The 72089-nt window shown below is 35.5% G+C and overlaps 3 protein-coding genes and 1 non-coding gene across 4 annotated transcripts; 1 reads left to right on the top strand and 3 right to left on the bottom strand.

The window, feature by feature from the left end:
- Positions 1–5400: 5400 nt before the first annotated feature.
- On the bottom strand, positions 5401–6342 carry LOC126017883 (olfactory receptor 5AN1-like). Its single transcript, XM_049779948.1, has one exon. It carries the CDS (start codon positions 6337–6339, stop codon positions 5401–5403), a length of 939 nt encoding a protein of 312 aa, XP_049635905.1. The 5' UTR covers positions 6340–6342.
- Positions 6343–18476: 12134 nt separating this feature from the next.
- On the top strand, positions 18477–18583 carry LOC126019678 (U6 spliceosomal RNA). The gene has a single exon (XR_007499308.1). It is a non-coding gene; the product is annotated as a U6 spliceosomal RNA (small nuclear RNA).
- Positions 18584–23620: 5037 nt separating this feature from the next.
- Positions 23621–24559, bottom strand: LOC126017746 (olfactory receptor 5AN1-like). Its single transcript, XM_049779798.1, has one exon. The coding sequence runs from the start codon at positions 24557–24559 to the stop codon at positions 23621–23623; it is 939 nt and encodes a 312-aa protein (XP_049635755.1).
- A 26916-nt stretch (positions 24560–51475) lies between these two features.
- LOC126018745 (olfactory receptor 5AN1-like) lies at positions 51476–52414 on the bottom strand. Its single transcript, XM_049780841.1, has one exon. It carries the CDS (start codon positions 52412–52414, stop codon positions 51476–51478), a length of 939 nt encoding a protein of 312 aa, XP_049636798.1.
- Positions 52415–72089: the final 19675 nt, after the last annotated feature.

Here is a 72089-nt window from a genome sequence, read left to right as displayed (position 1 = left end):
TCTTTCTTTCTTTCTTTCTTCTTTCTTTCTTTCTTCTTTCTTTCTTTCTTTCTTTTTCTTTCTTTCTTTCTTTCTTTCTTTTTTCTTTTCTTTCTTTCTTTCTTCTTTCTTTCTTTCTTTCTTTCTTTCTTTTCTTTCTTTCTCTTCTTTCTTTCTTTTCTTTTCTTTCTTTTTCTTCTTCTCTTTCTTTCTTTCTTTCTTTCTTCTCTTCTTTCTTCTCTTTTCTCTCTTCTTCTTTTTCTTTCTTTTTTTTCTTTTTCTTTCTTTCTCTCTTTCTTTCTCTTTCTTTCTTCTTTCTTTCTTCTTTCTTTCTTTCTTCGTTCTCTTTCTTTCTTTCTTCTTCCTTCTTTCTTCTTTCTTTCTTTCTTTCTTTTCTTTCTTCTTTCTTTCTTTCTTCGTTCTCTTTCTTTCTTTCTTCTTCCTTCTTTCTTTCTTTCTTTCTTTCTTTTCTTTCTTTCTTTCTTTCTTTCTTTCTTTCTTTCTTTCTTTCTTTCTTCTTTCTTTTCTTTCTTTCTTTCTTTCTTTCTTTCTTTCTTTCTTTCTTTCTTTCTTTCTTTCTTTCTTTCTTTCTTTCTTTCTTTCTTTCTTTCTTTCTTTCTTTCTTTCTTTCTTTCTTTCTTCTTTCCTTTCAACTGCATTATATTATTATTAATTATTATTATTATTTATTTTTCGATTTTGAGTCACACCTAGTGGTGATCATGGGTTATTCTTGACAGACTTGGAGGACCATATGAGATGCTGGGGATTGAACCCAAGTTAGCTGCATGTAAGGCAATGTCCTCTCCACTGTACTATTGCTCTTGACCTTTACCAGTCATTTTTATTGTCTGTGGGTATTATTTTTATATTATGGTTTTATTTTTCTTTTATTATATATTTTTAATATTCCACAGATGGGATAAATTATTTTATCACCTTTGGCCTCTTTTGTTTAGCTTGATATTCTCCATGTCTATCTATGTGTAGGTAAATATCATGACTTTATTTTTCTCTAGCAGTTTCATAGAATTCCATGGTGTAGATGTGCCACAGTTTCTTTAGCAACTTATCTATTCTCAGACACTTGTGTTGTTTCCAGATTCTGTCTATTGTGAAGAGTGCTGTGATAAATATATGATTTCAGAGGTCTTTTCTGCATTGTGTATTTGGGCCCCTGGGGTATATTTCCAGGACCGGTACGGGAAACCTTGTCTTATGCTTGACTAGAGGATAAGCTTTTAGTTTTTTTCTACTTGAGTTTAATGTTTGCTGTGAGCTTTTGATATATATCTTTGACTATATTGAGAAAAGTTTCTTCAATCTTGTTGAGATGTTTTTAACAATGAATTAGTGCTGGATCTTATCAAATGAATTTTAATAAGATTTTGTTTCTCTTGAAGAGCCTGAAAAGTATTGGCAGCATGTTTTCTTTAATGATTTGGAATAATTCACTAATGAGCCCATCTGGGCCTGAACATTTGTTTTTAGAAAGGTGTTTGATTAGCCTTTAAATTTACTCAATAGTGATAGGTCTATTCTTGTGTTCCAAATTATCAGTTCAGTCTTGGGAGATTATAGAAGTCCAAGAATTTATTTTTCCTGGTTTCTCTCATTTCATGACAAAGTTCTCAAAATTATTTCTGATGATCTTTTGAATTTCTGTAGTGTCTGTTGTGATGTTCACTTTTTCTTTTCTGATTCACTTTATTTGTGCTCTCTCTCTCTTTGTGAATCTTGCTAGTGATTTATTGATATTGTTTATTTTTAAAAGAACCACTTCTTGATTTTATTGATCTTTTGAATTATTTTGGGGATTCCAGTTCATTAATTTATACTCAAGTATAGTTATATTCTTTCACCTTTCTGCTTTGTGGTCCTCCTATTTGTGATATTTTTCTATTTCTTTTGTTGTGCAGTCAAGTTATTTATGTGGATTCTTTCTTCCTTTCTGATGATTGCTTGCTTAGCTCTATGTATAAATGTATCCATATATGTATGTATAATCTACTATATTGGATACATACTAAATATAAATCTACTATGCCCCTTTCTTACATTTATTCTTTCAGAACAAATATTTTCTTACTGAGCTTAAGTCTAATTGATCTATTGAGAGGTTACAGAGTGATATTAAAGTCTCCTACTTTTATTGTGAAGCTATCAATGTCTTCCTTCAATCTATTAGCAGTTGTTTTAAATATTTAACTGTTTTCTCATTAGGTGCATATATTTTATGTTTAGGAATGTGAGATCTTCATGGTTTACATGCCAATTGGTCATTAAGAAAGGACCATTTCTGTCTCTTTTAACCTTTTGAACCTGAAATCCATGTTGTCTCATTCTAGTATGGCAGCTTTGGTCTTTTTTATGGGGTTGTTTGTTTGCAGAATTGTCTTCCAACCTTTGACTTTGAACTTGTGTTAGCACTGACTGTTCAAATGTGATTCTTGCAGGCAGCAGAATATTGAGTTCAATTTTATAATTTATTCTGCTACTCTGTGTCTCTTAATTGTTGTTATTCCATTGTAATTGAGAGAAATTATTATCATGGATTTTTGTGCCAGTTTTCTATAGAAGTTTGGTGTGCTTGTATGATTCATTGTGTCTTTTGGTAGTCCCTTTAGTTCTCTTAAAGGTGGTTTGGAGTCTATAAAGTTTTTGAGATGTTGTTTATACATTGAAATTGGACTCTTTCCTTCAAATCTGAATGAGGGTCTAAGTAGAGTAATATTGGTAAGGTGTTTATATCATAGAGTTTAAAATTATATCACAACTATCTTCAGGCTCAAAAATTTTCTTTGGTATATTTGTTATAGATCTTAAGGATGCTCCTTTTTAAATGTAATATCCTTTTTGATCTTGCTGTTTTCAATGTTCTATATCTATCTATAACTCTCTTTATTCTGACTCAGATGTGCCTTGGGATGTTTTTCTTTGGGTCTCTTTTAGCTGGTACTTTTTGGGCATCCAGAAAGTGGGTTCATCTATTTTCTACCTCTGAAAACTTCTTACCAATAATTTCTTTGACTGTTGCATCTTTATGGGGGTTTTCTTCCTGGGCCTCTGGATCCCAAATAATTTTGATTTTTTTCCTCCTCAATTAATTCCAAAGTTTCCTTCCCACCTGTTGATTTATTTTGAGGCTCCCCCATTTTCTGTTGTTTTCTGGAAGCTTTTTAGCACTTCATCTTCAAGCTCATGTATTCATTCCTCAGCAGCTATTACTCTGATAGCAGGGCCTTTCAATGAATTTTTCATTTAGCTTATCAAGGTTTTTAGTCTTGACATTTTATTTTTCTCACATGTTTGTTCTCATTTTCTCTTGTGTATTGTTTTCAGTCTGTTTCATTGTTTCTTTAGAATCACTGAACATCCTAAGCATTTCCTCTCTGAATACTGTTTTAGAAAGATTATATGGGAATTACTACCTATTTAGTCTACTGGATTAGTTTCCAGCTAAAAGCTAAGACAGTTTTTGCACTGATTTACTGTGATTTCTATTTGTAGATTCAAATTACATCTTTCTTATGTCACTATCTGTGTCTTTTCCAGTGTGGTCTCAGGTGAGCTTTATGTGGGTAATAGATTATTTTGTAGCCAGGGACTCTTCCCTCATGCTTCCTATTCTGAAAGCCACGTAAAATAGAGTCTCTTTGTTTGGGCAGATCACCTAGTTCTGCCTCTAGTCTGTGAGCAGTACCTAACCTTGGTGTGTATATAATACAATTTTATTTATTTATTTAATAAAATCTTTAAGCACCATAACTACAAGCATGATTGTAGTTGGGTTTCAGTCATAAACATTCTTGATTATAATGTAAGTTTACACATACTCTCAAAGAAGTTAAATATTACTTTCTTCTCAATACTTCACACATTTAAGTTCATGGAAGATCTAGAAAAGAAGTCAAATACCCTGTTACTTATAATTCCCCAATTAAAAAGAATAATTTACATGACTCACAAAATTGCTCTGAAATATAAAAAATTTAATAAGACAATGCTAATCTGTACATTTAATTCTATTGCTTCATACTAGTTTGATCAAAGTTGGATGCTCTAAAATTAAATAGTCATTGTTACACATTTTGTGTACTGTTAAACCAAACTTCAAGGACCATGACTTTATGTTCCTTTTGAACATCAAAATCTGGCTAAAAAACAGTTTTATAACTCTATTTTCACTCTTGGAAAATCTTGAGCACCCCATTGACATGAAAGTAGCTATTGGTTTTATTCTATCAATTATTATCACCCTTATATTACCACAAATGTATAGGATATAAGATGTTGAACAGACAATTTGCATACTAGCCTTTTGTAGTTTGTACAATATTGAATGCTCTATAATTCAATTATTACAGTGAATTATTTAAAATATACTTATACTAACATAATCCAATGCTTAATGAGTAACTATTAATGTGATCCTATTCAGTATGCCAAACAAAACAATATTCCCAGATTTAATGGAGTTCTGAATCCCAAGTTATCAGTTTTTCCTGTGAAATAGATTGTGAATATAGATTTAATCATAAATTACCACAAGACACTAAATACAAAAATTGCAGAACGAGGTTCAAATAATGGTTAAAGATGAAACCCCATAATTCTTTATTTTTTCTCCTTTCTTAATCCAATTGATGGAGACTAGGATGTGACCAAAAATGTATTAGCACCAAAGAAGCATTAGATAAACATTAGGTATCTGAGACTAATTTTCATAGGATGCATATGTTTTTTTAAAAATCTGTTTAAAATACACGCATACATATATATATGTATATATATGCATATATATCTCCTCTAACAGTTCACTATCACCCTAGTACAGAATACAGTACATTGAATACCACTATGAGTTATGTGTATGTGAAATTTTAGAGACAATTCTTTATTCTGTGTATTTTTGTCAGGAATCTTACCTGAAAGCAGGACAGAGGTATTGATATCTGATATTGAACAGGGATAAATCTTTCAATTAAAAGAAAACAATTTAAGTACTGGAGCGGACAGCATTTGCCTTGTATACGGCCACCTAATTTGATTCCTAGGATCTTCTTGAGTACCTTTAGTCCATCAGGAGTCATTCTTGGGTGCACAGCAGGAATAAGCCCTGAGTACTCCTGGGTGTAACTCAAAAATTACCCACCCTAAAAGAAGTGATTCATTTCTAGAGAACATTATTTCACCAAGGATGCATAGAGTTTAATAAGTGACAAGGCTACTTACAAACCAGCTGTAAAGGATTCTAGGGATGAGAGATTTTGTGTTTGTGTAGCATTGATTCTGCGTTTTGGCCTATTCAGTATATTATTTATTAGTGTTTGCTTTGTCCAGACATGAGGATTTATTTGTGACCTATTTATGTATATATTGATATGGGCTAAGGAAATTTTAAAGAAAGAATTTGTGAATTCAGCAATACCCTCTCTTCTTTGAAAGCTTCTTGAAGGCATCTTTGATCTGCCTGTTCCTCAGACTATAAATCAAAGGATTTAACATGGGGATCAACACAGTATAGAACACTGATGCAAACCTGTCAAGAGTTGAAGAGCTTCCAGTGCTGGAACTCAAATAAACAAAGATGCCCGAGGTATAGAAGAGGGTAACAGCTGTCAAGTGAGAAGCACAGGTGTTGAAAGCCTTGACTCTGCCTTTAGCTGAAGAGATCTTTAAGATGGAGAGGACAATATTTATATAGGATATCACTATAAGTGACACATTTGTTACCCCAAAGATCATTGTTAATATGGCCAATATGAGTTGTATAAAGAAAGTGTCAGTGCAGGACAAGAGTAACAATTGGGGAATGTCACAGAAGAAGTGATTGATGATATTGGGACCACAGAAGTGGAGTTGAAACATGGCGCACAATTGGGATACAGAACCTGAGATTCCAGCCATATAGGATCCCAGCACCATCCAACCACACAGGGTGGGAGACATGATCGATGAATAGAGAAGTGGGTTACAAATGGCAGCATAGCGGTCATAAGCCATGGCTGTCATGACACAAGACTCACTCAGTCCCATAACTGAAAAGACAAAGTTTTGAACAGCACAGCCCATGACAGTGATAGTTGACTGTTCCTCAAAAAATCCTGAGAGCATCTTGGGAGCTGTGGTGGTCACATAGCACATATCTATGAAGGACAGATTGCTGAGGAAGAAGTACATGGGTGTGTGCAGGTGAGAATCCATCCTTATTATTATGATGAGGCACAGGTTCCATGTCAGAGTGGTAATATATATCAACAGGAACACAATGAAGAGCACTGTTAATAGTCTTGGTAAATCTGAGAACCCCAAGAGGATGAACTGGGTGATGTCTGTAGCATTTCTCCCCCTCACCATTGTCTTGATGCTACCAGATTTATAAAAGGAATAAGAGTTCATTAATCATCCAGGAGAAGCAATAGCATTTAATGTTTATTTTATTACAATATATAAAATATTATTTGTACCCTTTTTCTCTATTGAGTACTAGTGAAGGGAAAATGCTTCTCTGGTCTTGGGAAGCTATCCCAGCTCTTCATTTTTAATTTTCAAGAAGTAATGTTTGTACTCAGGTTTTTAACTATTTCATAAAGCCTTATAAAAATTAAGATCTTCATAAATTCAATACTCATGGCTCACTCTGGAATGTGAAATCAGGAATTTTGTAGGTAAGGTATCAGGCAACCATATGTGGTGCCAGCTATCAAACCTAGGTATGATTTGTATGCAAACAAGTGCCCTATCCACTGCACTATTACACCAGTACTGAACCATTTCTTCTTTATAGAAAAATAGTTATAATAAGAATCTTTCAACAAAATATATATTGTGATAAATAAATACATATTTTTATAAAAATGTTTTTTATAAGTATATTTAAATCATCATACCCAAAATAATCAGAAAATTATAACATTCTCTTAAATATATTTTGTTGGAGTACACAAGTATATCATGCATATTATAATTTGGAGATTTATGTGAATTTCTCTAAAAGGAGCTTTATTTGGGGCTAAAGAGATAATAAAAGGGGTAAGACTTTTACCCTGCACATGGACAACTAGGTTCGATTCCCAGCATTCCAATTGGTTCCCTGAACTTGGCCAAGAGTGATTATGAAAAATTTCAGAAGTAATATTTGAGCATTGCCAGGTGTGCCCTCAAAACAAAGTGAAACAAAAACAAGAACAAAATAGAAGAAACATAAAAGCAAAAGGACCCAAGCTCAAGGTATTCAATGTCCCAATTATTGCCTCAATTTGAGAATATTGACTTTCTTTGGAATCAGCATAGTCCTGTCATTAAGAGCTCATAACCGAGTTTTAGTTCTGAGTAATATATCCAGACAGCATCAGAGATCATTTCTCACAGCATTTTGTTCATCAGGAGAACAAAGAACAATTATGTTACATGATAAATATCACTGTGAAAATCATAGAAGATTGGGATGATGTTGGAACACAGAGACTAGGAAAGACCATATTGGATGGATAGGCCATCAGCTAAACTATTAATCTTTGGTATGATTGTGGTAGAGTGCTAGGCAAAGAGAACTTTTGCAGCCTTCTGGTTGTTTTCAATCACCTTGACAACCTAAATAATAACTAAATTCATATATGTAAACTGGAATCAGAATCAGGAAGGATGTAGTACAATAATGTCATAATACTTGTAATAATAAAAGATATTGAATTAGTAACCAAATGCTCATCAACAACAAAGAGTAGGGAAAACATGGCATGGTGGTATAGTGGTGAGCATAGCTGCCTTCCAAAGAGTAGGGAAAGAGATACCTTTGTGACAAATTCTAGTAAGCACTTAAAGAGTTAGCAACAGTCTTTTTCAAAAGCCTTTATAAGAAGAAGGGGAAGAGACACATTAGAATTTATTTTAAAAGTACACTGTAGTATTTATGTTATGGATGAACTAGTCAATATTGTAAATGTGTTCATACCTTTTAAAGTACTTAGTAGATTTAGAATGTAGTGTGCTTATCTTGCATGTGACTAACCCAAGCTTAATTTCCAGCACCTCATATGGTCCCCTGAGCCAATCAGGAGTGAACTCTGAGCCCAGAGCATGGAGTAAACCCAGAACAATGCCACGTGTGTCCTAATGAAAGAAACAAAACAGAAAATTATTAAAAACTGGGACATCAGGGGCCAGAGCGGTGGCGCAAGTGGTAAGGTGTCTGACTTGCCCGTGCTATTCTAGGACCGACCTCGTGGTTCTATCCCCTGGCATCCCATATGGTCCCCCAAGTCAGGTACAATTTCTGAGCATGTAGCCAAGAGTAACCCCTGAGCATCACCAGGTGTGGCCAAAAATCTAAATTAAAAATTGGGATATCAATTTTATATCACAGCAAAATCCAATTTTTTTCATCACAAGGAAAAATTTTACATTGCAAGGTGATAGTTATTAGACAATTTTTACTGTATAAAACTATTAGGATTGAAAATATTATAATATTGCTCGACTATAATCTCATGCAATTTTTTATATAAATTATATTCTAATAAAATAACAAAAATAATGCTGTTTTTATACCATATCACACTATGAATGATATAAACTAACCATAATGATTTACTAATAAAATGTGGGAACAAGATTCCCTGCAAACAAATGTCTGTAAGGCAAATGGGGGGGGTAATACAAGGAAATTAATTCAAACATTCTATTCACTATTCAAGACAGAGTAATTGCTAATAGTATTGTTATATGATAGATTCTTATAGGTAACCAAGTTCTATAGTTGTGCTCATAAATAGTGCTAGCATTTTATAGGTTAAATTGAGAAGAATTTCCCGAGATATTATGTGCTTTGTAGACAGTCATTACAACTCCTACAGAGATCTAAGTTCATACTTCATGTAGAATCCAGTCCAAACACATGAAAAGGCACATGAAAAGACAATGTAACACAAGTCAAGTGTCTTCTATTTGCTTGCTTTAGATTAAATACACTTGTCTTATTTTACCGGTAGCATCAAGCTATGATGAATCTTGATGCTGTGAAAGAGGCAAAGTAAATAATTCAATTGCAAATATTACAAAGTGTATTTTACATTTCTTGATACAGTCAGCAGGTGAGGGGTCAAGAATAGACTTGTGATTGTTAGCACGTTGAGACTATGCTGTGTGCTGAAACTGTTCTCTCTTAACATGAAAGAAAAATATACTGAAAGACAAGAAAATTAGGGAATGGAAAATTAAACATTCAAATATTAAAGTGATTCAAATGTTGATAATTCATTATTTTCAAAAAATAGACATATAAAAGAATGAACAGAAATTCAAAATTCAATCAGTAAATTTCAAACTGGTAAGAATAAAATGAAAATGAGATTTTAAATTGTGGAAATAAAAAGAATGAACTTCTCCATAAATGGTCTGTGAGTCCTGATTGACTATAAGCATAGAACTAAAGAAAGAAGTAGATGATGCATTTATATAATCTTCTGGTAGGAGAAAGTGTTTGAAATATCCCAACCACTAAACCAGAAACTATAATAAGAAAAATATAATACATCAATTTAAGCATGATTATGGCTAAAACATTCCATATTTTGCTTTGTCACTAATATATTGGATATTTTTGTTGTTAGAACAAATTACATTTCTTTTGATTAAAATAGATTTCATTTTAATTTTCTACTGCAACTGATTTTTATTTATCCAGTAATGGAATATCATGCCATTTCTTTTTTTAAAAATTAATATCTTCATTTAAACATTTTGATTACAAACATGATTGTGGTTGGGTTTCAGTCATGTAAAGAATACCCCCTTTCACCAGTGCAACATTCCCATCACTAATGTCCCAAATCTCCCTACTCACCATCCACCCACTCCTGTACTCTAGAGAGGTTTTCTACTTCCCTCATTCATTCACATTGTTATGATAGTTCTAAATGTAGTTATTTCTCTAACTGTGCTCATCACTCTTTGTGGTGAGCTTCATGTAGTGAGCTGGATCTTCCAGCCCTCTCTTTTGTCTCTGAAAATTATTGCAAGAATGTCTTTTCTTAAAACCCATTGATGAGTGAGACTATTCTGTGTCTATCTCTCTTCCTCTGACTTATTTCACTCATCATAATAGATTTCATGTACATCCATGTATAGGAAAATTTCATGACTTAGTCTTTCCTGATGGCTGTATAATATTCCATTGTGTATATGTACCACAGTTTCTTTAGCCATTCATCTGTTGAAGGGCATCTTGGTTGTTTCCAGAGTCTGGCTATTGTAAATAGTATTGTGCCATTTCTTAAGTATTCTTCCTTAAAATTGTTCATTTTTAGCTCATATTTTACACAAATGCAAATATTTCTGTCTAGATTAAATGCTAAGAAATAAAAATAGCAGCATAATAATAAATTTGTCTGTAGTACAGTTGCTTGTTAGACTGTTTACTTTTTGTGTAAAATGATCTGTTGCCAACAAGACTTTTTTGAGGCCAATTTCTGGTGCTGAACCAATAGTACTGTGGGTATGAAAATTCTTGCATACAGTTGACCTTGAAGTTAATCCCTGGAGTCCTATATGATTTTCTAAGCCTAGTCAGGAGTAATGCCTGAGTGCAGAGCTAAGAGTAATCTCAGAGCATTTCTGTTTATGGCCAAAAATCTAAAAAACAACTCAAACATATCCAAGAAAAAAACTCAGAAAGCCAATATATGTAAACACTCTAAGAATAAAGAGCATTTTAAAATACTGTTGACATACCCATGGCATTGGATTACAGACCAGATTACCAAACAAAACAGATAGACTGCAAATTTATGATGCCAATTTTTGTATCCTGTTATTGAGCTGGTAATATTTAATGTACAAATGAATGATAGGTGATGTTTTACTACCTAATGATAAACATCTGTATCCTAATATCCTAATGTTTATATGAATCAACAAAGTATGCAGATTATGTGAAGATATGGGTTGTTCTTCCATATTCTTTGGAACATAAAACCAAAATACTTTAATATTATTTTATTGGAAATATTGTTGTCAAAATTTTAAACCTTTGCTTATTTTTAGGGAGCTGCCAATATAATTTGTCAGTGTATTTTAGGCAATATGAATTAGTTAATAACATATTTTAAAACTGAATCCATCTCACACAATGTATTAAAAATATAATATTTACCAATATAATTGATCATGTTAGTGTCAAGTAAAAAAGTTGTTCGAACACTTACAATAAAAGTTACACTAGAGGGGCCGGGCGGTGGCGCTGGAGGTAAGGTGCCTGCCTGCCTTGCCTGCTGCGCTAGCCTAGGACGGACCGCGGTTCGATCCCCCGGCGTCCCATATGGTCCCCCAAGAAGCCAGGAGCAACTTCTGAGCGCATAGCCAGGAGTAACCCCTGAGCGTCACAGGGTGTGGCCCAAAAACCAAAAAAAAAAAAAAAAAAAAAGTTACACTAGAATTTATCACTTATTATATGTCAGTAATTTAGGAATGAGACTACAAGTAATGATAGTTATTATTTTCATAAAACCACAAGTGTACAAGTATACAGTTCCTCATAATTCTAAAAATTATAGGAATTGTGTATTACTGTTTAGATCAAATGAATCCTAGAATTTTCATTGTTAAAATTCGATAAGGTAGAGAAAAAATTTAATATACTCACGCTTTCTAATTAAGTTTTGTTCATTTTCTTTGTCTTTGGGGAGGATTTGGAGAAGAAAAGGTGGCTGATAAAATTATTTGGGGGATTTTAACAAAAAGCATCTAGATAATATAAAAACTTTTCCAAATCTGATCTGCTAAAGCTATATTTACTTACTAGTTTGTATGAGCTCAGAGTCAGTTTTAGAAAGCCAGAAATGCTGCTCAATGTACAACTTAATATAATAACTTTAAAAGGAGCAGATTGACCTAAAGTATTATGATTGTTTTCATCTTAAAACATTTCTGCTACCTGTATCACTACAGTAGTATTTTCAGACAATAATAGTCTACAAGATGACAGTAGAGAGCTACTGGAAATATGTTCAAATGCAAATGAAATTGCTTTTTAATCAAAGATGGGCCAGTTTATCTTTATCTTCTCAAAAATTTTGTATGAAGGTTATAAAGACAACTAACTGTTATTAGATAAAAGTAAGGCTCTTAAGGGAAAAACTATAATTAAAGGATCTCTGAGATGGATGAAGTTGGAAAAGAGGTACATACATTTTCATTAGTTAATTCTACTGAAATTAAAAATATGATTATTAAGTATATTTAGTGTTCAATTATTAACTTTTTCAATGGATTAAATTTTATCTATATTGTCTCACTGGTCTTAAATGCTCTTAGTATTCTTATTTTCCAGGTGATTATACTCGAGTGAAACAGAATTCAAGCTCAAAATTCTTAAGAAATTGGAGTGCTTAGAATTTCCCCTCCCCACAAAGTATTAACATTTGGGGCTATGTTTCACTAAAGGTGAGAAGTTGGGTGAAGAAAAAGAATTACAGGTAGATGCCTAGTGCAGGGTAAACAAGTTAAATAAAAGAAAAAGTTGAAGAAAGGGAGAGATACAATTATAAACCTTGTGACGTATGGGTCCTACGAGGAGACTCAAATGACAAGTGACATAACAAAGAATCTACTGTTGTTTCTAGATCTTGCCTTCTTATGTTGTCCCCAAAACCCCAGGCAGACAGAGTTCTTGGCAAAAGTTGAATTGGGAGTCTTCTGAAGGGACTTTTCTAGAAGGGCTTTTTTGCCCTCCAAGATGGATATTTTTGGCCATGAAACTGGCTGTCTGTCACAGCAAGAGAGATACTGACAAATAGGAACTCCTTTTAAAGGAGTAAAAGGGAAAAGGGAAAAAGACAGAAGGGGAAAACTCTCCAGATACTTATCCCCCATTTTCTCCATGTCCCTTATGATTCAATTCCCAACTTCCCCATGCTGCTATCTAAATATTTATTTTAATGAACTTGAAGTCATTAAAGGTAACAGCTTTAAATCATGTGATCTAATGTTTTAAGTTTTCACCTACATTCACCGAAGCCCAGATAGTTACCTAACATGACACAGACCGTAGACAAAAAGGATAACAACAAATTTCCTATGTGGACACTTCGCTCTTCAAAAAGTGAACATATGAACATATATATATTTTCTTATCTCCCATACCTTAAAAATTATTACATCAGCTCTCTTGGTTATGGATGCATTGTATCCTCTGCATAGGTAAAAAAAACACACACACTAGAAAATAACTATGGAGAGTTGGAGTGCTAGGGAGACCAAATGTGGTATTGGAGATTAAACCGAGTTCTGTGGGACACAAAGAAAGAACCTAACCCACTGTAATATCTTTCTGGTCCCCAAACTATTGATATTTATGATTATTTTAAAGATTTAACATGAAATAGAATTTGTCTTAGCCAAGGAGAGAAGTACACATCTTTAGTCACTAAAAATCATTTTGTTATGCAAATGAATTTGTTACACAAAATAAATGCACTATGTGAAATTCATGAGAGATTCCTGGTAAAATGTGGTACATCTCAATATGTTGGGCATATTTTGCATATGTTGCATCCAAATGATGAGAATAGGTTTTCTTCCTCTACAAGTCATCTTTGCATGGTAACAGAAACAAGTCAAATCTATGTATGTAGCTATGAAATTTACAGGTTCACATTTTAGCCAAAGCATTGTGAATGAATTGGCTTTCATGTTATTGTCTGAAAAAAAAAGTTTTAAAAAGTTTTCTTTATATTCTTTTTGTTGGACCTGAGTCTTCATGGTATCTCTAATACTGGTGGTTCTTTAATGATCTGATCATAATTAAGGTCCTGGAATGCTTTCAAGATCCATAGCACTAGAATTATGTTCTGGCTCACATCTTTTTCTGAGAACTTTTATGGTGTCTGGGGATGTACCTTAGGATGTAACTTCAGTTACATGTATTCAGGAACTTGATGACTTTGTCTTCTTTCTCAAATCTGAGAAAATTCATTACCTTGACTTTTAAAAGTTCCTTATTTATTTATTTTTACTTTTTAGCAATATTTTTATGTCTTTATTTAAACACCATGATTACAAACATGATTGTAGTTTGGTTTCAGTCACAAAAGGAATACCCCCCCCCTTCACCAGTGCACCATTACCACCATCAAGGCACCCCATCTTCCTTCACCCATCCAACCCCTTCTCTTACTCATTAACATGGTCATTGTCATTATTAGTGTTCTAACTGCATTCACCCCTCCTTGAGGTGAGCTTCATATCGTGAGCTGGTCTTTCCGGCCCTCATCTCTGGGCATTATTACAATAATGTCTTTTATTTTTCTTAAAATCCATAGATAAGTGAGAATATTCTGTCTCTCTCTCTCTCTCTCCCTCAGCATAATAGTTTCTATGTCCATCCATGTATAGGAAAATTTCATGACTTCATCTCTCCTGACAGCTGCATAATATTCCATTTTGTATATGTACCACTGTTTCTTTAGCCATTCATCTGTTGAAGGGCATCTTGGTTGTTTCCAGAGTCTGGCTATTGTAAATAGTATTGCAATGAATATAGGTTTGAGGAATTTTTGTGTTCCTAGGGTATATACCTAGGATTGATATAGCTGGATCATATGGGAACTCAATTTCCAGTTTTTAGAGGAATCTCCATATTGTTTTTCATAAAGACTGGACTAGACAGCATTACCCACAGCAGTGATTAAGAGTTCCTTTCACTCCACATCCCTGTCAGCATTGATTGTTCTTGTTCTTTGTGATGTGTGCCAGTCTATGTAGTGTGAGATGGTACCTCGTTGCTGTTTTGATTTGCATCTCCCTAATGATTAGTAATGTGGATAATTAGTAATGTGGAACATTTTTGCATGTGACTTTTGGCCATTTGTATTTATTCTTTGAGAAATTGTTAATTTCTCTTCCCCATTTTTTGATGGGGTTAGATCTTTTTATTATAAGGTCTGTCAATAACTTGTATATCTTAGATATAGCCCCTTTTCTTACGAATATTGGGTGAATAGTTTCTCCCATTCTGTGGGTGGCTTTTGTATCCTAGGCACTATTTCCTTTGAGGTGAATAAGCTTTGTAGTTTAATATAGTTCCATCTGTTTATCTCTGTTTCTACTTGTATGAAGAGTGCTGTTTCCACCTTGAAGATGCCTTTAGTCTCAGTGTCATGGAGTGTTTTACCTATGTGTTGTTCAATATACCTTATGGTTTCAGGCCTGATATCCAGGTCTTTAATCCTTTTGAATTTGATCTTTGTGGATGGTGTTTGTTGGAGGTCTGAGTTCGATTTTTTGCAAGGGGCTGACCAGTTGCTCCAACACCACTTGTTGAAGAGGATTTCTTTGCTCCATTTTGCATTTTTTGTTCCTTTGTCGAAGATTAATTGATTGTATATCTGGGGCACATTCTTTGAATACTCAAATATTCAAATTTGTATTCCACTAATATGAGGGTCTGTCTTTATTCCAGTACAATGCTATTTTAATAACTATAGCTTTGTAATACAGTCTAAAATTTGGAAAAGTGATGCCTCCCATACTTCTTTACCCAAGGGTTGCTCTAGCTATTCATGGGTGTCTATTGTTCCAAATGAATTTCAGGAGTGTTTTATCCACTTTTTTGAAGAATGTCATGGGTATCCTTAGAGGGACTGCATTAAATCTGTACAATGCTTTGGGAGCATTGCCATTTTAGTGATGTTAATCCTGCCAATATGAGCAGAGTATGTGTCTCCATTTCCATGTGTCCTCCTTATTTCTTGAAGCAGGATTTTGTAGTTTTTTTGTATAGGTCCTTCACTACTTTAGTTAATTTGACTTCAAGATATTTGAGTTCATGTGACACTCATGTGAATGAGTTTTTTTATTAATGTCCTCTTCTCTATCATTATTAGTGTATAAGAAGGCCACTGATTTTTATGTAGGCCCATTTTTTCCTTTCTGATGTGTGCTTGCAAAGCTATAAATTATCCTCTTAGTATAGCTTTTGCTGTGTCCCATAAATTCTGATAGTTTATGTCTTCATTGTCATTTGTTTCCTGAAATGTTTGATTTCTTCTTTGATTTCATCTCTGACCCACTGGTTGTTCAGCAGTGTGTTATTTAATTTTCGGGTATTAAAGTTTTTCTTCTGTGACCCTTTGTTCACTTCTAATTTTAGTGCCTTGTGATCTGAGAAGGTAGTCTGTACAATTTCTATCCTCTTCATTTTATGGAGATATGTTTTATGGACCAGCATGTGGTCTAACCTGGAAAATGACCTATGTGCATTGGAGAAGAATGTGTATCCAGTTTTCTGGGGATGGAGTGCCCTAGATATATCTTCTAGTCCACTTTCTTTCATTTCTCTTTTCAGATTTAATATATTCCTGTTGGGTTTCAGCCTGATTGACCTATAAAGGGGTGAAAGGGTAGTGTTGAGGTTTCCCACTATTATTTTGTTGCTATTTATGTCTTCTTTCAGGTTTGTCAACATTTGTATTAAATATTTTGCTGGTTCCTCATTGGGTGCTTATGTTTAGGAAGGAGTGTGATTTCTTCTTGTTGTACATATCCTTTGATTAGTACAAAATGACCATCTTTGTCCCTTAAAACTTTTCTGAGTCTAAAGTTTGTGTCATCTGATATTAATATGGCTACTCCAGCTTTATGAACAGAGTTGTTTGCTTGGATAATTTTCTTCCAGCCTTTTATTTTGAGTCTATGTTTGTTCTGACTATTTAGATGTGCTTCTTGTAGGCAACAGAATGTTGGCTTCAGCTTTTTGATGGATTTTGCCACTCTGTCTCTCTGTCTTTCTGTCTCTGTCTGTCTGTGTCTGTCTGTCTCTTCTTTTTTGGTTTCTTGGCCACACACACTCCTGGCTATGCACTCAGAAATCACACCTGGCTTGGGAGACCATATGGGACTCTGGGGTATCGAATCATGGTCTGTCCTAGGCTAGCACATGCAAGGAAGAAGTCTTATTGCTTACGTCATCACTCTGGCCCCCACTCTGTGTCTCTTAACTGGTGCGGTTAGTCCATTGATGTTGAGAGAGACAATTGTCCTGGGATTTAGTACATCTTTGTGTAGAAATTTGGTGTGTCTGTTGGTCTGTCTTGTCTTATAGTAGATCTTTCAGTTTTTCTTTTAAGGCTGGTTTTGAGTCTGTAATGGTTTGGAGCTGCTGTTTATCAGTGAAGCTATGTATGCTTCCTTCAAACCTGAAAATGAGTCTGGCTGGGTGCAGTATTCTAGGTGAAGCATTCATCCATTGAGATTGTCACTATATCCCACCACTGCCTTCTGATCTTGAGGGTTTCTTGTGACAGTTCTGCTGTAAATCTTAAGGATGCTCCTTTGAATGAATTTTCCCTTTTTGATCTTGGTGATTTAAGTATTCTATCCCTATCTTTGGGATTTGTCATTGTGACTAGGATGTGTCTTGGGATGCTTTTCTTCAGGTCTCTTTTAGCTGGCACTCTTTGGCATGCAGAATTTGGTTGCATGCCATCTTTAGCTCTAGGATTTTCTCTGTAATGATATCCTTGACTATTGATTATTCCTGGGGATTTTCTTCCTTGGTCTCTGGGACTCCAATCATTTGTGTTGTTTCTGTTGAACTTGTCATGGACTTCTAATTTCATCTGTTTATATTCTTTGAGTATCTTTTCCATTTTGTGATAGTTTGCTTTAAGGTTCTTTTCCAATCTCTTCTGCTGTATGGAATTGTTCTGCATCTCATCTTCCAGCTCACTAATTTTGTCCTTGGCTTCTGTTCTCTGTTGGAGAAGCTTTCCATTGAGCTTTTAATTTCATCTACTGAGTTTTTCAGTCCTGTCATTTCAGTTTGAAATTTTCTGATTTCTATATTTGTGTTCTCTTTAGCTTCTATTCTATCTCTCTTTGAGTTCTATAAGCATCCTCCATATTACTACTCTAAACTTGTCTGAGAGGTTAACTATGTGGTTGGTACTTTCTGGGTCATCAGAACTGCCATCTTCATTTTCTATGCGTGCTGTTGTCTTGCGTTGTTTCCCCATTGACATGCTTGTAGCATGGCTTTTACTGCGTGTCCTGGTGAAGTTTATTAGTTAGCTCATTAGCTACTCTGCCACATAACAAAGTGGGCAGCCATGGTCCTCCCTGCTTCTACTTTTCCTGGCTTGCGAACCTTGATGGGATTAAGTTCGCTGGGATCTTTGTCAGGAATCTCCTTCATATCAAGAAGCCCTAAAGTTCCTTATTTCTTATTCCTATTCTTTATTTATGTTTTTTTGCTTTCTGAGCCACACCCAGTGGGTCTCAGGAGTTAATCCTGGCTGTGCTCAAAAATTACTTTTGGCAGATTTGGGGGACCATATGGGATGCCAAAGATTGAACCCTAGTCTGGCTGCTACCAGACACATGCCCTACCCATTGTGCTATAGCTCTTGCCTTTCATTTCTTTCTTTTTTTTTTTTTTTTAATTTGTTTCAGAATGAAGCATAAGGAGTAAGAGCACATGGATATTAAGAATAAATCCAGTGCTCGCTTCGGCAGCACATATACTAAAATTGGAACGATACAGAGAAGATTAGCATGGCCCCTGTGCAAGGATGACACGCAAATTCGTGAAGCGTTCCATATTTAAAAAAAAAAAAGAATAAATCCAGGCAATTTTACCCCACACTTCCTGTCTTCTCTTCTGCCTTCTTGTTATCTCTCTTCTTAACCTTGTTATTTTTCTTTGTTTAGTTTTGTTTTTGCGTCACACCAGCAGTGCTCAGATATTAACCCTGGCTCATTTATTACCCCAGGAATCATTCCTTGAAGTGTTCAGGGGACCATATGGGGTTCTGGAGATCTAATTGGGGTGAGCCACATGCAAGACAATCACCTTAACCACTGTACTATCACTCTGACCCCTACCTTTATGTTATTTTCTGCCTTTACCTCCAATGTATCTTACTTCATATTCATCTTTCTCCCTGCAATTACATTTTAGTTTTCCTGGTTCCAAAAATGACTAAAATTAAACTACTTTTCATCTGAGGGGCCAGATCAATAGCATAGCAGCAGGGTGTTTGCCTTGCATGCAGGCGACTGGGGACAGAGCTGAGTTTGACCCTGGCATCTCATATGGTCCCCTGAGCCTGCCAAGAGCGATTTCTCAGTATAGAGCCAGGAGAAATCCCTGAGCACCTCCAGGTTTGACATCCCACCAAAGAAGAAATATTTTTCATCTGAAAGTGCAATACATTTTTGTATATAAATTTTATACTCTGAAACTATGCAATAATTACTATTATAGAGAAAGATTTTTATGCATGCTTTAGGGTTTTCTACACCTAGTACCATGTTATTTGCAAATAGTGGCAGTTTTATTCATATCCATTTGGATTCCTCTTATTTCTTCTTAGTTACTAAATGCTGTGGCTAGGACTTCCAATAATATGTTGAATAATAATTTTAAAGAGTATCTTGTGTCTAATATAAAAAATGTTCAGTTTTTCTAGTGAGGAAAAAGTTAAAAGTGAGTTTATCATTTATGGTCTATGTAATGTTGAGATATGTTTTCTATTCCACTTTCTTGAGAATTGTTATTAAATATGATCATCTTTGATTAATTTTGATTATTGTTCTTTAATTGTGTTGCCTTTTGCCACAGCTGTGTACCTTCTAGTCTCACATATGAGAGATACCAATCTGTATCTATCCTTTTCCTTTGGGATGACTTCACTTCACTAATCATAATATTCTGTAGCTTCATCCAAGTCACAGCAAATTGTATGATTTATTTTTTATAATGTTAAATAATTTAAGTCTTCTTTTGTTGTGTGACCTATTACATCAGTTGACTTACAATACATTGAACATCCTTACAATCTGGCATACATCCAACTTGATTGTGATATATAAGTTTTGATATGTTTTTGGGTTTGCTGTGATGAATTTACTGAGGATCTTACTGTGTTCCGAGAAGCAAGATAGATTTTCTTTTTTTAAAATCACATTACTTATTTGTTCATAGTACATTTCTCTGAAATGAATTCTGAAGGAATACATTTTTATTATAAGAGAAAATCAAGACAACACATTTGTCATTAATGTATACATCAACGAGATATAGTCTCAGAGATTGTGTATTTAGCATTCCAGATTTGTGAAACTAAACACAAAGATCATTTTATGGGAATTAAGCAGAAAACAATTATTTGTTACCAACATCACTGCCATTAATAATACAATCAGAAAAGGAATGGATTTATTTAGCAGCTACAATATATACTAATTATGTATGTAATTAATATAATATTAATATATTATAATATGCATATAATGTACTATAGATACTAATATACTAAGATATTTTACAGCATCTTCTAATGTTCATTAATTAATTAATGTTCATTAATTCAATATGGTAATGTTAAGCCTGATGTATTGCCAACATAAATTATCATGTTATAAATGATAAATGTATGTTATAAATTAATACAATGATTCTTGTTAATTATGTAAATTAATGACATAAAGGTATTCTGAACATACCATGTATATTTCTATTATTTGTATCTGGATCCTCAATTAAATGGAACTTGTTAGTCAAATGTTGCATGAAGCACCCATTGTTTTTTCTCTATTGTGTAGTCTTTAATATTTCCAGATTTTCTTTTGTGAAGAATCAATTCTCTCAATAATAACCCCAAGGCCAGGGCAGTTCCCTGGGTAAAGCAAGTTTAGTTTAAAGCAAGAGGACTTGCAAAATATGCGCTCGGATAGGATTAGAATAAGAGGGTACAGGAGTTAGTGCTGAAAACTGCTAGAAGTGACCCTCAAACAAACAAACAAACAAACAAACAAACAAGCAAGCAAAAAGTTAAACTTTAAGACATTTGTTGAATGACTTGTGAAATATGGAACTTTAAATGTACAGGCAATTTGTGATCAATATGAATAAAACCTTGAAATGGTAAAATATGTCCTGTCATTTTACAAACTAATATTTTTCTGCATGCCTTGTATGTGTAAATAGATGGATATATGTGTGGGTATTTATATCACAGTGGAAACTTCTTTATCATATAATAATATAAATAAATATAAATATATTATAAATAATATAAATCACTTAAGTTATACCAACTAGTAACCAATGCTTGGCAGTGAACAATTTCTCAATTTGGAAGAGGGGTTAGATTACATTTGATTGTGCTCTGAGGCTCTTTCTGGCTGTGCTCAGGAGTGATTCCTGGAGATGCTTGGTGGAGCCTATGTGTTACTGGGATTGGAAGCTGGGTTGTCATCATTGCAGCCACATGAAAGGTATGTGGTTACCTTCTATATTGACTCTCTGGCCTCACAAAATCTTAATTTACTTTAAATTTTCTTTTCAGGTTAGATGATCTAGTTCATTTCAATGCCTCTAATTTGTCATAAATTAATTAATAAAAACCACTAGTTAAGATCTCATAGATCTCCTTTTGGTCTGTCATTGCTAGAAGGTTTTTATTATTTTAACATTTCTTCTTTTTTATCAAGGCACCATTATTTACAAAATTATTCATAGTTGTATGTCTAAGACTATGTCCCAGCGCCAATCTCATTATCAGTGTAACTTCCCTCCACTAATGTGCTTTGGTTTCCTCTACTCCATACTGTTTTCAATAGGAGTTGGATCAGACAATACTCCCATAGCCATTAATTACAGTTTCTTTTCACTCCTTCCCTCCAACACAGATTTTTTTTTTTGTTTTGGCCACACTTGGTGATGCTCAGGAGTTACTCCTGGCTATGCTCTCAGAAATCACTTCTGGTTTGGGGGACCATATGGGACACCAGAGGATCGAACCATGGTCCGTCCTAGGTCAGCCACATGCAAGGCAAATGCCTTAACACTGTGCCACCACTCTGGACCCCCTTCCCAGTGTTTTTAATATGTGCAATATACACTATTCTTGCTGGGGTAATATGGTATTTCATTGTTGTCTTGATTTGGATTTCCCTAATAATAAGAGATGATGAGCATGTTTTCATGAGCCTATTTTTCTCTGTTGGTCTTCCACAGAGAAGTGTCTGTATAGTCCTTTCCCAATTTTTGATGGGAATTTTTAGATTATTGATATTGTTATATTTGTGAGTATATATCTTAGATATCAATAGTTTATCTGATGTGTTGGCTACAAATATTTTTCCCACTCAGCAGTGAATTATCATATATATTATGAATTATCATTATATATATCTCCTCACATTAAATGTAATCCAATGCTTGATATCAGAATCTATTAGTTATTAGGATCACAGTCACTACACCAAAGGTATATTTCCATGATTTAGTGGAATTTTGTGTCTGTGTTATCAAATATTGTTGGCTATGTTATAGATTTTGTATATAATTTCTCATGAGAAATAGCCACAAGATATTAAATTTCAAGGAATTCAATTCCAAAGTTAAAGTAAATTTTACAGATGGGAGACCACAGTTCTTTGTAACTGCCTTCTTTCTTACTCTAACTGATGGAGAATAAAGTGTGATAAAAATGTATTAGCAAAAAGGAAGAATTAAATAAACCTTAAAAATATAATACTGGGTTTCTCAGGATACAGTAGCCTGTCTGTATAGCTTTCCCCACATAAAACACATCTCTTATAAAAGTTCATTTTTCCTCTATTAAGAAGCACAAACAAATATTGGACACTTTTGTGAGTTATGTTGTATCTGCAAATTTGAGAAATTGATCTTCATCCTGGGAATCTTCATCCTGCCAAGTATCTTATTACCAGAGGTATGGTGCTGACCAGAGATAAACCTCTGAATCAAAGAGAAGCAATTCATTTCTAAACTTCAGTGTTTCATAAAGTCTGCAGAAATTTATAGCGATTAGGGTATTTTACTTGATTGTTTTATTTGTTTCTGTTTAAATTTATGAATCCAATTAAAGAGGCATGATTTATAAAGTTATTGATAATTGGGTAGTAGGCATATAATTTTTACTACCAATTCCACCACCTATGTTAACATCCCTCTATTAGTGTTGATCCTCCCTCCTCACTTCCCACTTTAAGGTTTCTTTTTGAGAAAGCGTTATTTCAATTTTATATTTCTCAATATTATACATGCAAAAATTGTTACATGTACTCAATACAATACAACCACATTACAAAAATTTGTATACAACACAATAAGATTGCGCATACAATTATTTAAAATATTTCCATATAACTATGTTTGTACAGTTACAGATAGTGGTTGCAGTTTAGAGTTTATATTTTCAGTGTTGTTGAGATTTTTTATTTGGATACAGAGCTATACAACTCTCCCATATGACCTATACAGCAGAGGCCCCTGACAGCTTTTTCCCTATTAGTTCCATTTCTCTTTATCCTCCCTCGCCTTGAATTCTTCCTTCTCTGTATTTCTACCAGTACTCTGATGTCATGGGTGATATAGGAATCCTTCCTTTTACTAGATTGCTCTTCCTTATCCAGATATTATCATGTAAATATAAGTACAGAAGCCCAAGGAAAGAGATGTTGTGCTTATGTGACATTGGATTCAACTTCTGGTCTATTTTGGCATACTATCTGTGTAAAATAGTGCTTCCTTTGTCTGGAGTGATTTGAATTTTTTTGTAGTACATGTATGACCAGATATTTATGTGCTGAGGAATAAAAGTTTGTGTCCTCAGCAGTAGTATTTCTTCTTTAGAATCTTTTTGAAGGCATTTTTTATATCTCTGTTCCTCAGACTATAAATCAAAGGGTTCAACATGGGGATCAACACAGTATAGAATACTGATACAAGTCGGTCAAAGGTTGGGGAACTCCTAGCACTAGAATTCAGATAAACAAAAACAGCAGAGGTGTAGAAGAGGATGACAGCAGTCAGGTGAGAAGCACAGGTGTTGAAAGCTTTGACTCTGCCTTTAGCTGAAGTGATCTTTAGGATGGAAAGGACAATATAGACATAGGATACGCTGATAATCAGGGGGTTTGTCACTCCAAAGAGCATGGTTACTATAGCCAATATGAGTCGTGAAAGGAAAGTGTCATTACAGGATAAGTTTAACAGTTGGGGCATATCACAGAAGAAGTGATTGATAATATTAGGTCCACAGAAGTACAGCTGAAGTATGATACACAGTTGGGCTATAGCACCCAAGAATGCAGCTATATAGGATCCTAATACCATCCGGATACAAAGGGCTGGTGACATGATTGATGAATAGAGGAGTGGATTACAGATGGCAGCATAGCGGTCATAAGCCATGGCGGTCAAGACACAAGTCTCACTCAGGCCCATCAATGAAAAGACAAAGTACTGAACAGCACAACCCACAAAGGTGATGGTCATCTTTTCCTGGAAAAATCCTGAGAGCATCTTTGGAGCTGTAGAGTTCACATAGCAGACATCTAAGAAGGACAAATTACTGAGAAAGAAGTACATGGGTGTGTGAAGGTGGGAATCCATCTTTATTAATATAATAAGGCACAAATTCCATGTCAGAGTGGTAATGTAGATTAAGAGGAACACAATAAAGAGCATTGTTAACATTGTAGGCAAATCTGAGAACCCCAAGAGGATGAACTGGGTGATTTCTGTAACATTTCTTCCCTCTACCATTGTCTTATTGCTCCTAAATTCATGAAAGAGACAAGAAAAGTCTTTACTTACCCAGGAAGAACAATAGCATTACAATGTTCATTTATGACCTTTTCCCCTTATTAGTACTGGTTAAGAAAAAAATGCTTTATTCACCTGGTGGAGATATCCCAGCCTTTCATTTGGGAGTGTCAAGCAATAATCCTCGGTACTTCCAGTCTTCAGTTATCTGATTAAATGTTACAGAAAATAAGATATTCATAAATTTAATGGACAGTTTAAAAAGCAACAACCCCAAATTTGCTATGAATAAGCTACAACTCATTGATTAAAATAACTGGCTTTAGGAATGAAGTGAGCATCTAAAGATTTGCAAATTTGCCTCACATGTGGCTGACTCCATTTGATTCCTTGTATCTCATATGCTATATGCTGAGCACTGCCAGGTGGGATTTTTGAGTGAAGAGTCTAGAGAGTAAACTTTTAGGATTATTAGGTGTGGTCTAGCCCCACCATCTACAGTAAAATAAAGTAAGTGAACATGATATTCAGTATATAACTATGACTTTGTAACAGTAAATTATAGGTAACTTAGTTCCAGAATAAATTAGACATACCTTTATCTCTCTGGTATGCAACATTTAATTTCCCTCCCTTACTCTTCCACCCTCTTCTCTTCCCTTTCCTCCTCCTCTTCCTCTTCCTTTTCTCCTCCTTCTCATTCTTCTCACTCCTAGTGATGCTCAGGGCTTACTTCTGGCTCCTGGTAGTAATTCAGGGGCTATATGTGGTACCAGGTATCAAACCCAGGTCTGGTGTTTGCAAGTCAAAACCCTACCTCATGTATCCCTCTGGCACCTGAAATTTTCTTATTTACATATAAATCATTATAGAATTATTTTAACCTCAATATTTTCTGAAATTTATTTAAATCACCACCTTTAAAATAGCATGAAAAATGATAACATACTCTTGATAATTTTTTCTTTGGATATACATGTATGCCACATATCAAATAAGAATTTTGAAGACATGTTCATGTGAATTCTCAATAGTAGAATGCACTATTCTCTCTCTTATCATCTCAATTATACGATATTTATTTTCTTAGGAAATAAAATTTTACTGTGACAAGGTACCGAATTGAGTTTTAATGATTATATCACAGCATCACAAATCATTCCTGACATTATTTCCATCATCAGAACAAAGTAATAGCTATTCATAAAGACAAATATCATTGTAAAAATTTTAGAAGATTGTGATGAGGTTGGTGCACAGAAAATCTGAAAAAATACACTGGGAAAACAGATGATCAGCTAAGCTGCAATCATGTGGTATATTTGTGGTAGAGTGCCAGGGAAAGAGGCCTTTCTTGGTCTATACTTGTTTTTAATAATCTTGATAATCTAAAAGAAATAACTAAACCCATACAAAAAAGAATCTGAAATAAAATCAAGAAGTAATACAATATATGAAGAAACTAATAACAAAGAATAATATATTAATAATCAAAACCTTTTCAGCAACAAAAAATATTAAGACAGGTGACTTTTCTATAAATTCTACTAAGTATTTTCATCATAAGTTCCACCCCTTGACCTGTGCAGATACCGAGATCTCTAGATACAGAGATCTGATCTTATCACCCAGGACGGAGCAGAAGTCTTCCAAACACCACGAAAGCACGAAGGGGACAGTAAATGAACCTGAACGGAGTCTATAGTTAATCCCATGACAATATACTCCCAGGGTGGAGAAACCTTGTATCTCTTAGGCTTAGGGAATTCCTTTTTGAATGACCCCAATATTTACTGTGCCTGTGCAGGAGGGAAAAAAAAACACAAAACAATTTTTTTTTTTATCTATCTAGGTTTTGTCGATTTCTTCGTTTTGGTATGGTTATTGAAGTTGTTGTCTCCATTTATATTTATTTATTTTCTTCTTTTCTTTCTTAGGTGCTCTGCCATTTTTTTTTTATCTCAAGATCATGGCTTTTATGCGGTACTTATCTTTATTGTTGGAGTGCTCACGGGATATTTTATTTGATACTTCTTTTTGTACTGTTGGGGTGTTTCACCTTTTTCCCCTTCATCTCTCAAACCGATGATGAGAGCCTCTAGAAGGACTCCGACCATTTTCGGCATATTTGATTTTAACCTCAGTTTATCATTTTTCTCTTCTTCAAACAAAACCACATAACTTGAACTATCTAGTCCCGCCTCCCAGTTAGAGGAGGAAACAAGGGAGATACCAAGACCAAAACAGATGTAGGACCACTAAGTAGTAATCTAGGCTCAGAGGGGACTAGTATTCTAGCAGCCCCGGGGGTGAGGGAGAAGAATATGGGAGGTAGGATGGGAACGGAGGTGTAGGGAGGATAATTCGGTGATGGGAATACCCCTGATATATATTAATATGTACCTAAAATATTATTGTCAACAATATGTAAGCCACTATGATCAAAATAAAAATTATATTTAAAAAATTCTACTATGTATTTAAAGAATAATTAATATCGGTCTTTATCAACAACCTCCAAAAACTGAAGAGGAAGAAGCACATTAAAACTTTTACAAGGTACATCATAACATCTAGAAAAGAAAACTAAAACAAATAACTCTAATGATTACAAAAGTGAAAATTATCAACAGAATGTTAGTAAACTGAATGTATCATCTCATGAAATGAAACCTACACCAAGATTAAGGAGGTTTCTTCCTGGGATGCAAGTTTTACTCAAACTACAAAAATCAATGTGATATATCATATTGATAGAATAATATAAAAGTCATAGAATTTTCTTAATAGTGACACAAAGGCACTTGACAATATTCAACATCTGTTCATGAAAGTCCCAATAAATGAGGTATAAAAAGACTTATGTCAAAATATCAAAAGTTGTATGTAATGTCCATAGTTAGCATAATTAATGATTAAAGATAGGATATTTTTTCTTTAATACTAGGAACAAGATAAAGATGAACACTATCACCTATATTACATAGTTTTTTTTCCAGTGTAAACAACACAGTAAAGATACACACCTGATTTTAAAGAATGATCTCTATTGCAATTCTACATATATAAAGTCCTAGTCAAAAGAAAACTTTTGTATCAATTAAAATGTAGTAAATATTAAAAACACAAAATTTATATTTATAAATCCAAACTCGAGTCTTTTCTGAGTGGAGGAAATCAGCCTCACCACATCCTTTCATACTTCTGAAAACTGGGCAGTCACTGCCATGTCAGCTCTTTGGCTAGCTTCATAGATTCATACTATTCTCAATAGAGAAGAAAACCAAGCTAAAAAATTTCATAGGTACAATGGTCTTGTGCCAGAAAATTCTGGTACATCTCAGAAGAGGTGTAAACTGAGTCCCAGCCCTGCGGAAGACCTGGTAGCTGAATAACTCCCCACTCTTGCAACCATGGAATTGGCCCATTTTAACTACTTCACCACTAATCTTTGCAGAGACACCTAACAGATGCCAGGTATACCAGTTTTGGAGTAAAAACTCTGACTTCTCTGAAGGAGGTGGGCAGCCTCCTCCACCTCTTCATACTTCTGGAAGTCCTAACAGTCACATCCAAATCCCATACCTGTGACATGTAAGCTCATCTTTACAGATCTTGGAATTACTGAAATATACAACCATATGTGCAGCCCCATAATACCTTCAAATCTCTCAATATTGATACCCCAGTTTCCTATAGGAAAAGACCAAATTAGATGTGAAAGTAGTATAGAAGCAACCTAAGCTCAACAAACAAAAGCAAAAATACAGAATGCACAACTAGCAATAGCTTTAGACAATGATTTCATGACACCATGTAAAATACCAGTTTTCACAAATTATGTGTTATTGAAGTTTATTCAATAATTACATTATCATTTAATTATAAAAATCAATATATAGCAAATTACTTTGTTTCTGCCAAGGCCTGGGGTAGTCAGAAACTAGGTATAATGAATCAGCCTGAGCACCTCATATGGTCCCCAGAGCAAAGAGCTTGGAATAACCCCTGAGCACCTCTGGTTGTGATAAACCTGCCTCCACTCAAAAACAACCAAAGAACAATGATTAAAAAATGAGTTCGCAATATTTTAATCACAAGGAAAATTATAAAAATGCAAGGTGATATCTTAGAATCAAAATAAATTATATTATACACTATAAACTTACATGTAAATTATATATATCAAAAATTTTAAATAGAATTTTAGTTTTGATTTCATCTTATATTTTTGTCTGAAACTAAACTCACCGTCTATGATTTAATTAAAATGACTGGAGAAAAGATGCCCTATAAACAAATCTTTAAAAAGCTATTAGAAAGATTATATAAGAAGATTAATGAAAATGTTCCATTCACAGCTGAAGACACAGTAGCCATTCATTAATATTTTTTCTTTTAGAATATTTGGTATTTCACTATGTCTTGCCTTTTCTTTTCTTTTTTATTAATATTTTCATTTAAACGCCTTGATTACAAATATGATTGTAGTTGGGTTTCCGGTGTGTAAAGACCAACCCCATTCACCAGTGCAACATTCCCATCACCAACGTCCCAAATTTCCCTCCTTCCCCCACCCCATTGATTATTATGATGTTATACTACTACAGGTAATCAAGTAATGTAGTTATGCCATGAAGAGGAACACCATAGAGCTAGAAATTTATAGGTTAAGTTGGAGAAATTGCCAAGATATTATTGGGTTTGTAGACAGTCAAAATTGCCTCTAACTAGATCTAAGCTCATAGTTCATGTAGAATCAAGTCAAAATAGGTGTTGAGATCTGCAGAGACAAGTTCATGAGGATACAAATAATATAATAGAAGCCAAATAGCAATCTCTTTTTATTTGTTTGCTTAAGATTAAATACTCTTGTCTTATTTGACAGCGTGTATCAAGCTATGATGGATATTTATTCTGTGAAAGTCAAAGCAAATGCAATGGCCCAATACTACAAAGTGTATTTCACAGTCTCCATTCAGTCAGCATGTTAGGCTCATGAATAAATTCGTGATTAATAGCATCTTTAGACTATGCTGAAGCCATCTTTTAAGTAAAGAATTATGGAAAGACAAGAAAATTAATAATTGAAAAAGTGAGCACTTAGATAATACAGTGATTCTAAGCATTGATAATTTGTTATTTTAATACACATCTCTAAGAGGATAAATAAAGATTTAAATGCAAGAAATAAATTTAAAATTGGTAAGAATTAAGGGGCTGGAGCGGTAGCGCGAGCCACAAGGCATCTGCCTTACACATGCTACCCTAGCACACTAGCCTAGGACATAACCCCGGTTCGATTCCCCGGCGTCCCATATGGTCCCCCAAGTCAGGAGCGATTTCTGAGCACATAGCCAGGAATAACCCCTGAGCATCACCGGATGTGGCCCAAAAACACAACAACAACAACAAATAAAACAAAAGAAAAAAATAAAAAATTGCTAAGAATTAAATTAGTACTTTAAATCTACAAAGGGACAAACTCCATAAATGGTCTGCGAACCATGACTATAAAAAAAAAAAGCACTAGTGAAAAAGTAGTTGTGCATTTATATAATCTGTCTCTCTGTGGATAAAGTTTCTGAAATATCACAACCACTAAAGCAGAAATTTCAAGAAGAAAATCTATGATGAATCAATTTAAACAGGACTATGCCTAAAATGTTCCATATTTTGTTTTACCTCTAATAATGTATAATAATAATAATACATTTGATATCTTTGTTGTTAGAACAAATCATCTTCCATTTTTCTAACTAGAAAAGATTTTATTTTTATTCTCTACTGCCACTGATTTCACTCATCTAGTGATGGAGCTTTCTATTTTTAAGATATGTGTCATTAGAAAAATGCTCACATTGCTAACTATTAACCTTTATTTCATATATAGGTGACATTCTAAGAAAAATATTAGCAGAATAATAAGTTTGTTGAAATATATGTGTCTTGTTAGACTGTTTGCCTTCATTTGTGTTCTGATCTGTTACCAAGAAATCCTTCTTTAAGCCAATTGAATGAGTCTGGAACTATAATATAGCAATTTATGCAATTGAGCCTGGGTTTCAACCTTGGCACCCTCTAGAGTTCCCTGATCTTCACAGGAGCCAGATGCAAACCCTGAGCTCTTCCAGGTGTAGCCTAACCCCACTCCCCCAAAGCCAATATATGATGGAACTGAGATGAAAAAATAAACTAGAAAAAACAAAAAGACATAGGTGGAGTTTCTCTGGCATTTTTGCGGCATTGAAGTGCAGTAATTGTGTACATAAAGTCAAAAGTGTCATAGCTAACATAAACATGTGACCTAAACCATAATAATTAAAACATTTAGAATGACACAAAGGACGGAACACTAGAAAAATTTTAGCAAGTGTTAATTTCTGCTAAAAGAGAGTATGGCAAAAATAAATCTGAAGGACCAAGAAACCCTTTATGATTTTAAGCTAATACTTAAAAATTTGCTTATATATGATTATATTTATTTCTATAATGTATTTTACATTCATTAAAATGGATTGTAAGTTCATGATACTACGCTACCATAAAGCATGGCTAGGCTGGTGATGTCCAATGTGCACATTACTACCTAATGATATAGTATAACTTAATATTTATAAAATTTATTAAATAATTTGGATATTTTCATAAGTGGTTCTTTCATCGTTTGGATTTGAAACTAAGATGTCTTACTGTCATTTTTTGGAAATGTAGTTGTAGGAACTTTGAGTCTATATTTAGAGCTCTGTCAATATAATTTGAGATATTTCTTACAAAATGAGGAGGATTAAATAATATATTTCCAAAATGTAGGCCATCTCATAGTACATCCTAATGACACCAATATAACTGATTAAGTTACTGTAAAGGAATCTAATTATCTCAAGCATTTGCACTAAAATTTATTATTCATTATATTCCAATAATAAAGGCAATGAAAGCATAGTGTGTAAAGTATATTTTACAACTCACAATTCTGAAAAAAAAAGTCGTGTAACATTCTTTAGATCAATATATACTAAAATTTACATTGTAAAAATTTGACAAGGAAAAAAAAGGATTTGAATATACTCACTCTTTTTGATTAAGTTTTTGTTAATATCCCTTGTCTGCAAAGAGTTTGGAGATGATAAGGTGACTGATGAAAATATTGCTTAGAAATTTGAACAATTTGTGTACAGTAATTAAAAGCTTTTCCAAATATGCTAGGCTAAGGGTGTAGTTATTTCCAGATTTGTTTGAACTCAAAGTAAGCTTTAGTAAGCCAGGAATATTGCTAAATTAGCAATTTGATGTAAGAAGGGTAAAAGGATCAGATTGATCTAGCATAAGTATGTTCAGAGTTGAGCATTTTTCTATCTCTATCACCCACGATAATGCCTCCAGATAGGAATTGTCTCCAAGATGACAATGGAGAGCTACCTGAAACATATCAAAATCCCAACAAATTTGACTCATAATCACAGATAGATCAATTTATCTTTAGGTACTTGAAAATTTTGTATCAAAGTTTTAAAAACAGTCTAATTGTTATTATATAAAAATAAGGTCCTCAAGGGAAAAATTACATAGTTAAAGGATCTCCGAGATGAATAATGTTGGGAAACAGATAAACATGTTTTCATCTTAGATAATTCCCCTGAAAGTAAAATATATTACTAGGAAGCATATTTGGACTTAATTATTAACTTTTACAATGTATAAGTCTTTATCTACATCATCTCACTAGATCTTACATAACTTTACAATCTTATTTTACAGCAGAAAACACCAATGTGTTCAAGATCAAATTCTTAAGAATTTCCTCTCACCACAAAGTACTAACATGTTGGCGAGATTTCATTGAAAGTTGAGAAGTTCGGTAAGGAGAAAGAACGGAAAGATCCTTAGTTTAGAGAAGTGAAACAAAGGAAGAGCGAAGAATTGGAGAAGTTGAGAATCATAAACCTTATGCCATACAAATCTGAATAGCAGAATCAAATGGCTACTGAGATAACACAGTATCTACTGATGTCTCTAAGTCTTGCCTTCTTATCTTGTCTCAAGCTCCAGTGAGACAGTTCTTGGCAAAAGATGAATTGTGTCTTCTGGAGTGATTATTCCAGACAGGCACTACTGCCCTCTAAGATGGGTCTTTTTAGTCATGTGTTAGTCACAGCAAAAGGAATGCCTACAATGGGGAATCCTATTAAATGTGGTATTAAGAGTAGAAGTGAAAGGGAAAAAGACAGAAGGAGAGAACTCCAGGTTGCTATTCTCTATAGCCATGGTTGTCATAGAGTTTTTGTCCCAGTTAATTCCCTTCCCTTTGTCATGTCCCTTCTGATTTAATTCCCAGCTTTCCCATTTAAACTTTTGATTGTATTGTTTATTTTAATAAACTTAAAGGGATTAGAACTGTAGGTCCTTAGATCATTTGACTGAAGACCTTCAATTTCCAGGTGTGGAATCTGAAGTCAGTAGAGCCATGAGATTTACCTAGTATGACACCATTAGCTGATAAAAAGATAATAATGGATTTCTTATGTGACAGTCCCCTTTTTACAAAGTGCTATCATATATGCATATAACCTTGTTTCCTAGACATTAAAATCATCAAAATGACCATCTCAGATTTTATGTTTTCTGCATCAAGTGAGAAAATCAAGACAATAAAGAATACAGAAATACTAATGACAGTTGTATGAGTTAGTTTTGGTTTAAACACAGATACTAAGATTGGCCAATCTAAGTTGAATTCTGGATCTCCTCTTGCTTTTTGCCTTAACAATAATTAATTATTCATCACCAATAATCATTAGTAATTAATCAAATATCATAATCATAGTTATAATGTATAAAATGGGTCTGATCATAATAGACAACTTAAAATTCATTATTTAAAAATTTATTACAAAAGAGTGATTTATAAAGTTAATCATAATTGAATTGTAAATATACAATATACCAGCACTGATTCCACCATCAGCATCAATGACCTTAGTATTCCCAAGTTCCCAATCACCCTAGTCTGGTGTATCCTTGTCAAGTGCATGTTAATGTTTGGTTGTTGCAGTTTGGATCTCATTTCTTGCGTTGTTGGCTTTTTGTTTGCATCTATAGCTTACTTTTCTACATTCCTCTGAAGCCTTTAATTATTTCCATTAGGTCTCCATTACTTCCATTCTGCTTCTTATTTCCCCCCTCAATTTCTTTATCTGTCCTCCTCACAATACTCTGAGGTCATGTATGCTCTAGGTCATTCTACATTTTATGTACTGAGTTTTCACATCCTATTATTCTATATGTTACATATAAATGATAGCATCCTGTGTTTGTCTTTCTTATTTATGTCACTTAATAAGGCTTCTTCCAGCTCTATGTTGTAGCAAATTGAATGATTTCATTATTCTTAGAACCTAATAGTATTCCACTGTGTCTATATGTCACATCTTTATTATCCACTCATCTATCATCAGATATCTATGTTGCTTCCATAGCTTAACTATTATACTACATTCTGCAATAAATAATGGATATTTTTGTGTCCTGGGGGTAGATAGTCAGGAGTGAGATTAAGTCAGATGGCAACTCAAATCTTAGTTTAGTGATTTACTATTTTCCATTTTACTATTTTCTATTTACTATTTCTATTACTATTTAGTTTAGTGATTCACTATTTTCCATAGGGATGAATTAGTCTGCATTACTTCAGCAGTAAATGATAATTGTATTTTGTGCCATATTCCAACAACACAAATTGTTTTCATTTTTTTTTTTTTTTGGTTTTTGGGTCACACCCAGCGGTGCTCAGGGGTTACTCCTGGCTGTCTGCTCAGAAATAGCTCCTGGCAGGCACGGGGGACCATATGGGGCACTGGATTCGAACCAACCACCTTTGGTCCTGGATTGGCTGCTTGCAAGGCAAACGTCACTGTGCTATCTCTTCGGGCCCTGTTTTCATTTTTTATATACTCCATTATTGCTAGGTTGAGATATTTTATTATTGTCTTGATTTGAATTTTAGTAAACAGAAGCGATGATGACATTTTTTTCCATGTGTCTGTTGGATAGCCATCAGTCAGTCTTCCTCAGAGAAGTGCCTATTTAGTTTTTCTCCATTTTTTTAATAGGGATTTTAGATTTCTTTTTGCTGAATTCTTTGAGCACCTTGTATATCTTGGGCATCATCTCTGATGTGTTGAGTTAGCCATATTTTAGCTTTAGCCTGTGTTACTTTTGTCATGTAGAAGTGCTTTGTAGTTTCACTTGTTTATTTTTGAGTCTCTTGCCTTTGTCAATGACACATATCATTAAAGATACACTTTAGATCCAATTATTAGAGAATTATGATTATATTTTCTTCTATGAACTTTATATATTCTGGTCTTATCTTTAGGTGTTTGACCACTTTAAATTGACTTTTATGTAAAGTGTGAGATATGAATCAAACTTTTACTTTCCTATATGAAGTTTCTCATTTTCCCAGCACCGTTTGCTGAAGAGGCTTTCTTTATTCCATTTCATACTTTCAGATCATTTGTTAAAACTAAGCCGAACATAATACATATAAAGATTTGTCCTTGGATATTCTATTCTGACTCATTTGTCTGAGTTTATCTTTATTCAGCACCACACTGTTTTGATCACGATAGCTTTATAGCATAGTTACAAGTTAAGTAATACAATGATTATTGGTTTCTTCTTTTTCAGTATTGCTTTGGCTTTTTGGGTATTTTTGAATTATTCCATATAAACTTTATTATTGACTTCTCTAATTTCTTGAAGAATGTCATCTGAATTTGGATGGGAATTGTGTTGATGTAATATATAGTAATTCAGGTAGGATGATCATTTTTAACAACATTTATTCTTCTGATCTAATGGGCATGAAATATTTTTTATTTACTAAAGTCTTTTATCTTTCTTGAGTGATTTAGAATTTTCATGGTATAACATTTCCACATGTATTGTCAGATCGATTCATAGGGACTTGATTTTTTGGAAACTTTCCTTCATTCATTAATTCTAAAATTGTTGTTACTATTGTATTTGGATTTGGGGCCACACTCACGAATGCTCAGGTTCCTGGCTCTGCACTCAGGAATTACTCCTGGTGTACCTACATTTCAGGCAGATTTTTGTCCCCAAAGAGAATTGTAGATGAGTGACAATGCAGGGCCATAGGCAAAGGCGTGATTCCTGGTGTGTGGCTTTGTCAGGGTACTTCCTTGGCCTTCTCTTTCATCCTGAGAGTGCCAGCTTCCAACTGTTTGGCTACCATACTCATGATATTTTTATGGCTTGGTTTACATCTCTCTTGAGAAAATAGTGATTCTATGGATCTGCCTGGTGTGAACATGGTTACTACCCAAAGAGATCTTAATTTCTCTTTCAATTGCTTACTTAGAGTTGTCCTGTTCAGTTTCTGTTTCTTCCTCAAACAGTTTTAGGAGATTACCTGATTATAAGAATCTGTCCATGTCTTCTAGGTTCTACAGTTTTTTTTTTTTTTTTGTTTGTTTGTTTTTTGGGCCACACCTGTTTGATGCTCAGGGGGGTTACTCCTGGCTCAGAAATTGCTCCTGGCTTGGGGGAAGTATATGGGACGCGGGGGGATCGAACCTCGGTCCTTCCTTGGCTAGCGCTTGCAAGGCAGACACCTTACCTCTAGCGCCATCTCATCGGCCTTAGGTTCTACAGTTTAACAGCATAAAGTTGTTCGTAGTAATCTCCCATAATATCTTGAATTTGGAAGGATGTGTTATAATTTCTCCCCTTTGGTCTATGATGATGCAATTTCGTTAGATATACTCTCTCTAAATTTTACTCATGTGTCCAGTTAAATTTTTGTCCATTTTGTTGAATTTTTTAAAGAAGCAGCTTCCTGTCTTCTTGATATTTTTTTGGTATTGCTTTCTTGGTATCTATATTATTGATTTCTGCTCTGGTTTTTGTAATCTATTTTTCCTACTACTTTTTGTTTCATTTGTTATTCTTTTTCTATGTTGTTGTTGTTGTTCTGAACTTTTTATTTGTAAGTCAGCATCGCTTTGAGCTTCTCACACAAAATAGTTTTTGCAGTGTCCCATGGATTCTGATAGCCTGTACTTTCATTCTCTTATATTTCAAATATTTTATTTCTTTTTTGATTGTAATGTTTAAATTGATAATAGCTTTATATAAAGATTTAGATTATGTTGCTTTATATTAGTAGTATGTTTTATTTATGACTTCTGACTCAGAATTATTTCCAATATGCTATGCTGTATTACTAAGTTTTTATTTAAAATACATACTTAAGATCAGTGCCACCATTTTTGAATTTGTTTTTCTTAAACTGAAAAAAGTAAAGAATATTTAACTTCTTTGCCTATAGTAGAGATACATAAATACTTTTGTTAAATTCTCAGATTTGAACAATTTAACCCATCTTATGCCCTGGGAGAAAGGATATATTAGAATAATGAGTTAATTATTTAACTGAAAATATGCTAGTAGAGTCTGTTGATGCAATAATGGCAGTTGGACTTGCACATTCCTCTTGGATACCCCCACTGTAATGAGAGTTGAACCTGGACACACCCCCTGAACACATCCCTTGGACACACCCCTGTCATTCTTATTATATAAAGGAAAACTTCAACCATTGGTGGCGGCCCAGGATAGTGACAGCATGCCCAGCATGATTTGTATCTATCCCTCTATCTCTCTATTGAACCTGGGACTACAGGCCTCTTCCAGCCACCTCTGAGTGACCTCAGACTCTAGTAGAAATAAAAGGATACTTGGTTTCTATATTTCACTCTCAATACTGGGCATGGGGTTGCTGCAAGTGGGTGTTCCTAGGTGGGCTCTTGGTCCTACCTGGTAGCTGAGCCCCACAGGTCCCTGTGAACCTTGCAGCACCAGACCCTGCCAGCTTCAGACCTTTTGCAGCCAAGCAGCAGCCAAGCAACATAAGGACTTGCAGATTATTGCAGTAACCTGCAGAAACCTAGCAACCATGTAGATAACTGGAGTAACCCACCTGTGGAAAACTGCAATTATTCTACAGTAAACTATTTCTAAGTTTTCTATGGCAAGAATTGCAATGATTTAGTTATTTAAAGTAATATTTTGGTCTGTTATTGGGCTTCATCCAGTTGTACTCAGGGTTTACTCCTAGCTCTGTCAGGGATTACTCCTGGCAGTGCTTAGGGGACCAATGTGGTATTCCCTAATTGCTTCTCCTCTTCCTTCCTTTTCCTTCTTTCTTCTACCCTCCATTCCCCTGTCCTCTTCTTAATCTCTTTGCCTCTCTTTTTATCTTTCTCTTCTTTTCCACCTCTTCTCCCACTGTATCTCCACTTCCACACACATTTAATATTTCTCTTTGCAAATATTTTCTACTCCTCTGGTTAGTAAATTGACTAAAAAGGGGGAAATGCAAGATAGTTTTGTATATTTATTTTGTATTCTGGTACCATACTCTATTAGTTACTACTAGTAATAAAGATTTGAGTGGAATCTTTAGGATTTTCTATGTCTAGTATCATCCTATCTGTAAATAGTGACAGTTTTGCTTATTATTCTCCAAGCAAAAGTCAAAATAATGTGTTATCAAAGGGAAAGAATTCCAGATAGACTCTGGTTTTACTATTCAAAACTTGTGATCATATCCACCAAAATTAAATTCAGAAACCGCCGTGTGGGAAAAAACATCATCACTATCTTTGTTACCTACAATCAGGATAAAATTAATTTAATTGCTGTTACAATATTTATTAAATATCTTATCATTTTGGAGATATTTTATAGATTCTATAAATATTACAATATTTATTCAATATCGTAATTTTAAGTCTGGTTTGCTGTCAACTAAAAGCAAAAGTATTCTGAACATTCCTCTGTCTTTCTGTTTTGTGTCTCTAGAGCCTCAATTAGGTGTATGTTGGAACTTGTTATCAATTGGGCTACAGAAGCATATATTAATTGTTTTCTCTATTTTGCTGTATTTAATTTTTTCTAATGTTCCTTTGCGAGGAATCAGTCCCCTTTATAATAACCTCAAGGTTGGAATAATCCCCTGGGTAAAGTGTAGTTTAGACTCTCAGAGTTTGAAAATGTATATCGAGGAAAAAATAGGATGAGATATTACAGGAGTAAGGCCTGAGCACTGCTAGGAATAGCCTCAAGATAAAAGAAGTGAGGCTCTACCTGCAGAATCTCCACCGGGCTGTGCTTCTTCTGAGGAACTGAGCACCGGAAGGGAGCCCTGTCCTACCCTTCTCTGTCTTTCCTGAACTCTGGAAGCTCTCCTCAGAGCCCTGGGAAGCGAACCCCAAAGAAACTACATTCGGAAGCTACCCAGCGAGCCAGTGAGTGAGTGAGAAATGGCTGCAGGTGGGGGTTTCCAGGCAGAGTGCTGATTGCTCTACCTGCAGACTCTACACCGAGCTGTGCTTCTTCTGAGGAAACTGAGCACCGGAAGGGAGCCCTGTCCTACTCTTCTCTGTCTTTCCTGAACTCTGGAAGCTCTCCTCAGAGCCCTGGGAAGCGAACCCCAAAGAAACTACATTCGGGAGCTACCCAGCGAGCCAGTGAGTGAGTGAGAAATGGCTGCAGGTGGGGGTTTCCAGGCAGAGTGCTGATTGCTCTACCTGCAGAGTCTCCACCGGGCTGTGCTTCTTCTGAGGAACTGAGCACCAGAAGGGAGCCCTGTCCTACCCTTCTCTGTCTTTCCTGAACTCTGGAAGCTCTCCTCAGAGCCCTGGGAAGCGAACCCCAAAGAAACTACATTTGGAAGCTACCCAGCAAACCAGAAACTGAGCACCTGAAGGGAGCCCTGTCCTACTCTTCTCTGTCTTTCCTGAACTCTGGAAGCTCTCCTCAGAGCCCTGGGAAGCGAACCCCAAAGAAACTACATTCGGGAGCTACCCAGCGAGCCAGTGAGTGAGTAAGAAATGGCTGGATGTGGGGGTCTCCAGGCAGAGTGCTGATTGCTCTACCTGCAGAGTCTCCACCCGGCTGTGCTTCTTCTGAGGAAACTGAGCACCAGAAGGGAGCCCTGTCCTACCCTTCTCTGTCTTTCCTGAACTCTGGAAGCTCTCCTCAGAGCCCTGGGAAGCGAACCCCAAAGAAACTACATTCAGAAGCTACCCAGCGAGCCAGTGACTCTCCTCAGAGTCCTGGGAAGTGAACCCCAAAAATACAGCATTCTGAAGCTGCCCAGCGAGCGAGTGAAAACTACGCCTGACCAGTGGGGCCCGACTGTGAAAAACTGTGAGTGCTGCCTGTGTGTGTCTCTCTGCTATCCTGTTGCGTAAACCTCCTGAGAGTGGGCTGAAAAGAGGCTCCAGAAGGCACTTAGCTCCACTTCACTACGCAGCCGTGCGCTCTTTCTAAAAAAAGAACATCATCACAAGAAGAAAAAAAAACCACACTAAGAACTGTATTGGATCACAGAAGCAAGAATTTCTCTCCAGACTGTCTTCTCTGCTGCGTGCTTGGGCCTAAGATTTGATCCTGTGTGAGGCTTCATCCACGGAGGACTCCCCTACCTTGGAGGCAAGTCGGCCCATCCAGAAAGGGCGGAGCCAGAGAAGTGTGTTGCCTGCATCATATAACCAATGAATACCACCACAACACGTAGAAAAACCCACAATACAAGTGTGACAATGGGGAAACAACGCAGGCCAGCATCAGACATAGAGAATGAAGATGACAATTCTGATGACCAGTTAACGACCAACCAACTAATCAATCTCTCAGATAAGGACTTTAGAGTAGCAATATGGAATATACTCAAAGAACTCAAAGAAACCATGAATAGAATAGAACAGAACACTAATAAAAATCAAGAAAATATGAAGACAGAAATCACAAAACTCCAAACTGAAATAACATGTCAAATAACAGGCCTGAAAAAATCAGTAAACGAAGTGAATGACAAAATGGATAAGCTCTGGGACAGGGTATCAGAAGCTGAGAATAGACTTGGTGCTGTGGAAGATGAGATACATAACAATTCCATACAACAGGAGAGATTGGAAAAAAAACTTAAAACAAATGAACAGACAATGGAAAAATTAGTCAAAGAATGGGAACAGATGAAAATAGAGGTCTATGATAAGATCAACAGAAACAACTTAAGAATCATTGGAGTCCCAGAGACCCAGGAAGAAAATTTCCAGGAAGAATCAACGGTCAAGAACATCATTAAAGAGAAACTCCCAGAGCTAAAGAATATATGTGATCAAATCCTGCATGCTCGAAGAGTACCAACCAAAAGAGACCCAAGAAAAACCACCCCAAAACACATCCTAGTCACAATGACAAATCCCACAGATAGAGACAGAATTCTGAAAACAGCAAGATCAAAAGGGGAAATTACATTCAAGCAAGCATCCTTGAGATTTACAGCAGACCTGTCACCAGAAACACTAAATGCCAGAAAGCAGTGGTGGGATATTGTGACAAGACTGAATGAAATGAATGCTTCACCTAGAATACTGTACCCAGCAAAACTCACTTTCCGGTTTGACGGAAGAATACATGGTTTCACAGACAAAAAACAGCTCAGAAACTTTACAGACTCAAAACCAGTCTTAAGAGAAAAACTGAAAGACCTAATCTAAGACAAGACTGACCAAAAGACACACCAAATTTCGATATAAAGATGGCATTAAATCCCAGGACAATTCTTTCTCTCAACGTCAATGGACTAAATGCACCAGTTAAGAGACACAGAGTGGCTAAATGGATCAAAAAACTCAATCCAACCTTCTGCTGCCTACAAGAAACGCACCTGAATAGTCAGAACAAACATAGACTCAAAATAAAAGGCTGGAGAAAAGTTATCCAAGCAAACAACACCCATAAAAAAGCTGGAGTGGCCATACTAATATCAGATAATGCAAACTTTATACTCAGGAAGGTTGTAAGGGACAAAGATGGATATTTTATATTAATCAAGGGGTATGTAGAGCAGGAAGAAATAACTCTCCTAAACATATATGCACCAAATAAGGGGCCAGCAAAATATTTAAAACAGCTGTTGACAAATCTGAAAAACAATATCAATAACAACACAATAATTGTGAGGGACCTCAACACTGCTTTGTCAACACTGGATAGGTCAACCAGACTGAAACCCAACAAGAATATACTAGACCTGAGGAGAGAAATGGAAGAAAGAGGCCTAGTGGATATATATAGGACACTCCATCCCCAGAAACCTGGATACACATTCTTCTCCAATGTACATGGGACATTCTCCAGGATAGACTACATGCTGGCACATAAAACATACCTCCATAATATCAAGAGGATAGAAATTTTGCAGACTACCTTTGCTGACCACAAGGCTCTGAAATTATTTGTGAATTCCAAAGGGACTCAGAAGAAAAACTTTAACACCTGGAAGTTAAACAGCCTCATACTCAATAACCAGTGGGTCCGAGATGAAATCAAGAAGGAAATCAAAAGGTTCCTGGAAACAAATGACAATAAAGACACAAACTATCAGAACTTATGGGACACAGCAAAAGCAGTACTGAGAGGAAAATTTATAGCTTTGCAAGCACACATCAGGAAGGAAGAAGGAGCTTACCTGAGTAGCTTAATGACACAGCTAATAGAACTAGAAAGTACTCAACAAAAGGACCCAAAAATAGGAAGACAGAAGGAAATAACAAAGCTGAGAGCAGAAATCAACGAAGTGGAAACCCAAAAAACAATCCGAAATATCAACGAAAGCAGAAGTTGGTTCTTCGAAAAAATAAACAAGATTGATAGACCACTGGCAAACCTAACAAAGAAAGAGAGAGAGAGAGAAACTTGATAACTCGTATTAGGAATGAAAAAGTAGAGATCACTACTGATATGACAGAGATTCAAAGGGTAATCAGAAACTACTTTGAAAAACTCTATGCCACTAAAAATGAGAACCTGGAAGAAATGGATAAATTCTTGGACTCTTATAATCTTCCACGGTTGAAAGAAGAGGATGTAGCATATCTAAACACCCCCATCACCATTGATGAAATAAAAATGGTAATCAAAAGTCTGCCCAAAAACAAAAGCCCAGGCCCAGATGGATTCACTAATGAATTCTATCAAACTTTCCAAGAGGAACTACTACCAATCCTGGCAAGACTCTTTCATGAAATTGAACAAGTGGAAACACTCCCAAATAGCTTTTATGAAGCCAACATCACCTTGATACCTAAACCAGACAGAGATGCTACGAAAAAAGAAAATTACAGACCAATATCACTGATGAATGCAGATGCAAAGATCCTCAACAAAATCCTGGCAAATAGGATTCAATATCTCATTAAGAAGATCATCCACTACGATCAAGTAGGTTTCATCCCAGGAATGCAAGGATGGTTTAACATCCGTAAATCTATCAACATAATACACAACATCAACAACAAGAAAAATAAAAACCACATGATTATATCAATAGATGCAGAGAAAGCATTTGACAAGGTCCAACACCCATTCTTGATCAAAACTCTCAGCAAGATGGGAATGGAAGGAACCTTTCTCAATATAGTTAAGGCCATCTACCACAAGCCAGTGGCAAATATTATCCTCAATGGAGAAAAACTAAAAGCCTTCCCTCTAAATTCTGGCACAAGACAAGGCTGTCCTCTCTCACCACTCCTATTCAACATAGCACTGGAAGTACTTGCTATAACAATTAGGCAAGAAAAAGATATCAAGGGAATCCAGATAGGAAAGGAAGAAGTCAAGCTCTCACTGTTTGCAGATGACATGATGCTCTACTTAGAAAACCCTAAAGACTCTACCAAAAAGCTTCTAGAAACAATAGACTCATATAGCAAGGTGGCAGGCTACAAAATTAACACACAAAAATCAGTGGCCTTTCTATACACCAATAGTAATAAGGAAGAAATAGACATTAAGAAAACAACCCCATTCACAATAGTGCCACACAAACTCAAATATCTTGGAATCAACTTGACTAAAAATGTGAAAGACCTATACAAAGAAAACTATAAAACTCTGCTCCAAGAAATAAGAGAGGACACGCGGAAATGGAAACACATACCCTGCTCATGGATTGGCAGGATTAACATCAAAATGGCAATACTCCCCAAGGCGTTATACAGATTCAACGCTATCCCTCTAAAGATACCTATGACATTCTTCAAAGAGGTAGATCAGGCACTTTTGAAATTTGTTTGGAACAATAAACACCCTAGAATAGCTAAAGCAATCATTGGGAAAAAGAATATGGGAGGAATTACTTTCCCCAACTTTAAACTTTACTACAAAGCAATAGTTATCAAAACAGCATGGTATTGGAATAAGGACAGACCCTCAGATCAGTGGAATAGGCTTGAATACTCAGAAAATGTTCCCCAGACATACAATCACCTAATTTTTGATAAAGGAGCAGGAAATCCTAAATGGAGCAAGGAAAGCCTCTTCAACAAGTGGTGTTGGCACAACTGGCTAGCCACTTGCAAAAAATTGAACTTAGACCCCCACCTAACATCATGTACGAAGGTAAAATCCAAATGGATTAAAGACCTCGATATCCGACCCCAAACCATAAGATATATAGAACAACACATAGGCAAAACTCTCCAGGACATTGAAACTTCAGGCATCTTCAAGGAGGAAACTGCACTCTCCAAGCAAGTGAAAACAGAGATTAACAGATGGGAATATATTAAGTTGAGAAGCTTCTGCACCTCAAAGGAAATAGTGCCCACGATTCAAGAGCCACCCACTGAGTGGGAGAATCTATTCACCCAATACCCATCAGACAAAGGGCTAATCTCCAAAATATACAAGGCACTGACAGAAATTTACAAGAAAAAAACATCTAATCCCATCAAAAAATGGGGAGAAGAAATGAACAGACACTTTGACAAAGAAGAAATACAAATGGCCAAAAGACACATGAAGAAATGCTCCACATCACTAATCATCAGAGAGATGCAAATCAAAACAACAATGAGATACCACCTCACACCACAGAGAATGGCACACATCACAAAGAATGAGAACAAACAGTGCTGGCGGGGATGTGGAGAGAAAGGAACCCTTATCCACTGCTGGTGGGAATGCCGTCTAGTTCAACCTTTATGGAAAGCAATATGGAGATTCCTCCAAAAACTGGAAATCGAGCTCCCATACGATCCAGCTATACCACTCCTAGGAATATACCCTAAGAACACAAAAATACAATACAAAAATCCCTTCCTTACACCTATATTCATTGCAGCACTATTTACCATAGCAAGACTCTGGAAACAACCAAGATGCCCTTCAACAGACGAATGGCTAAAGAAACTGTGGTACATATACACAATGGAATATTATGCAGCTGTCAGGAGGGATGAAGTCATGAAATTTTCCTATACATGGATGTACACAGAATCTATTATGCTGAGTGAAATAAGTCAGAGAGAGAGAGAAAAACGCAGAATGGTCTCACTCATCTATGGGTTTTAAGAAAAATGAAAGACATTCTTGCAATAATAAATTTCAGACACAAAAGAGAAAAGAGCTGGAAGTTCCAGCTCACCTCAGGAAGCTCACCACAAAGAGTGATGAGTTTAGTTAGAGAAATAACTACATTTTGAACTGTCCTAATATTGAGAATGTATGAGGGAAATGTAGAGCCTGTTTAGGGTACAGGCGGGGGTTGGGTGGGGAGGAGGGAGATTTGGGACTTGGGTGATGGGAATGTTGCACTGGTGATGGGTGGTGTTCCTTTTATGACTGAAACCCAAACACAATCATGTATGTAATCAAGGTGTTTAAATAAAAAAAAAGATAAAAGAAGTGAGAATTAAAGTGTTTTGATGAATGAACATGTAATATCAAATATTAAAAATCATTTGCATTTTGTGATCAATGTAAATAAAACCTTAAAACTGAAAAATATGACATTTTATTTCATGTTAAGCAGATCTTAACATTAGGTGTATGCCTTTTATATCCATGTAAATGTATATATGTATGAATGTTTGCACCATAGTATAAAATTCTTTATAACTTATATACATCATGTAAATGATAAAAATCAGTAATTTCACTGTTTTCGAAGGGAATGAACAGTTTCTCATTTGTGTGTGTGTGTGTGTGTATATATGTGTGTGTGTATAGCTTATGGTCATACCTAGCTTTGCTCAGGAGCTGTATCTGACTCCGTGCTTGGGAGTTATTCCTGGAGGTACTTGTTGAAGCATAAGAGGTGATGGGGCTTTGAAATAGAATTGTTTACACTGCAGTCACATGTTATTAGATCATCTTGTCTCTCTGGCCCCACCATGTCATAATTGACTTTGAATTTTTCTTTTTAATGTAAAAGAGCTAATTCACATCAGTGTCCCTTCTTGGCCATTCATTCATTCATGAGAATGAATTGATTCAATTCTTCATTCAAGACCTCACATATCTCAACATTCTTCTTGGAACTAGCAGAGAAACGCTCTTGAAATTTGCTTCTTCACTTTTTAAGTGTTTTCTGTTCATCTTTCATCACTGATTTCTCCAAGTTTGAATCAAGTGAGAATCATCTCACTTTTGCAGAGTTCCTGAGAGTTCCTCATATTAATCCTAATCTTGTTAGTAAGACTATAAACTAGCTTGTGCCCAGTTACCTTGTACTTTCATAGTAAGTAATATAGTCTTTCCAGAATCAGAAGAGAAAGCCAGGGACCAGAGAGAAAATATGGCTCAATTTAGTGTATTTTTGGTAGGGTGTGTGTGTGTGTGTGTGTGTGTGTGTGTGTGTGTGTGTGTGTGTGTGTATTACTGCCAGAGTTTAAAAAAAGTTAAAATCAGAAGGCCCACTGGGCTCTACCAGAGCAGATGGCTGAGGAAAGACCTGAAAAAGAGGTTGCTAGCTGTCCTGCCCAGAGCCCCCAACATACCAGTCGAAGATACCCAGAAGTTCTGGCATGTGGAGTGTTCTGAGCCCAGCCCTGCCTCTGTAGTTTTTGGATGCATAGGGAGGAATTTCTCACCCCCTTCCCCCCAGGGCCCGATTAACCAGGCATGGCCCTGAAGACCCGCCTGGTATGGGAGGATCTCGGTCCCCTGGACTAAGTGGTCAGCCCAGGGGGCCTATGGCTAGCTGTCCTGCCCAGAGCCCCCAACATACCAGTTGAAGACACCCAGAAGTTCTGGCATGTGGAGTGTTCTGAGCCCAGCCCTGCCTCTGTAGTTTTTGGATGCATTGCTCCTTTTTAGCATAGGCACATTAAAATGGGAAAATACTATACATACAAATAAGATCCTATCTAATAGAGATTGGAACACACAAATCTTGTAGTGCAAAGGGACCCTACACACTGAACATTGACATAATGACCTGGCACAGACCTTAGAAGAAAGGGCATTTTCCATTCACTCCTGAACCAGGGAAGCCATCCACGAAACATCCAGGTTTGCCTATAACATCACCTGGAAGCAATCCTCTACCACGGAAGACCCTACACTGCTCAGACATAGATCTGCTCAAAAGAGACTTCCCTTAACACCGAGAAGACTTAACAACAATGACCTGCTTACAGGACAGGGCTCCCTGCATTGCCCTTTGATTGTGAGGTGAAACGAGAGGATGCTCCACATCCTGACTTCAATGTAGGATATGCAGATTTCAGGATCTTTAATACAGAAACATGATACCAACAACAGAGACTGTGTGAAAAATAAAAGTGTGTTGGCACTACAGACAATGTCTTGGATTGGATGATCTAGCTTGCCTGGAGCCTAGAGTTGGTCTTGTGCCAGGAAACTTCAGGGGTCAGGTCTCTTTGTATTTAGGCCAAGGTTATTCCTTTCCATGTCCCTCATATTTTGGTGGGCCTATGAAAACAACAATTGCCACTCTAACACCATTTTTACTGTGCTCCTTTGACTCTAATCTTTAAAAAGAACCCACTTAAAATTTGAGGTTAACTTAAGCTAATATGCATGTACATGGAAATGTAAAAAAATACTATGCCTGTAATGTTTAAGGAGTTACGTAAGTTTTATGGCTTTAGATTGCCTTGTGTGCTGTTAAGAAATATTATAATGTGTTACAATCTGGGGACTTAAGGGACAAAGTAATTGTACATGGATTCTGTCTTATTTATCTTAATGTTCTTTGGCTGAAATTTCAAAGTTAAGATATCATTAAGGGGACTTCTGAGAATTACGTTATGGGTGATTGTCCTTCCACTGTAACTTTACCTTGTCCTTTTTCTTTGCATCTTTGTTCTCATAATTAAAAATAAAATATTAAAAAAAAAGAAAAAGAGGTTGCTTCCTTGAAAAGTGAGGGTGGTATTTCTCAAGCTTAGTAATAGTTGCAAATATTTATTTTGCCTAATGGGAATCTCCCTGTTGCTGTGCTAAGTATGTATGTATTTGGACATTTATCTCCAGATGACAAAATTAGTACATGTAAATATGGCCTTGATTAAATGTCACTGAACCCGGGAAAATCAGCATCAAGAGTAACATAAAAATAACTCTGTAATCTTTTAGTTAGTCTTTTAAAGGCTGTTCTGTATTTTTAAGCAGTCTGCTCACTGAGACGAAAGGAACCCTTTAGAGGAAAACTTGCTAATCTTTTAATTTATATCAAAATTGACACCAAAGATCTGGTCTGACAGTAAAAAATCTTGAGATGTTAAAATTTGCCCTTCTGAGCCCAGAGAAACCACTGGCTCAATTCCCCTCTGTCTTTTAATTGGAGCCTATCATTCAGAAGGTCTGTGAATTGTCTGTTGTAAAAAAAACTTATAGATCAAAGAGTATGTACTGATAAGCTTTGTGCTAACAAGAAAGTACAATTTTTTAACCTTGCATGAAAGCAGACGTAGGTGGTTTCTCACATGTAAAATCCATGTTTAAATACATCCCTAGAGCCTTCAACAAAAAAGTACAATTCAGATTCACCCCCACAACTGAGGGTGGCTCTGTTATTTGCTCAACCCTGCACCCACTTTCCTGGGAACCCAGAGAATTCCCAGAAGTTTCCAAACAAAGAGATCATGACATGTGTGTGTGTTTAGCAGGACATGTATCAACTCCTAGAAGTAATTGGGATCTACTCTTGATTCAGTGCTCTGGGTATTGTTAATAGTGATGATTGTGGAATGACATCATACAAGAGATTTACTGTGGGGTTGCCACATGAGAAGCATACTTTCCAGATCTTCCCAGTCTATCTTCCTGGGTTCAGGATAAGGTGATTTATGAATCAGGTAGACTTCTGATAAGCACATTCCTTTTGAGGTATGTTAAGTAATATTGAGATGAGCTTTTTGGAATTTTCTTTTCTCTACTTGTAAAACAAAGATAAAATAGACTATCTAATAGAGTTTTTTTTTTTTTTGAGAATTGCTTATAATAATACAGATGCGTTCATGGACCCTATGATTAAGATGTTTGTTTAAATAAAAATTGTGACAATTCTTTAAAGATGTTATATGCACATGGTTGGAAGGTCACTGATTTTGGTAGTAGGTATGGAGATAAAAATTTTTTGATTTAAAACAGAAACATCGTTCTTAGAAGCCTTAAAATTTAAGGTGCTTTCACATTTTGTTTAATAGAACAAAATCGTGTTTTGGAAATACTTCTTTTTTTAACTGGTGGGAGTGTGTTTGTTTTACAGAAATAAGGGTTCATTGATCTAGTACATAGGTTTGTAAGAAGTGTTTAGAAGTTAAGTTTATTATCTTTCTGTTCTAGAACATTTAGAAAGGTAACTTTAATGTGAATAATTGAATCAGCTCCATCTGAAATCCACCATGAAGAGAGGCTTCGTCCCATAAGAGAAATTTTCACTCTCTTAAACTGGGAAATTTGTAAGGGCTGAGTCTGAATTTTTGACTAATACCTTTTTAATGTAGGTATGATCAATTTTTTTTTGTGGTTTTTGGGTCACACCTGGCAGTACTCAGGGGTTATTCCTGGCTCCAGGCTCAGAAATTGCTCCTGGCAGGCACGGGGGACCATATGGGGTGCCGGGATTCGAACCGATGACCTCCTGCATGAAAGGCAAACGCCTTGCCTCCATGCTATCTCTCCGGCCCCAGGTATGATCAATTTTAAGCTTACTTTTGTTTTTTAACTAAAAAATGATAGCACAGTGGGTAGGGCTTCTGCTGACCCAGCACCCAGATGATTCTCAGAACCTACCAGGAGTGATATCTGAGTGCAGAGCCAGGAGTAGTTCCTGAGTGCCACCAGGTGTGACCCAAAACCCAAATTTTTTCTTAAATGATAAAATAAATAAAAAATTAAATCATCATGAATCACAAAATCACAAAGTTATTTGTGGTTGAATTCCAGGCATACTAATATTTCAGCACTAATATCTTCACTAATATCCACTTTCCAGCAATAAAGTCCCATTTCTGTAACACTATACATTTTGATGTCTTTCTTTCTCTTTTAAACACTGATTTACAATACTGCTACTGAGAGTGTATCACACAATGTCATATTACCTCATTTTAAAAACTAATCCTGGTCCAGAGTGAATTCTCACACATTTGTATATATTTTGAAGAAACAATACCTCAAAGATATTACCTTTGATGGGTTTATTATACATCCTTTATTCATATTCCTCTAAAGCAGTGATTCTAGGCTCCATAAAGGGGGACACGTTTGATCTTGGCAAACGCTGTCATAACAACAATATTTGAAATATCAGAAACTATTTAATAGTGTGATTGTACTCACTACACCAAAGGCATGTTCCTGTTCAATGGAGTTTGAATCCATGTTATCAGAAAATGTCTTTTACATGGAGTTTAAATATAAATTTTATGAGAAATTATCACAAGACATTAAATACAAGGAATTCAATCATCACATTTAAGTAAAAAAACACACTTATGGGACCCCAAGTGTCTATTATTTAATTTGCTACCTCCATCTCCAACTGGTGGTTACTAGAATGTAACCAAAAACATGAAGCATTAGACAAAGATTATGTATCCGAGATGTTTTCCCAGGAGAAATTAAATCAACTATATAGTATTTTTATATTTAAAATATTTCCTTCTAATAGTTTATTCTTACTCTAGTAAGAAACATAGTACATGGGTAAGAACAAAAGCTTAGAAGCTAATGCATTTCCTCACATGTGGTCTCCACAGGTTCTATCCAGACACCACATATGGTTCCTTTAACCCACTAGGAGTGATCCCTAAGTGCAGAGTCAAGAGTAGGCTCTTTACATTGCAGGGCATAAAAAAATGAAATAAAGGAAGAATAAAGAAAAGAAGGAAAAAATAAAGAAAGAGAGAAAAAATAAAGGAAGGAAGAATAAAGAGATGTAGTATACATGGGGCACAACTATGAGTTTACTGTATTTGTGAATTTTAGAGACAAGTCTTTATTCTGGAGATCTCTGTCCAGTATGTTTATAGAAATCTGGTGCTGAACAGGCTAATTCACTAACACATAAAGAAGTAACTCATTTCTTAAATGAGTTAAACTTAAATGTTTTACGAAGGCTACTTAGACATTAATATGTCAGAAGGCTATTTATCATGCAGTTTTAATTTAAAGAATTCTGGAGCTAGAGTGGTGGCACATCTGTGGGGTGTTTGCTTTACATGTGGCTGACCTAGGACTGACAATGGTTTGATCCACCAGGGTCCCATATGATTCCCTAAGCCAGGAGCAATTTCTGAGTTCATAGCTAGGACTAACCCCTGATCATCACCAGGGTGTGGCACAAAAACCCAAATGAATAAGTAAAATTAAAAAAAATAAGATAAAAAATTCATAGGATGAGAGATACCATGTTTGTGCAGCATTGTTTCAGATATTGGTCCATTTTGGCATATAATATGTTAAATAGTGCTTTCTTTATCCTTGTTATCAATGTTGTGGTCATTTGTATAAACAGAGTTGTGGGCTAAGGAATTGTTAAAGAAAGAATTTGTGACCTCAGAAATACCCTCTCTTCTTCAGAAGTTTCTTCAAGGCATCTTTAATTTCTCTGTTCCTCAGACTGTAAATTAAAGGGTTCAACATGGGGATCAACACATTATAGAACACTGATCCAAATCTGTCAACAGTTGAAGAGCTTCCAGTGCCAGAACTCAAATAAACAACTATGCCTGAGACATAAAAGAAGGAGACAGCTGTCAGGTGAGAAGCACATGTGTTGAAAGCCTTGACTCTGCCTTTAGCTGAAGTGATCTTTAAGATGGAGAGGACAATATAGACATAGGATATCATGATAAGCACGGCATTGGTTACTCCAAAGATCATGGTGACTATAGCCAATATGAGTCGTGAAAGGAAAGTGTCATTACAGGATAAATTTATCAGTTGGGGCAAGTCACAGAAGTAGTGATTGATGATATTAGGCCCACAGAAGTAGAGTCGAAGAATGGCACATAATTGGGCTATAGAACCCGAGAGTGCAGCCATATAGGATCCCAACACCATTTGAACACAAAAGGCGGGCGACATGATTGACGGATAGAGGAGTGGATTACAAATGGCAGCATAGCGATCATAAGCCATGGCTGTCATGACACAAGACTCACTCAGGCCCATCAATGAAAAAACAAAGTATTGTACAGTACAACCCATGACAGTGACAGTTGACTGCTCCTGGAAGAATCCTGAGAGCATCTTGGGGACTGTAGTGGTCACATAGCAGATATCTATGAAGGACAGGTTGCTGAGGAAGAAGTACATGGGTGTGTGGAGGTGGGAGTCCATCCTTATTAATATAATAAGGCTCAGGTTCCAGGTCAGAGTGGTAATGTACATTAACAGGAACACAATGAAGAGCACCATTAAGATTCTAGGCAAATCTGAAAAGCCCAAGAGGATGAACTGGGTGATTTCTGTAACATTTCTTCCCTTTACCATTGTCTTGTTGCTCCTAAATTTATGAAAAAAATAAGAGAATACTTTATTTACCCAAGAAGAACAATAGCATTACAATGTTTCTTTTTGATCTTCTCTACCTCATTAATACTTGTTAAAGAAAAATGCTTCATTGATCTTGGAAGGTATCCCAGCTTTTCATCTCAAATTGTCAAAAAGTAATGCTTGGTTCACAATTATTTCCTAAAGCTACAAAATTCACAATATTAATTAATTTATTACACAGCTTAAAACAACAACAACCCCCCTTCCCTGTCTTGAAATCCCATAAAATCACATTCCTGAAAACCTGGGAACTTGTCATTATGTCTTGGGCTATAATATGCCACCCCCAGAGGTCAGGGATTAGCCAGCACTTATGTCCCTTATGGACATAAACCCTGTGGATGCTGAATAATGTGTTGTACATGCATAATGGAATACTACATATTTGTAAGAAATTATGAAATCACGTGATTTGTTGCAACATGGCTGGAACTGAAGATATGTTAAATGAAGTAAGCCAGAAGAAGAATGAAAAACACAGGATGATTTCACTTATATGTGGAAGTTAGAATAACTGCATAAGGGAATGCAATGATTTAGAGGAGGATGCCTAGGTCACCCTTGGTCCAAAGTATTGGTAGAAGAAGAGATGTAATAGTGGAGGATGGGGCGGGTAAGAGACAAATGAGAAGCAATGGGGAGCAGGGATCAAGGCAGTTTAGGTACATTGGTGGTATTAAGAAATAATAGGAATAAATATTCAAACCATAGAGTTAACAACACTGCAATCATAAGACCCAAACTTTAATAACAGACTTAAAAAAATTGCATGTCAAGATTACTAGTTGTGTGTGTGTGTGTGTGTGTGTGTGTGTGTGTGAGTGTGTGCGTGCGTGCATAGGGGTTGTTGAGGGAACCTAGGGATATTGTTGGAGGAAAATTAACACAGGTGATAAGATTAGTGCTGAAACATTGTATGTCTAAAATTAAAACTCAACCATAAATAATTTTTATATACGAATTTAATATAAAGTGAATAAAACCAACAATTAATATTGTATAAATAAGTTAGAGAGCACTGATTAAAACAAAATTGCTCTGCATTGGAGAAACACACAGCGATTTAAGAACTTGCCTTGAGGGGCTGGAGAGATAGCATGGAGGTAGGGCGATTGCCTTTCATGCAGAAGGACGGTGGTTCGAATCCCAGCATCCCGTATGGTCCCCCGTGTCTGCCAGGGGTGATTTCTGAGCATAGAGCCAGGAGGAACCCCTGAGCGCTGCCGGGTGTGACCCAAAACACCCCCCTCCCCACACACACACATACAGAGAACTTGCCTTGCATGCAGTCAACCCTTCTTGATCCCTAGAACCTCAAAGTGTTCTTTTTTGTTTTTGTTTTTGTTTTTGGGACACACTCGGTTACTCCTGGCTATGCGCTCAGAAATCGCTCCTGGCTTGGGGGGGACTATATGGGAAGCTGGAGATCGAACCGAGGTCCGTCCTGGGTTTGCTGAGTGCAAGGCAAATATCCTATAGCTGCACGATCTCTCCGGCCCCTCAAAGTGTTCTTTGAGCACTGCCAGGAGTAATATCTGAAGCAGAGCAAGACTAAACCTTGAGAATAGCTAGGTGCACTCAACCCTCACCCAATTAAAATAAAATTTCGTGATGATATTTTAATATATAACTGCCCTTTGAGAATAGCAAATTGACTTTACTCAAGAATAATTTTGAAATACCTTAATATCTCTCCACTCCCATTGGTAATCTAAACATATTTTGAGTTTTTTTTATTGTTTTTTAATATTTATTTATTTATTTATTTGGGGGGGGTCACACCAGTTTGACTCTCAGAGTTTGCCTCTGGCTATGAGCTCAGAAATCGTCCTTGGCTTGGGGGGATCATATGGGATGCCGGGGGATTGAACCGCGATCCGTCCTAGGCTAGTGCTTGCAAGGCAGGCGCCTTACTCTAGCGCCACCTCTCTGGCCCCCTGTTTTTTAATTTTGTTGGTGTGCGTATGTGTGTGTATGTGTACCTGCACGGTGGTGCTCAGAGCATATTCTCTTTTTTTTTGAAATGACAATAAAATTTTACCACTTATCAGAAAGGATGGAATGAGTTACATTAATTGATTAAATGAATTACATTAACTTGAATGCCAAACCAATCATACAAGTCTGGGATGACTTGATCATGAGTGTTACTTTATGTATCTATTATTTTCATTGCTAAGTTTAATTAATTATTTTTCTTAGAGCATTCTCAGCTCTGAGCTCAGAAATAATTCTTAGTAGGAATTGGGGTACTATCCGTGATACCAGGTATCAAACTCAGGTCTGCTGTGTGCAAGACAAGAGCGCAGTGTGCTGTACTAATGCTCTAGCCCCTAAAATTTCTTTCTTTACCTATTGTATATTTAAATGTCATTTTAAGTTGTATGAAAAATTATAACTTATATTCTTGATAGTATTTTCTTGGAACACATATATATGCTCTAATAGAATAATAATTATTTTGGAGACTATGTTACATTAATTTCTCCAAAGAATACTAATAAATGTACTCTTATTGCAGTTATTGTCTCAACTTTGGAATATTTTCCCTCTTAAGAAACAACATAGTACTGTGACTAAGGGTTCATAACTGTTTTAGCTCTGCGGTGATAATATCAACACAACATCATAGATCACTTAGGAGAACACATTAGAGTTATGTATAAACCAAAACATCACTGTGAAAATCAAAGAACATGGGGATAAATCTGGAGCACAGAGAAACAAAGAAAAACCACATTGGGGTGATAGGCAGACATTATCATATCTATGGTATAGCTGTGGTAGAGTGTCAGATCAGGAGAGCTTTTCCTGGCCTATGCTCACTTTCAATTATTTTGACAATCTAAAAGATAAAACTAAATTTCTATTAATAAAGAACCTACAATAGGAAAGGAATAAAAGAACTGAAAAGGGGGCCAGAGAGATAGCATCACAGATAGGGCATTTGCCTTGCATGTGGCTGACCTGGTTTGATATCCAGCATCCCATATGTTAGTCTAGCACCAACAGGAAAGATCCCTGGGCACAGAGCCAGGAGTAATCCCTGAGCATTGCAGGTTGCCCGTAAACAAAAAAGATCTGAAAAAAACCAATAACAAGTAAGGATACTGGACTGAAGCCTCAACAACAACAAAATGAAAACAGATGACTTTTCAATAAATTCCACAAAACATTTAACTATTATATATTATATTATATATATGTTATATATATATATATTATATATTATATTATATAATAGAATAACTATTAGTCTTTTTCAACAACCTCCAAAACCTGAAGAGAAAGAAGCTCATTAAAACTCAAGGCCACCATAACAGCCAGATAACCGCCCCCCCAACACTAAAACCAATATAGAAGTAAAAATTCTCAACAAAATGCTTGCAAACTGAATTGGCCATCACAATAAATGCGTCCTATGCTAATATTAAGTAGGGTTCTCTTCAGGATGCAAGTAGTACTCAAAATACAAACATCATCATAAATGGATACATCACATTGGTAGATAATTATAAAAATCATAATATTTTCTTAATGACAAAAGCATTTGACAATATTCAGTACCCATTCATGAAATCCTCATAAATTTGGTCTAAAGGGAATGTATTTCGACATAATATATAAGTAGTTATATATATATAGTAAGTAGTTGTATACAAAATCTATATATACTTATTTATATACTTATTTAAATACAGTGATATGAATACATATAAAAATAGCAACCCCATTTGATTAATATTAAGCACAAGCACATATTTACAAATAGATTTAAACAAAGAGGTGAAAGACTTCTGAATAATATTCAAAGTCATTGACTAGATAAACTGAGAAACTCAGGCAAAACAAAGAGAGAGAGGTTGGATTCCTGGACTGAATAGCCCATATAATCCAAGATATTTTCAATATTAAAAAATTCAATTAAAATGTTCATATTATTTAAAGCACTCATTAGATTTAGTGCAATCCTATCAGGAGTATGATAATATTTTTCTTAAAACATAGAAGAAGTGATTCTAAAATTTTTGTGTATCTACAAAAGACCTTGAATAAATAGATTTAGAGAAAGAACAAAGCTAGATTAATTCCACTTTCTGATTTCAAGCTTATTACAAAACTATACAAATAAATAAAACAATTTGTGCCAATTATTGCTCACATGGAGCAAAGTCAAAACTCAAAAAATTAAGATCTTGCATATGTTAGCAACTAATATTTGAGAGACATTCTAAAATACTCTATGAAGAAAATACTATCTCTTCAACAAATGGCACTGGAAAATTAAAATGAAAACATAAAAATTTTTTCATTGTACAAAAATACCTAAACCAGATTAGGATTTTATATAATATATAAATGTGATCTTGTATTTAAAATGAATTAGCCTTAAATGTAACTCGTTGTAACTATAAAACTCCTAAAAATAGGAAAAACATATGCACAAGAAAGGGTAATAACTTTTTACAACATACAAAAAAGTGAAAAATGAAAAATATATCATTATTTTATGATTAAAAGCTTTGCATTGCAAATAAATGATATATCATGAAAAGGAAACAGGATGAAAGAAATATTTCCAAACCACATAAATGATATGAGACAATATTTGAATTATATAAGAATATTATGCACCTTAAGTGCTAAAAAGTCAATTACAGAAATAAAATTTTTGCATAGCATTTGTATATATATATATATGATAAATTTATTTAAATGTTGTGATTTGCACCATTGTTAATGCTTTTTCTGTTTTTTTTTTTTTTTGGCCACATTCAATGGTGCTCAAGCATTATTCCTGACTGTGCTCAGAAATTACTTTTGACAGGGTTGGGGGACCATATGGGATGTCGAGGATCAAATCAGGGTTGGCCAAGTGTAAGCAAACACCCTACCTATGTGCTATTGCTTAGGCTCCTAATGCTGGTTTTATACACACATCATTGGAACACCACACATACCACCAGAGTCTACACTTCCTGCAAGCCTCAGCAAACTGTTTTGCCAACCAATTCCCCATTGTTGATTCATCAGGGCCCTCACTAGGAAACTTAAAATCCTATATCATAGAGAGCCAATTAGATATCTATCCTTTTTCTTCTGTGTTACTTAGCTGAAGCTGATATTATAGGGTTGTAATCATGTCACAGCAAATTGAGTGATTTTTTTTTCTGAATAATATTCCTTTAATATACATAGCACACTTGTCAGTCCCAAATATATATTTTCCAAAGAAAAGTTACAAATTACCTATGAACACATAAGGTGTGTTGAATATCACATATTTCCTCAGAAATGAAATTAGAGCCATAATCAGGTATCAAATCATATTGTTTGGAATTGTTAACAACATAAAAAAATGAAGAAAGATTTTGTTAAGGAGATGGAAGAAAAAGAAACTCTTATACAAAATGGAGTATAAATTGGTACAGTACTATATATAGAAATGTGAATGAAGGTTCCTCTAAAACTTAACCAGAATTGTCATATGATTGATTGATTCTAGATATATGTCTAAATAAAAAGAATTCACAGTTCAAAAAAGATGTCTGTACCTATATGCTAATATAGTGTTATTGCCAATAGCCATAATATTATTTAATCTGTGTCCACTTGACAAATTAATAATAAATATAGATAATGCTTGTAGATATATTAACATACAAATCTATCTGTGGGCACATATCCATATGTGTAATAGAACATTATAATAGAATAACAGTGCTGTAAATCTTTGCTTTTGAAACAATTAGGACAGATCTAGAAGACATTATGTCGGATAATATCAGGCAGAAATAAATATTGTACGAGCACATATGTAATTGTAAAAGGTAACTTAATAGAACAAAATCACATTTATGGTCTCTGGAGAGAGCAATTAGAGCAACAACTTTAAGGCAGTAAAATTTAAAATGATATTTTACAGAAATTGACCTCTGGAAATCCAATACAAGACTACAGTTTGCCAAATAAATAATAATACATTTGAAAAAATTTTGCTTTGGGGCGACAACCCATTTGAAAATTATTTTAAAATCGAGCTAGATTGTTGGTACATCCAGGAGGGTGCTTACCTTGCACAATGCCAACCTGAATTTAATCCCAGACACTCCATTTTGTCTTCAGAGACCTTCAGGAGTGATCCTTGGGATAATCCCTGAACACCTTTGGTTGTGACCCTGTACCCTCAACCAAACAAACAAACCAACAATTTTTTTGGGGGGGGGGTTACACCTGGCAGTGTTCAGGGGTTTCTCCTGGCTCTATGCTCAGAAATCGTTCCTGGCAGGCACGGGGGACCATATGGGATGCCGGGATTCAAACCACTGTCCTTCTGCGTGCATGGCAAACGCCCTATCTCCATGCTATCTCTCCGACCCCTAAAATTGCTAATTTTAAGTCATGTTTTACACAAACGCAAATATCTCTATATGGAATAAATCTCAAGAAGTAAAAATAGCAGCAGAATAATACATTTTGCGAGTACATTTGTATTGTTAGACTCTTCATTTATGTGTAAATAGGTCTGTTACCATGAAAACATTTTAAAGCCAAGAAAAGGGTCAGAAGAGATAGTACAAAGGGTAAGGAGCTTGTCTTGCACACAACTGACCCTGAGTTTTATCTCCTGCATCCTATGTAGTCCTCCACACTCCACTGGAGTGATCCCTGAGCAGAGTCAGGAGTAAGCCTGAATATGTTCAGGTATGTCCCAGAAACCAAACCCAAATAAACACAAAAAGACAATATATCTAAAACTTCTTTAAGAATAGGTAGTATTAAATGCATACAGACTCTTGGCCCTGGATTACAGAAATGAAAATACCGACAAGACAAGGAGCTGAGAAATGAATAAAGGAACTAGAAGAAGAAAAGGGAAGGCAGAGGGTGAAGGGTCTTAGGCATTTAATTGGTAGTGAGGTGCAATAATTGTGTACATAAAATATACAAGTTAAAATTATTGTACAAATTTGACTTAAAATATTTAAACAAATTTAAATAACCTAAAGAAAGGGAGACTAATGTTATAAAATTTGAGCAATTATTTATTTTATTTTAATAAAACTAAGGCAGAGCAAATATGTAGGACCAGGAGTTCTTAATAATATTAGTTCCTACATGCAATTTCTTAAGCTTAATTTAAGAATAGTATTTACACATTATTATATTTATATTTGTCTTGTATTATTAATTATGTCCCATTCTGATGGACTGTAAGATCATGAGGCTACTTTTTTGTATCCTGCCACCATCACATATGATGGAGATGATCATAGTACCTATGAACCTAAAGGAGACATTTTACTACGTAATGACAAACATCTCTACCCATTGTTTATCTAAATCAATGTGCAGAATATATTAATAAATGGTTAATCTGTATTTTGTGGACATAAGACTAAGTATCTTGCATCATTATAATACTAGAAATTAGTTGTAGAATTTTGAGTCTTTGTTTATATCTAGAAAGCTTCCAATATAACTAGTCAGATATTTTTTGCAAAATGAGTGCCATTTAGTAAACTGTTTTCAAAATAAAACCCATCTTTCATTACAACCTAAAAGCACCAGTATAATGTCAATGTGGTATAAAAAATCAAAATCTCTCAATTATCTACACTAAAATTTAACACTCATATATTCCAGTAATATAAATAATCATGCTAAAAATATAGTATGTTATCTAGATCAAAATTTCCCTAAACTTTACATTAAATTTTTTTGCAAACTAGAGAACAAACAACTTAAATATAATCAGGTATTTTTTTATTAAGTATTTGGTGATATTCACTGTATCTGAGGAGGGTTTGTGAAGAAAATGTGACTGATAAAAATACAGGTCAGAAATTTTGGCAACAGGGATCTAGCTATTAAAAAGTTTATCCCAATTGATGTGTCTGCTGTATCAAGAGTATAGTGATTTGCAAGTTTTGTGAGTTCAAAATTAGTTTGAGAAAGCAAAGAATGTTGCTGAATGTATAATTAAGGTTAAAAGAGACAGATTGACCAAAACCAACTGTGTTTGTATACTAGAGTGTTTCTGATATCTTTATTATTCAAGCAAGTGTCTCCAGACATCTACTGTCTCTGAAAATGACAATTCACAGCTACCTTAAATATATTGAAATGCCAATAAAATTGTCATATAATCTTGGATAGATCAATTTATCTCTTGCCACTTGAAAAATCTGCATCACAATAAGTTATAATGATAGCTTATTGTTATTATATGAGAAATTTAACAAGGGAAAAATTAAAATAAAAGAATATTTGATATTAAGTGGGTAAGAGACAAACATTTTTTTCTGTAGTTAATCCCCCAGAACTTAATAACAGTATTAGTAACCATATTTAATGCTTAACTCTTAACTCTTGCAAAGAATTATCCAGGGAGTCCTCAAACTTTTTCAACAGGGGGCCAGTTCACTGTCCCTCAGACTAAAGTAAAAACAAAAATTATGTACAATTTCCTATGCACACTGCATGTATCTTATTTTGAAGTGAAGAGCTAGGCTACATTTTGTTAGGTAAAGAGAAAGTACCACAGGAAGCTACATAGTGTAGGATAGAGAAGTGGAATTAAAGGAAGAGTTAAAGAACAGGAGATCCAGAACCATAAACCTTGTGCCATACAGGACCTATTAGGAGGATCAAATGACAAGTGATATAACAAAGAATCTACTGTTGTCTCTAGGTCTTGCCTTCTTATATTGTCCCCAAAGCCCCAGGAAGACAGTTCTTGGCACCAGTTGATTTGTGAGTCTTCTGAAGGGATTTTTCTAGAAGGGCTTTATTGCCTTCCAAGATGGGTCTTTTTGGCCATGAAACTGGCTGTCTGCCACAACAAGAGAGATGCTCACAAAGGGGAAATTCTTTTTAAATATGGTATTAATAGTAGAGGTGAAAGGGAAAAGACAGGAGAAAACTCTAGGTACTTGTTCTCTGTAGTCGTGGTTGTCAGAGAGGGTTGGGCTGATTTCCCCATCTTCTCCATGTCCCTTCTGATTTAATTCCCATCTTCCCCCATGACCCTATCTAAACTCTTAATTGTATTTTTTATTTTAATGAACTTGTAGTCATTACAGATGGCAGCTTAGATCAGGTGATCTAATACTCTAATTTTCCACTTGAAGTCAGTGAAGCCAAGATATTTTCCAGTATGACATAGAAAGCTGGTAGAATGGATAATTTAGTTGCTGTTTAGGACTAAGTTTTCAATAATATAACATTTAACGTGGGTATGATAATAAAGTATACATTTATTATAGGTCTTTATAAATCAAGTAAATATTAGTACTTTATATTCTTAGTATATTATGATTCAAAATTATTTCCAGTACACTATCTTGTATCACTAATATTTTAAATTAAAAAATATATATTTTATATCAGTACCAACTCCATACAACAGAAGGGATCGGAAAAAAGCCTTAAACCAGGCAATAGATCAGACAATAGAAAAATCACTCAAAGAATGTGAACAGATGAAAATAAAAGTCTTTGATAAGCTCAACAGAAACAACATAAGAATCATTAGAGTCCCATAATGTCTTTATAATGTCCTTATAATGTCCTTTAATATTTTTATTTAAATGCCATGATTAAAAACATGATTGTAGTTGGGTTTCAGTCATACAAAGAACACTCCCCTTCAACATTGCAACATTCCCACCATCAATGCCCCTAATCTCCTTCCTGCCCACCCCCCTGCCTGTATTAGAGACAGGCATTCTACTTACCTCACTTTTTAACAGTGTCACGGTAGTTGACAGTGTATCATTTCTCTAACTGCACTCACCCCTCTTTAAGGTGAGTTTCATATCATGAGCTGGTTCTTTTGGCTCTCATCTCTGGGCATTATCACAATAATGTCTTTAATTTTTATTAAAATCCATAGATAAGTGAGACTATTCTGTGTGTGTCTCTCTCTCCCTGACTTATTTCACTCAGCATTCTGGTTTCCATGTCCATGCATGTATAGGAATATATCATGACTTCATCTCTCCTGATGACTGCATAATATTCTATTGTGTGTATGTACCACTATTTCTTTAGCATTCATCTGTTGAAGGGCATCTTGGTTGTTTCCAGAGTCTGGCTATTGTAAATAGCGCTGCAATGAATATAGGTGTGAAGCAGGGATTTTTGTATTGCATTCTTGTGTTTCTTGGGGGTATACCTAGATGGATCATATGGGAGCTCAATGTCCAGTTATTTTGAAGAATCTCCACATTGTTTTCCATAAGGGCTGGACTAGACAGCATTCCCACCAGCAGGAATGAGAGTTCCCACCAGCACTGATTGTTCTTGTTCTTTGATGTGTGCCAGTCTCTGTGGTGTGAGATGGTATCTCATTGTTGTTTTGATTTGCATCTTTCTGATAATTAGTGATGTGGACCATTTTCTCATGTGTCTTTTGGCCATTTGTAGTTCTTCTTTGAGAATTTGTTCATTTCTTCTCCCCATTTTTTATGGGGTTAAATGTTTTTTTTTTTCTTGTTAAGTTCTGTCATTTGTATATCTCAGATATTAGTCCATTGTCTGACGGGTATTGGGTGTATAGTTTCTTCCATTCTGTAGGTGCTTTTGCATCCTAGGCAGTATTTTCTTTGTGGTGCAGAAGTTTATAAACTTCATATAGTCTGTTTATCTCTGTTTCCACTTGTATGGAGAGTGCTGTTTCCACCTTGAAGATGCCTTTAGTCTCGATGTCATGGAGTGTTTTACTTACGTGTTGTTCAATATACCTTCTGTATGTATCATACCTTAGGTATGATATCCAGGTCCTTAATCAATCTGAAATTAACATTTGTGTATAGTGTTAGATGGAGGTCTGAGCTCACTTTATTGCAAGAATCTGACCAGTTCCCTAACACCACTTGGTGAAGAGGATTTCTTTGCTCCATTTTGCATTACAAAAAACAATCCTAAAATTTTTGTGTATTTACAAAAGACCCTGAATAAATAAAGAAATTTTGAGAAAAAAGAACAAAGCTAAATTAATTCCACTTCTTGATTTTAAACTAATTACAAAGCTATACAAATAAATGAAACAATCTGACACTGGTATGCAATGAACACATAAAGCAATGGAACAGTCAAAACTCAGAAATAAGATCATGTATATGAATTAGTCTGCATTCCACCAGCAGTAAATGAGAATTTCTTTTTCCACCTCTCCAATGACACAGATTTTTTACATTTTTTTAGATATGCTCTATTCTAATTAGTGTGAAATGATATTTCATTGTTGCCTTGATTTGAATTTTAGTAAGCACAAGTGATTATGACATTTTTTTTCATGAGTCTGTTGGATATCCATCAATCTTTCTCAGAGAAGAGCCTATTCAGTTCCTCTCCATTTTTAATGGGAATTAGATTTCTTTTTGTTGAATTCTTTGAGCTCTTTGTATATCTTGAACATGATCTCTTTGATGTGTTGAGTTAGCTTTCTTTTACCTTTAGCCTGTGTGACTTTTGTCATACAGAAGCACTTTATAGTTCCATGTGTTTATTTTTGAGTCTCTTGCCTTTGTCAATGGCACATATCATTGAAGATACTGTTTTAGATCCAGTTATTAGAGAATTCTGATTATATTTTTTCAATGAACTTTATATATTTTGGTCTTATTTCCAGATTTTTGATCCACTTTGAATTGACTTTTATGTAAGGCATGAGATATGGACCAAAATTTGATTTTTCTATAGGAAATTTTTAGTTTTCCCAGCACCATTTGCAGAAGCGGCATTTTTTAAAACTACATTTTATGCTCTCAATTCATTATTAAAAGTAAGCTGAACAGGGGGGAATTTAAAAAAATAAGCTGAACATAATACATATTGGAGATTTGCCTTGGGGTATTCTATTGCGACTCATTTGTCTGAGTTTATCCTTATTCCAGAACCACATTGTTTTGATCACTACAGCTTTATAGCATAGTTTCAAGTTAGGTAATGAAATAATTCTGTTTCCTTTTTCTCAGTATGGCTTTGGATTTTTGGATATTTTTGAATGATTCCATACAAACTTTATTTTTGATAACTTTAAAAAATTTCATCTGAATTTAGATGGAAATTGTGTTGATTTATATATAGTAATTCAGGTAGGAAGATTTTTTTTTTTTTGGTTATTGGACCACACCTGGTGATACTCGGGGGTTACTTCTGGCTATGCACTCAGAAATCGCTCCTGGCTTGGGGAACCATATTAAAAAACATAAAAAAAAAGAAAAGAAATACAAATGGCTAAAAGGCACATGAAAGTATGCTTCACATCACTCATCATCAGGGAGATGCAAATCAAAACAACTATGAGGTTCCACCTCACGCCACAGAGATTGGAACACATCAGAAAGAGTGAGAACAAGCAGTGCTGGTGGGGATGTGGAGAGAAAGGAACTCTTTTTCACTGCTGGTGGGAATGCTGTCTGGTCCAACCTTTGTGGAAAGCGATATGGAAATTTCTCAAAAAGCTGGAAGTTGAGCTCCCATACGATCCGGCTATATCACTTCTAGGGATATATCCTAGAAACACAAAAATACAATACAAAAATCCCTTTCTCTCACCTATATTCATTGCAGCATTGTTTACAATAGCCAGACTGTGGAAACAGCCTAGATGCCCCTCAATAGATGAATGGTTAAAGAAACTACGGTATATATACACAATGGAATATTATGTAGTTCAGAAGAGATGAAGTCATGAAATTTTCCTATACATGAATGTATATGAAATCTATTATGCTGAGTGAAATAAGTCAGAGGGAGAGAAATAAACACAGGAAGATCATTTTTTAACTATATTCTCCGATCTAAGGGCATGGAATATTTTTCCATTTACTAAGGTCTTATTTGAATGATTCAGAGTTTTCATGGTATAACATAACATTTCCACCTCTATTGTTAGGTAGATTCATAGGTACTTGATGTTTTTGACACTTTCATTTATTTATTCTAAAATTGTTATTACTATTTATTATATTTGGGTTTTGGGTCGCCCTCATTAATGTTCAGGCTCCTGGATCTCCACTCAGGAATTATTTCTGGTTTACCTAAATTTTGTGCAGATTTATGTCCCCATAGAGAATTGTAGATGAGTGACAAGGTAGGACCATAGGCAAAGGAGTGATTCTGGGTGTATGACTTCATCAGGGTAGGGCCTTGGCCTTCTCCCTCATCCGAAGAGTGAGAGCTTCCAACTGTTTGGCCACCATGTCTATTACTTTTTTTATGGCTTGAGCCTATGCATCTGTCCAGTTTGAACATGGTTACTACCTGAAGAGCTTAATTATTTATTTTTCTAGTGTCTACTTATAATTGTCCTGTTCAGGTTCTGTTTCTTCCTCAAACAGTTTTGGGAGATTAACTGATTATAAGAATCTGTCCATGTCTTCTAAGTTCTACAGTTTAACAGCATAAAGTTGTTCATAGTAATCTCTCATAATGTCTTGAATTTGAAAGGATGTGTTATAATTTCTTTCCTATGGTCTCTGACACAATGTAGTTAAGTATACTCTAAATTTTACTCATGAGTCTAGTTAAATTTGTATTCATTTTGTTTATTTTTTCAAAGAAGCAGCTTTCTGTCTCCTTGATTTTTTTTGGTATTGTTTTCTTGGTATTTATAATATTGATTTTTCTGTCTGGTTTCTGTATTCTATTATTTTCTACTACTTTTTGTTTCATTTGTTATTCCTCCTTCTCTGTGATGTGTCTTTTTAATTTAAAAGATCTAGTTCATATCAATATCCCCAGTTGGCCATACATTAATTTATGAGAATTGAATTGATTCAATTCTCCAGTCAAGACCTCACAGATCTTAGCATTCTTGGAACTAGCAGAAAGACACCCTTGAAAGTTGGTTCTTTACTTTTTAAATAATTTTTTTCATCTTTCATCACTAATTACTCAATGTTTGAACTCTGCAAAAGTGATAGTGTGGTGATTTTCTCACAGTTCAAACTTTGAGGAATCAATGATGAAAGATAAATTGCTTATAGTAATGTAGACGTGTTACTGGACCCCGTGATTAAGGTATTTTTTAAATAAGGAATTGTGACAATTCTTTTTATATTTTTATTATTTATTTTTGATCAAAGCAGATTACATATCTTTCACAGTAATATTTTAGGTACATATTAACATTTAATCAGGGGAATTCCCACCACCGAAGTTGACCTCTCACCACCCCCATTCCCAGCATGCATCCCATATCCTCCTCCCTTACCCCCACCCCGTGCTGCTAGTATAAGTGATTCCCCTCTGTATCTAACTTGTTGTAGATTGGGTATCGATTCTGTTGTTGTTGGCTTTAGATTTGGTGTTTAAGTCTGATTATTTTTATTACTATTTAATGATCATACAGTTGTTTGGACTTGGTACCCTCTATTATTTCCCTCTCAATTTGAAGGCCTAGCAAGATGGTTCAAGTTATGTGGTTCTGTTTGGAAAAAAAAAAAGAAAAAAAGAAAAAGAGTGGGGTAAAAATGACATAGGCCAAAAGTGGGCAGACTCCTTCTAGAGGATCTGAAGATCAGTTTTGAGAGAAGAAAGGGAAAAAGGAAGGAAAGGGAAAAGGAATACAAAAAAAAATCAAACAAGAAATTCAATGAGCACTACAGCGATAGACACAAGTACCACACAATAATCATGCTCCTGAAATAAAAACAAAAACAGAGCACAAAAAAAGAAAGAAAACAACAACGACAATAATGAAACCCCCCCCAAATTTTTTTGTGCTGTTTTCTTTTTTTTCCTTCTGCACAGGCACCATAAATACTGGGGGAAATTAATTCCCTTGGTCTAAGTGATACAGGGTTTCTCGCCCTTGAAGTATATTGTCGTGGGATTAACTACAGACTCCATGTATGTTCATTTACTCTCCTCTAGATCCTTTTGTGGTGTATGACAGACATCTGCTCCATCATGAGTGATAAAATCAGACCTCTGTATCTAGAGATCTTGGTTTCTGCAGAGGTCAAGGAATGGAGTTTATGAAGAAGTCTTTTTTTTTTTTTTTTTACAGCTCTAGAAATTTAGTTCCTTCACTGTCGTTTTAATCAGTATTCTGTAGTTGGTGGTCTTGGTTGTGCTGAACCTAGGATGGAGCCTGGAATGGCGTCTTTCTTTATGCTTCCAGAAGACCCGTTCAGTTGCAGTTCTCTCAGTCAGACCTCTGGAGTTAGAGATCTTGGTTGTTGTCCAGATCGTAGTTTGAACTCTAGATTAGGGTTTTTTTTTTTATTGGACCCAGGATACATTCTGCCCAGTCATGGTTGTCACAGTCAGTCATCTGTAGATAATGATCTTGGCTTTTACACATATCAAAGGATGACAAGTCTTCTGATTTTGTCTTATCATTAGATGGTGAGGTAAGACAACCTGCTCTTAGGTCCTATTGTTGCCATTATTTCATTGTTGGGATATCATATCAGAACTGGATCATGTTTGTGGCAGAACAGTATTAAGGATGTCCCAGAAGGGGTTTGGTTCTTGGAGCTGTTGTGGAGAATTGTGTCGTTTCTATGTCTGGGATCCAGGGTTCAAGGTTGTACAGTAGCTATATAATCACCTAGAGTCTAAGTTGGGTCCACATGACACATGTTTAAGGTAGGAGATGCCCTGGTATTGTAATAAAAAAAGTGTGAGTTCTTATCCCTAGTAGATAAGAGCTTGATTTTATACATAAAATTTCTCCTCTTTTTAGTATGCCTTTGCAGGAAGAAATGGTGCTACATTATATTGCTGGTGCATTTGGGGGTGGAGAAAGAAGATGACAGGAACAAGACAAAAATAAGAATATCTATATCTATGAAAAGTTATTAAAGGAACAAAGTGATGCAGGAGCTACCTTTCGTTTGGGATAAGCAAGTTATGAGATAGTATTATATAGGTCTTAAGCTTATGGAGGAAGCATAGGGTTTACCTATGTCTTTTGAGATTTTCTTGTGGGGTGTGGGATCCAGGGCGCATTTTCATCACACACCCTGGTCTTCTTGACATTGAGAAGAGATTTGCAGCAGGGTGGTCTTGGGTAGAGTTCTTGTGCTGGGGGTAATTTTGTATCTGAGTTCAATATCAAACAACAGTCCAAAAGAGAGGTGAAAAGGTGGGCCATACAGCATGTGTCAGCAGGGGTGTTGGTTGTAGTTTCTTGCCCAGGATGAGGTGTGGGTCTAAGTGGGTGTCCCTTGGGTTTTGGGTAATGGCTTATTGGGATAGGAGATCAGTCTTGATACCTAATGGGTTAAGAACTGAGGGTAAAGAGCCTTAATAAGGTGGGAAATCAGGTTGGGATTGGGAAGTGAAGGTGTAGTCGGATTTCTAAAAGGGAGGAGAGGACAGTATATGGGAGGGGCTATATACACTATAGGCATGGGTTGTTTACATTTTAGGTTTGACTCTCATGGAGGAGTCCTATATCTGTGTGCTCATGCCCAAAAATACAGTGTGATTTTTATTTGACATGGATAGAATTGATGATAATGAGGAGGAAAAGGTAGAAGAAGAAAAGGGAGAAAGAAGTAGTGAGAAGAGAGAAGGAAAGAGATGTTAGTTGGCATAAACGTGTTCAATGAGTAGGTCCTATAAGTTTGTGGGTCACAGACACCTGCTGATCACGTGCTTCAGGTCCTAATAGAGGGCATAATCTAGAGATAAAGGGTATGTTAAAGTGTTTTATCCAGACATTTTTATAATGCAGACTGGATATGGCATCTAGTGTGATTGGGCACCGAGGTGTCATCTTACGTTGTCTACCCTTTGTATCCAAGGACTCCAATGGACAAAAAAGCTGAGAGGTTATTTGAAATATAGTAAGATTAAGGCATTAAATCTTATTGTTATGGAACGCTTCCGCTGGAGTCACTGACTTCCCATCATACTCTACCTGTATGTAGTCTTGTATAAGATCCCTAAGACATTATTATGGGCCTTTGTAGTAAAAGGTTGCTTACATACCTGTTCTCTCTATGCTGCTGTTTCTGCTGTTGCTTGTTTCTTTATGGTATGATGTGTAGTCAAGGCTTTGTGTTGATCCTCTTCCACTTGTTTTGGACACTACTCACCAGTAAATGTTGTTAATTACCGTGTTTGATGTTTTTATCCTGTTTAAACTGTTGTATTTGTTAATGGAGTGTTACATGTCTATATATGGTGTATATTCTAGGAACTTCAGAATAGTGCTATCATTCTGTGTTTATCTTTCATCTTCTGGATTACCTCATTTAACATAATATTTTCTAGATCCATCCATGTTGCTGCAAAGTCCATGATTGTATCATTTCTAACTGCTATGTAGTATTCCATTGTGTATAGATACCACATCTTCATGATCCAATCGTCTGTTGTTGGGCATCGAGGTTGGTTCCAGATCTTGGCTATTGTACTGAATGGTGCAATAAATAGTGGGGTACACATGTACTTTCGGATGAATATCCTTCTGACTTGAGCAATTGCTGGGTCATATGGCAGCTCGATTCTGAGTTTACTGAGCACTCTCCAGACTTTTTTCCATAGGGGTTGGACTTGGAGGCATGTCCACCAGCAGTGGGTGAGAGGTCCTTTCATACCGCATCCCCGACAACAGAGGTTTTCCCTATTATTTTTGATGTGGGCCATCCTCACTGGTGTAAGGTGGTATTTTATTGTTGTCTTGATTTGGATTTCCCTAATGATGAGTGAAGGTGAGCATGTTTTCATGTGTCTGTTGGACATCTTTCATTCTTCCTCAGAGAAATGTCTATCTATTTATTTATCCCATTTTTCTATGGCTTTATTAGATTTTTGGGGTCTCAGCTTTCTGAGTGCTTTGTATATTCTAGATATCAGCCCTTTATTTGACGTGTTGAGTGCAAAAATTATTTTTCCATTTCGATAACAGTCTTCTAGTATTCAGTAGGGTTTCTTTAGCCATGCAGAAACTTTTTAGTTTGATGTAGTCCCATTTGTTTAGGTTTGAAACTAAAGTTCTTGCCATTGGGGTTCTATCCTTAAAGACTTTTTTGAGGGGCCGGGAAGGTGGCGCTAGAGGTAAGGTGTCTGCCTTGCAAGCACTAGCATAGGACAGACCGTGGTTTGATCCTCTGGTGTCCCATATGGTCCCCCCAAGCCAGGGGTGATTTCTGAATGCATAACCAGGAGTAACCCCTGAGCGTCAAATGGGTGTGGCCCAAAAACCAAAAAAAAAAAAAAAAAAGACTTTTTGATATATAGGTCTTCTAGTGATCTGCCTATTGTTTCCTCAATCAACTTTAGAGATTTTGGTCTGATTTCAAGATCTTTAATCCATTTTGAGTTAACTTTTGTATAAGGAGTGAGGTATGGATCAATTTTCAGTTTCTTACAGGTGGATTTCCAGTTGTATCAATACCAATTGTTGAAGAGACTTTGTTCCATTTCAAGTTCTTGGTTCTCTTGTCAAATATTAGTTGACTGTATATCTGGTTGTTTATCTCTGGATATTCTGTTCTAACCCACTGGTCTGAGGCTCTGTCTTTGTTCCAGTACTATGCTGTTTTAATTACTATGGCTTTGTAATATAGTTTCAGGTTAGGTAACAAAATATCACCCATCTTCTTGTTTTTTAGTATGTATTTGGCTATCCTGTTTTTTTTTGTGATTTCAGATGAATTTTATGATTGATTGTTCTAAGCCTTTAAAGAATGATGTCTGAATTTGGATAGGGATTGTATTAAATCTATATAGAAGTTTAGGTAAAATAGTCATTTTGACTATGATGATTCTACCTACCCAGGAGCATGGGATGTTCTTCCATTTCCTTAGATCTTCTTCAATTTCCTTCTGAAGCCTTTTGAAGTTTTTCTGGTATATATCCTTCACTTCCCTTGTAAGATTGATTCATAGGTACTTGATATATTTTGATACTAATTTAAATGGGATTGTTTCCTTAATCTCTTCTCTGTTCATTATTTGTATAGAGAAATACTACTGTCTTTTGTGTATTGACTTTGTAGTTGACCACTCTGCTGTACTGGTTAATTATTTCTAGGAGTTTTACTGTGGACTCTTTAGGGTTTTTGATGTTAATCATATCATCTGCGAAAGAGACAATTTGAGTTCTTTCCTTATTTGGATTCCTTTGATTTCCTTCTCTTTTCTGATTGCTATTTTTAGGACTTCTAAGATTATGTTGGATAAGAGTAGAGAAAGTAGACAGTCTTGCCTAGTTCCTGACCTTAGTGGGAATGCTTTCAGTTTTTCACCATTAAGGATAATGTTGGCTGTGGGGTTTTCTTATTGTTGATGTGGTGAATGATGTTGATTGGTATGAAGCCCACTTGGTCATGGTGTATAATCTCTTTGTTGTAGTGCTGAATTTAGTATGGTAAGATTTTGTTGAGGATTTTTGCATCTATGTTTATTAGTGAAATTGGTCTGTAGTTTTCCTTCTTGGCAGTGTCTTTGTCATCGTTGGGAATGAGTGTGATATTAGCTTTATAAAAGGAATTAGGAAAGATTCGTGTCTTTTTAATGGTTTGGAAGAGCCTGTGCATCAGTGGTAGTAATTCTTCTCAGAATGCTTGATAAAATTCCCCTGTAAAACCATCTGGACCTGGACTTTTGTTCTGGGGGAGTTTCTTAATTACTGATT

This window comes from Suncus etruscus, chromosome 9 (assembly GCF_024139225.1).
Source record: "Suncus etruscus isolate mSunEtr1 chromosome 9, mSunEtr1.pri.cur, whole genome shotgun sequence".
In the NCBI taxonomy this organism is placed as follows: domain Eukaryota; kingdom Metazoa; phylum Chordata; class Mammalia; order Eulipotyphla; family Soricidae; genus Suncus; species Suncus etruscus.
The sequence above is the reverse complement of the archived record's forward strand: the minus strand, read 5'-3'. Positions and strand labels throughout refer to the sequence as shown.

What these genes read in the sequence shown, in the direction of transcription:
- LOC126017883 (XM_049779948.1), bottom strand. Translation starts at nt 6,339, where the DNA reads ATGGTGAGGGGGAGAAATGCTACAGACATCACCCAGTTCATCCTCTTG.
- LOC126018745 (XM_049780841.1), bottom strand. Translation starts at nt 52,414, where the DNA reads ATGGTAAAGGGAAGAAATGTTACAGAAATCACCCAGTTCATCCTCTTG.
- LOC126017746 (XM_049779798.1), bottom strand. Translation starts at nt 24,559, where the DNA reads ATGGTAGAGGGAAGAAATGTTACAGAAATCACCCAGTTCATCCTCTTG.